Here is a 59,417-nt window from a genome sequence, read left to right as displayed (position 1 = left end):
TTTTGTCCTGGCTTTTTTTTTATTGTTACTTTGGGAATAACTCATGAAGATCCCAATAAAGATGGAAAATGTATACATTCTTTGAGGCTGTTAATGATGTTAATATCCTTAAGATTAGGAAACATTTTATTGAATTAAAAACAAGTTTTACTAATGTTTCATACAAAAGCCATTCCACGATCAGTGGACTAACTAAAATAGTTTTATTTTTTTTAACCTTCAGTAAGTGCATATGTGATAGTTCCTTTATAAATGCACAGAACAAAATTTCCCTTGAACAAGGCAGCCAGTCATATGCATGTAATTAAGCTCTTTGCCAGAAGACGTCACTGCTGAGCTTTCTAACGGATCAGGCATTGATTAAAGCTAAACTGGGAAATGACACTTTGTACACACTGTACAAATGTTTACACGAGTGTTACAGTCCATTCACTTTTCTGTTTACTGCATGGAATTTATGATCAGCCCATGAAAGCTGTTTGGTCTGCTGATCTAAGAACTCTTTGAGGTACTTGCCTTGAACATGCTGATGGACCAGAGTCTTTCTGACTCAGACTGATGGCCAAAAGAGATGCTTTGTGTCATATAGTGCTTGAGCTCAGGTGCTTGTTACACCCCAGAAACAGAGGTTCACCAATCTGCAAAAAACTATTTCTATAAATTCTACAGAACAATTTCAAAATTATGTTTCTCAAAATAGTGAAGGCTTTGAATATATCATCAACTAAAGTTCAATAAGAAGTGATCACTTGGAATAACTGATAACATGATTTATTGTCATAGAAAAATTAATGTATTTATTGATTAGACTCCAATGAACCATGATGGCAGAATGGAAGCTCAGTGGTGAGAGGATTTGGGACAGTATGGCCCCTGGAATCTAGGAGCTGTTGGTGGTAAAGATGAAAACTGAGGCTTGGATGGAGTTCAATCATTTGTAATGATATAATTCTTAATCCAAATAGAATTTACCACAAAGTCTGTAGACTGCCCCCATCTGGCAACACAGCTCACTGCAGGCAGACGGGCAGTCCCTGGATTGGAGCAGACTGCAAATGCGTCACGCGCACTGAACTATAAATGCCACTGTAGATGAAGCAACACTAAGTGATGGAACAGTGAACTCTTGCCAATGAGCCAACACACATCTTGTACTCAATATGGAGCCACTCCCACTACCCACATAGTGCATATGCATCAGCAATACATCGCTGTGCTACGTTGAATGAAATATGATTAACTGATCAAGTTTCTCTGTAATGCAGAAACAGAGAGCGCTGTCCAGTCTGTGGATTAGACCATATCTGCTTCAGCTTACTGATCTCAAATACCCTCTTCTCCACACAATAAACTGTTCTACAAATCCTAGCATTAACTTTTTCAGTGGAGCTAGACAATGATATAGAACCTCTTTATGTTTAAGGGTCCAAAAGTATTTCCTTGTTTTTTAACATGAAATTATTGCTGCAGCTAAAGGTCCATGGTGTAAATGAGGCCTAGTACATTAAATGTTTTGTGTCCTCTTCAAGTGGCTTAACCTTTTGAAGCCTGAACCATGAAAGAATTACAAGGAAATTCACTAAGAAAAAAATGGATCATTTACTGAACCATCTGACAACTATTTAAAAATAAATGACATTTTTAATTTCCATGTATGACTTGTGATTTGTATCGTATTGGCTACATCTGGCTTTATTTATCATTACTTTTCTTTATTGCTTAAAATGTATCATTGGGAAGATGACCTAAGAGGAAGGGCTCACGCACAGGGCTCCAAGTGAATACAGTGCATTTATTTACAGTGAATAGCAAAACAAAGATCAAAAAAGGTCAGAACAGTTGGAAGGTTCAGTCTCCAAAAAGCTTAAAACCAACCAATGTCAGTTTTCTCCCAGAATCCACCAGAGTCAGCGTCACCGCTTGATGTCTTGAAAACTCCAAATGTTGCATACAGGGTGTCACAAACTGAAAGCAGGGACTCAAGCGCAGAGCAGGTTGACGTCTCAGAACACGATTTATTTACACACCAGTGCAATAATATATACAGTGACGGGGAAAATTCAGGGTTCCAGGGGATTAGGGGAAGGCTCTCCCTCTCTCACGCTCGCTCACGTCCTCACATCCGACTCACACACGTTCGTACCGCGGGGAGGTCACAGGTCCGGGAAGATAAACTGGAACAAGAAAGGGAGAAATCACTCACAAGTCACGAAGGTAGGGCGTAAAGGTATAAGACCATGGGAGCTGGAAAGAAAGACTAACGTCAGTAGCGCAATCATCCAGCGATGAGAGGATCTGTGACCCAGCCTCAAATAGTAGATGGGTAATCAGCTGATCGCCAACAGCTGTGTGAGCCAAGGGCGGGAGCCAGCTGTGAGCTCCGCCCAGGCAGAGAGGTAGGGGAGAGAGAGAGAAAGCAAAAACACAAGTGTAGCCTTGTGAGGCCGGCTGGGCAGGCACGGGGACCATGACACAGGGAAAGACTCACTATAAATCAAAACACCAACAAGAGCAGGCGTACTGCTTCATTAACCACCAATGATGGGAATAACGGCGTTACAAGTAACAGTGTTACCAACGGCGTTACTAACTGTGTTACTTTTTTCAGTAACGAGTAATCTAACTAATTACTATTTCTATCGTTACAACGCCGTTATTGTTACTAACAAGAAAATGCGGTCGCGTTACTATTTTTTAACAAACAGACGGTTGAAGCTGTGTTCAGGTTACTGCATCTTATATCAGTTGCACGGAAGTAGCTGTAAGTAATCTGGGCGCTACAGCTTTAAGCAGCTGCGCGCGCTCCTGCAGACGGCAATCACTTTCTGGCAAACGACCACTTTTTGGCACAACACCTGGAGCTCAGGGGGCAAAATAATCACATGAGTGCTGCTGTTTGACTGAGGAAGAATAAAGTAGTCGTGGTAAGCCAATCACATGACCACTTAAAGACAAAGCAACAAGGTGATATATACCAGTTTTTAGATTGTGCAGATAGGCCAGAGTCATGATAAACAATATATATGCGGTGTTTTTCCTGAATAGTTTCTTCACGTTTACTGTCTAAGGACAGCGCTAGCAAAGACTCTCTGCTTATGACCAAAAAATAAATAAACAAATCAAAAAACAACCTGTGACGGGGTGTGACGGGGAGAGAGAGAGAGAGAGAGAGAGAGAGAGAGCGGAAAGAGAGAGAGAGATTTGAGATGTGAGAGATTTGTGATGCTTAGCATGTTTGGAGTGTGTAGTTAATGTGTTGTCTTGTGTAGTTAGTGTATAGTGTTGTGGATAGTTTTGTGTTGTGTGTCAGAACAATGAGGTGACTGCTGAATGAAAACAGGAGGAACTGTCAGACCTGCAGGTATCAGGCTGTGATTTTCTCCTTTATAGTGGACAAATATAAATTTTTTGGAGTGGCACAAATAATTTGTGTGGCATCTTATTGAATGCAGAACAGCTGATTGTTGTGTAAATAATTTGAAAATGTTATAAAATAACATCCCTACTCTCACCTATGGCCACGAGCTGTGGGTAGTGACCGAAAGAACGAGATCGCGGATACAAGCGGCAGAAATGAGCTTCCTCCGAAGGGTGGCTGGCCTCTCCCTTAGAGATGGGGTGAGAAGTTCGGCCATCCGGGAGGGGCTCAGAGTAGAGCAGCTGCTGCTCCACATCGAAAGGAGCCAGCTGAGGTGGTTCGGGCATCTGACAAGGATGCCCCCTGGGCGCCTCCTGGGTGAGGTGTTCCAGGCATGTCCCACCGGGAGGAGGCCCCGGGGCAGACCCAGGACACGCTGGAGAGATTATATCTCTCGGCTGGCCTGGGAACGCCTTGGCGTTCCCCTGGATAAGCTGGAGGAGGTGGCTGGGGAGAGGGAGGTCTGGGCCTCTTTGCTTAGGCTGCTGCCCCCGCGACCCGGCCTCGGATAAAGCGGATGAAGATGGATGGATGGATAGATAAAATAAAAGGGTAAAAGGCAAATGGCTGAAAATAACTTTGTTGTTTGCAAAACTTGTGCAAAAGTTATGAAATATGATTCAATAAACATGTTTGTGGTTGTTACAGAAAAAAATATAACTTTTTCTACTCAGATTTTATGTTTTTTGTCTGATTTTAGATCAGTTGTGTTAATACATTACGTCAAAATGAAAACATGACTGTAAATTCAGACACGTGAGGTTGTGCTGAAAAGAATGATACCAAACAAGGCAAAGTAAATAGTTTTTAAAGGAGAAATGTAGAGGTCAAATCAAAAGTAGTTAAAAATGGCCAATTATACCCTGGACCCCAGAAGGTTAAACATGTTTTTTTTAAAGTAGCGCAATAGTTACTTTTCAAGTAATTAATTACTTTTAGAATCTTGTAACTCAGTTACTAACTCAGTTACTTTTTTGAAGAAGTAACTAGCAACTATAATTAATTACTTTTTGCCCAACACTGCTAACCACAAACCAGCAATGATGATTCACTGCTGCGTCCTTATGAAGCTGCCCAAATGCTCAAAAAGCCTTAAGGACTCAACAAAACTGAGACTTGAAATACATTTGCAATAATTTCAAGAAAATGTTTCTTATTTTGTCACTGTGGGGAATTGTATGCAGAACTTTGAGGTAAAAAATTGATTTAATGCATTTTTAAATTATGCTGTAATGTGACACAATGGGAAACTGGCATGCACTGGAGACAGGTAGAAGCAAGCTGGGAAATGTAGACAGAACAGAATATATTTAAATAAAAAAAAAAGACAGATGGCTAAATACAAACAGCTTTTAAAACCGAATAAAAAATGTGTGTACAGGATCAGGTCGACCAGGGTACTACTCTCACCCTCTGCATCTCACTGGGCCAACTGCAATGTGTCCCCTATCTTGTCGCTCTGTGGTGAGTGTAACTCCATGTGTAGTCATAGTCACAGCTGCTGAAGAGTCAGTTGGGATAAATAAGGTACAAATACAGCAGCAATCTTTCATTCAGGTTCTTAGATTTTGTGAAATTCTCCAATTTGTGATAATTACTCTTTTTCTATCTTGTTATTAATTGTTGGCTATTGAAGAATTTTGAAGCACTTTCCCAAAAATATGTATGACATTTCCATAAAGGCCAGACTGAGTGGGCTAATCATCAGGAAGAAGACCAGATCAGCCCCTCCCAATCCCTGTGGACTGCTGATGGCCAGTGGCTATTATCAGGTTATTATCATTGTTACAACTATCCATAAATCAAAACATTATTTACTTATTTATTGGAAGAGCAGGTCATGTACACTCTTTAAACATACATAAACAACATAACATAAACATTTATGAAAATAACTTAAATAAAATACATGCATGCTAAGAAAATCGTAGATCGAAGTATTTTGCGACCCTGTTCTCAGCATGTTACGACAAAACAGATTCATGAAATTCTGTGATCTGAAGAAGCAGTTTATATCAGACTATTACAGGTACAGGAATGTGGGAAAGTGGGCGAGTGCAGGCAGATCATTAGCAACAGAAATCAGGAGCAGATGCTGCAATATATCTGCTTAAGTTAAACAGACCTTAAAGGTCTGTACATGTTAGAGGGAACGGGGCCAATAGCAATGATAACAAAAAGATGAAGCTTTTTTTTATTGATTCTCCTCTGCTATGGCTCACTTGCAGGTAAGAAAAAACCAACCAACCTTTGAGCTCCAACAGCAGAGTCATCAGACCTAAAGTAGTGTTTTTCTTCATTCCACTTTAAAGCTGTTTTAGCCTGAATGTTGTTAACTAAGTTTTCACATCTATTTTCTAGAATAATATAAATATTTATGATTTATCAGATATACTTTGACAACTGAATTTCATTGGCACCGCTGCTCTGACTCTATCGCTGACCGATTGGAGGAAATAGTTTGCAAACTATACCTTAGAACTGCAAAGTAAAAAAGTGATCTTCTAAGTTTCTGAGTTTTATGTACTGTGTGTCTGTACTGCGTAAACCCCCGCCACCCTCTTTTCACATGTTTGCACTGAGTAGGAGTTGCTTTTACATGCGTTTAGTAACAATAAAAAGGCATTCAATCCTATTCTATTCCAGTCATGTCAGATGTCACCTAATTATGTTTTTCAAAGATTTAGGTTGAATATTAATAGTTTCATTTTTGGACATTCTTCATAATTTGCACATGCAAAGCAGATCAGCCATGTTGGTCCTTTAGCCAAAAATCTTTGTCAAAATATAAATGAAAAAGCTTCACAGTCCTGCTGTAGAGCCTTCTTTAATTTTAGTGCAGATTAAATGAGAATTTTTTGATTTAGTAATCTGGTAGTGTTAGAGTAAATAGTTAAACATTTGTCATTTTTATATTTACCATTTGTCCATTGTTTTAACTCTGTGAAAGGAATTCTTTCTTTCCTCCCATCCCCAGATTCTCGAGGTTCTGGGTAGGAGGTTGAAGTGTTTTATCACAGGAACGTCCTTTTGAAGATCTGTTTGATGTTTGGTAGAGCTTCCTACCCTTTGTATGGTTTCACTGTGTTACCTATGGTAAACCATGCATTGGGTGTGGGGGAGACTACCCTCTTTATGATCAAGGATGTTGCTCCTGCTTTTAGGTTTTATGACCCTTTGATCAGCAGGAACACACACACACACACACACACACACACACACACACACACACACACCTACACACACACACACACACACACCCAGTGAATACATTTACATACAGCGCCTTGTCTTTGTAACCAAAGGGGGTTGCAGGGGGAGGTGTTTTGTAAACTATTGTTTGAAGTTTGTCAATAAAAGGCAGCGAGAGGAGGCCACCATCGGGGTTCATTGTCGTGCTGGACACAGATGAGGGGGCCTCCCTTGCGCAAGAAATCGATCGAACACTGTTGCCTTGTTTTTCTTTCATGGGAATAAGTCTTAGATACAGCGGGGTCTGAGTTTAGACCCAACATTTTTTGGTCCTTCGAGCCGGATTCCGAGAATTTCGCCGCACACTGAGGAGAGAGAGGACACGCCGCAGACTGTCGACAACCAGGCCGTTAGGACGCCTGACAAAGCCCTGGAGCGTTAAATTCGCGACCAGGCCGGTGGAATAGCGTCTGAACTCCCCTCGTGGACGGCGACTGACGGGATTCTAGGACTCTCCTGTGAACGAAACGCAACACAACGGTAAGCAATCAGAGAGCGTCTCTATAACCGTGTGAATGAATGTGGATCCTAGAAACGCGTCACCGTGATTCTGCGTGAAACGTTTGAGTCCGGGGGAGCGCTGGTCACGAGAGCGCACGTGGACCCAAAACAATAGAGAGCGGCTACGGGCTGTGCGTTAAACGTGAGTCCGGGAGCACGCTAGCCGCGTGAGAGAGACGCAGGCTTCTCCGCCGTTTGGGGCGTAGAGAGTTCTCCGCCGTTTGGGGGCGTGGAGAGAACCTAGGTTCGGAGTCCGGAATCTCCGCCATTTGGGGCGTTGGAGAGTGTCTGAAGGTTGAATTCTCCGCCATTTGGGGCGTTTGAGAGCTTTCAACAGAAGTTACAGGCCTATAAACAGTGTGAATGAACGTACGTGTGTATGAGTGCCAGTAAAGTGAACGCAGCAACACAGAAGGAAACCTAAAGCGGTGTTAACGTAATTCTGTGACCTGTTGTGTACACATAGCCTGGGTTTTGGAGTAAGGCGTTGCCTACCGCAAACTTGAGAAAATTGTTATAATGGGGAATAAAATGTGTAAGTCTGCCTTAGAAGGGGATGTAAAATTCATGGAGAAATTTTCACCAGGCAGCACGCAGTATGTAGGTTGTTGGCGTAAGAAATATGGATTTGAAGGGACATTAGTGGAAGTTCAGTGTAAAATGCTGGTAGAAAGAATAGCTGTAAGTGTAGCAGGTAAAACAGGGAAAGCGAAGCGGAGGAAGGAATTGCAGTTAGCAGTTGCTAAGTTGTGGCTGGAGCAGGCTCAGAGGAGGAGAGAAGCACAGAATGTTAAAAGAGCAATATTGCAAGCAGTAGTTGTGAAACCAGAGGACGAAACTACAGCTCAATCCACTGCAACTACTCTAGAACAACACCGTAGAAAAGCATTAGAAAGAGCAAGAATGTTAGCAGAAAGAAGAGCCAGAGATGAACGTGAGAGAGCAGAGGCAGAAGTGGAGGACAGATTAAAGGCTGAATATGGGGAGGTATTAGGAGCAACATTGAGTCCAAGACAGACTAGGCAAGAGAGGAGACAGAAAGGAAAGAAAGTGAACATAAATGTTACAACCACATATCCATCCCTGACACAACACAAAAAAACACATGGTGTTTCAGCCCCAGAGTGTGAAGATGAAGAAAGTTTTTCTCCTGATCCAATCCATGAAGTGAGCACTTACCCTATGGTAGAGGTTGCTAACCCGCATTTTGGAGTGGATGCAGATAATAGCCGCACTATTCATGTTTACCGGCCATGGACCGAGTCTGAATGTGCTGATGCTTGTAAGAGCCTTGGAGACCCATTGACTAATGTTGATGAGTTTATAGCTCGACATAGACAGCTTTGTTCCTCGTACCGTTTAAATGGACAGGAAACTGAGACTACCTTTAGGAGATGTCTCACTTATAACTGGACCCGTGTCAGAGGACAGTACACGGGCAGAGGGCCAGGTGATAACACCCTGCCCTTTGGAGATGCAGGTCTCGCTGTCCAAATTAATGGAGTGTACGATCGTCTCAGAAATACTTTTAGAACAACTGCAGACTATACAAAAATTTCACAATGCATACAGAAGGAAGGAGAAGACGTTCATGAGTATAGAGGTAGATTGGAGGAAGTGTTTAAGAGGCATAGTGGACTTGAAGAAGATGCAGACGTAGCAGGCCCCTATCAACAGCAGCTGAAACATGCCTTAATGAGTGGGTTCCATCCATCCATTGCAGATTTTATTAGGAAGCAAAATGTAAATCACACCACAGATGGAGTTACTCAATGTATGAATTGGGCAAAGCATGCACAGGATGTGATTAAAACTATATAGAAAAAATTGCAGAATACAGTGAATGCTGCCACATTTTATGTTGATGAAGAGCCTCAGGTACTTTTTCAGGGGCAGACTAGACAAAGTAAAGGTAGAGGAGATAGAGGTAATTGGAGGGCTAGAGGAGAACGGAGGAGAAGGGATGAAAGGTGTTACAACTGTGGGAAAATAGGTCATTTCATTAGAGACTGCCTTGAGGACCTACGTGAGGAGTATAGACGACCAGGTCCACGTAACCCCTCATATAATAAATGACTAGTATCTGCTGCCACTGTCAATACACATGCATGTTCAAACACCCCATCAGACTGCCACAAACAACAATCAGTGCCCCAAACCATAGATTTGACTGAGGTTTTGTTGAATTTATCAGGGAAAGAAGTGAAACCCTTTCGCACATTAATAGTGCAGGGAAAAACTATACAGTTTTTATGTGACTCAGGAGCAGATAAAACCGTCCTGAGGGACCATGTGTCAGGAATAAACCCCTCAAACGGTGTCATTTATGTAAAATCTGCAAACGGACAGTTAAATCAACATAGGATCTCTAAGCCAGTATGGATCAGAGATCCATCCACTGGAGAGACAGCTCAGGGCTCAGTAGTAATGTGTCCAACATGCCCTGTGAACCTTTTGGGTAGAGACATGATGGTAAAACTTGGAATCTCAATCATTCCCACGACTGTTGGAATGATAACTGCAGGAAAAGGAGAAACTGCAGAAGCAATGGTTCACCAGGGCAGTAGCGATGTACATTACTGTTGGACGCTTGACCTGTCAACTTCCAGGCCAGATCAGATAACCTGTAAAATGTTGACCACAGCTGAGGAGAGATTAACTGAGGGCTATGATAGACAGGAGCCAGATGAGATGCACATCACACTTAGGTTTAAAACAACACCAGGACCTGATGATGCTTACACTGACAAAGTAATGAAACTGGGTCCTCAAAGAATTACTGTAAAAGCTGTATATACTGATGGTAAACAAATGGCAGGATGCAGTGTAATAATTTCTGAAGCAGCTCGACAACTCTTCAAAGGAAAGGTGCCACATGTTTCATTAACTAAGTGTAGCACAGCTGAGTGGGAAGATTTAGCATTTTTAGTGGAGCAGGGAGAGCACACAAATGTATGGCAGCCATGTGGAGGGGGATGGGAAACAAACACGCATAGCAGTATCTTCCGTAAGAAGCTGGGGTGGGTGACACATGCACCACCTCAGACACACTTAAAGGGAAGTCAGAATGAAGTAGCAGAATGACATATGGTAGATCTAAATGATCACCCTGAGCTTAAACAGATTCCAGACATTTTGTGGTCAAAAGGAAAGACTGATGTAGGGTTAATGAAAACAGCAAACCCAGTAGTAATAAAGCCTAAAACCTCATATAGACCTAGAGTGAAACAGTATCCACTTAAACCAGATGCAGAAGTAGGGATTGAGCCTGTAATAGAAGACATGATTGAAGCAGGGATACTGGTAGAAGCCCCAAATGCAGCATGTAACACGCCCATTTTTCCAGTAAAAAAAGCTGATTCTCAATCGTGGCGCATGGTTCAAGACTTGAGGGCTGTAAATCAAGCTGTAGAAAGTATTGCACCATGTGTCCCAGACCCTCATACCTTGTTAAATCAGATAAGACCAGAGATGACATATTTCACAGTGGTAGATCTGAGTAATGCTTTCTTTTCCATACCAGTGCATGAGAATTCACAAGGTTGGTTTGGATTTACATACCAAGGTAAAAAATATACCTACACTAGATTACCGCAAGGTTTTTGTGACAGTCCGACCCTTTTCATGTAAGCAATAACTAATTGTCTGTCTGATTTCATGATACCATCCCATTCACAGATCCTAGTTTATGTGGATGATATTTTGATAGCGTCTGACTCAGAACAAAATTGTAAAACTACGTCTATAGCACTGTTGACACATTTGGCAAAAACAGGGAATAAAGCATCGCTTTCAAAGTTACAGTGGGTACAGGAAGAGGTGAAATTCCTAGGTCACCAGCTTAGTTCAGCAGGAAAAAGCATACACCCAGAAAGGAAAGCAGCTATTTTAGCAGCTCCTAGGCCAGTGACAAAGAAACATATGATGCAATTTCTAGGACTGACTAATTATTGTCGTTCATGGGTACCAAATTTTGCTGAAGTAAGTCAACCACTGTTGGACATGATGTACAGTGAGTCCTTAGCTATGTCAGATAGTCTAACTTGGACTCCAGAGGGAGAGCAGGCATTCTGCACGTTGAAACAACTGTTGACGAGCGCGACTGTGTTAGGATTGCCTGATTGTGGGCGACCGTGGCTCAGGTGGTTGGGAATCGCATCTGTAACCGGAAGGTTGCCAGTTCGATTCCTGGGCTCTCTGTCCTGGTCGTTGTGTCCCTGGGCAAGACACTTTACCCTACTTGCCTACTGGTGTTGGCCAGAGGGGCCGATGGCGCGATATGGCAGCCTCGCTTCTGTCAGTCTGCCCCAGGGCAGCTGTGGCTACAACCGTAGCTTGCCTCCACCAGTGTATGAATGTGAGAGTGAATGAATAGTGGCATTGTAAAGCGCTTTGGGTGCCTTGAAAAGCGCTATATAAATCCAATCCATTATTATTATTATTATAAAAAGCCATTTGTCCAAACAGTTGACTGCAAAGGACATTTTATGACTTCAATGTTAGCACAAGACAGCGGGGGAAAAATGAAGCCAGTAGCTTACTATTCTAAAAGGTTAGATCCAGTTGCTTGTGCTTTGCCTCCGTGTGTGAGATCAGTGTGTGCAGCAGCTCAGGCCGTTCAATGTTCTGGGGAAATAGTTTTATTTCACCCTTTGACACTGTTAGTTCCACACGAGGTGGATGTTTTACTACTGCAGACTAAAATGACATTTCTGTCACCTGCAAGACATTTGTCTTTGATGTCACTCTTACTATCACAACCACACATTACCATAAAGCGGTGCACAATTCTAAATCCGTCAACCCTTTTGCCAACAGAAGACGAGGGCACTCCTCATGAGTGTAGAGAACACGTTGAGAAGGAGTGTAAGCCGAGGGATGACTTAACGGATGTGCCACTAAGTGAGGGAAAGGTTTGGTTTGTTGATGGTTCAAGTTTTAAAACAGCAGAGGGACAGGCTAAAACAGGTTTTGCTGTAGTAGATGGTGAGAAAGTTATTTGTGCAGGACAACTAACATGTTCTATGTCTGCTCAAGCAGCAGAGATAGTAGCTTTAACGGAAGCGTGTAAAGCTGCAGAGAAACAAGATGTGACAATATACACTGATAGTCAGTATGCATTCGCTACATTACATTTCTTTGCAGCACAGTGGGCAAGACGAGGTATGACAACCTCAACAGGGAAACCTGTAGAACATGCCAAACTCTTGCAAAATCTGCTGGACGCAGTGTTGTTACCCAGTAGAATTGCCGTTTGTAAATGTGCAGCACATACCCGAGGGAAAGATCCAGTTGCATTAGGGAATGCTTTCGCAGATAAGATCGCAAAAGAGGCAGCTTTAGGAGAACATGGTGTTCATATTTTCGCGGTGCAACACCAGCAGACGTTGCCTATTACACCAGATGTATTAGCAGACATGCAGGCACACTCACCTACTGCAGAAAAACAGTTGTGGCTCACTAAAGGAGCGAGCTTGCAGGATGGTGTTTATTATCTGTGTGATAAACCAATACTGCCTAAGAATTTGTATAAGACTGCTGCTATTTTGAGTCATGGGCTTTGCCATGTCTCCACAGGGGGGATGATGGCAGCAGTAGAGCAACATTTTTATACTCTAGGATTTAATACCTTTTCAAAAAATTTTTGCAGGTCATGTATGATTTGTTGCAAGCACAATTCCCAGGGTAATTTGAGACCTAAGAGAGGGAAATTCCCTAGACCCAGTCACCCATTTCAAGTTATTCACATGGACTTTATAGAACTGTCCAACTGTAACAACTATAAATACTGTTTAGTGATAGTGTGCCCTTTTTCAAAGTGGGTAGAAATTGTACCAACTAGAAAAGCAGATGCCATTTCGGTTGCCAAAGCAATATGTAAGAATATTATCCCAGAACATGGGATTCCAGAGACCATTTATAGTGATAATGGTCCACATTTTGTAAATGAAGTGATTGGATTAATGGCACAACATCTAGGGATAACATTAAAACATCATTGTTCATATCACCCACAAAGTGCAGGGTTGGTAGAGAGAACTAATGGAACAGTAAAGCTAAGACTTAGGAAGTCAATGGAAGAGACAGGCAGGACATGGTTAGACTGTGTAGAATTAGTTAAAGTGTACATGAGGATTACTCCAACAGAGAATGGTCTGACACCCTTTGAGATTATATATGGCAGACCATTTAGAGTTCCAGTTTTCTGTAGTGATGACAGAAAAGCAGAAGAGGAGAACACATTAGCAGATTGGATGCTTAAAATGTTTAAAAGTAAAGACGTCATGAGAGCAAATGATCTGCCAGATGTTTCTGTTTCTCCGCAGGAGCAGAGCCTGAAGCCTGGAGATTGGGTGCTGATAAAGGCCATAAAGAGGAAGTGCTGGTCCAGTCCACGGTGGGAAGGTCCTTATCAGGTGCTGCTGACGACGCCCACAGCAGTGAAGATCGCTGAAAGGAACACTTGGATACATCAAGCGCACTGCAAGAAGGTAACACACTTCCTGGCCGACTCTGGGTGATGGTGAAAAGGCCAGCGGTACAAAGGGGGGAGTATATCTCTAGGACCTCTCGTCTCAATCCTGGTGAAGAAACCAACGGATCCTGAACCCAACTTAGAATGGCTGGGAATGTGCTGTTCGCCTTCTTGTGCCTGTGGACCCTGAGTGGGATGACAGGAGCGCATTGGGACAGAGCAAATCACACCCAGTACCCGCATGGGTTTTCAACCAACTACTGGTGGCAGTTTATGAACACAACCGCTCACATAAACAACAAGACCAATTGTTATGCTTGTGCACAATTCAATTCAATTCAATTCAATTTTATTTATATAGCGCCAAATCACAACAAAAGTCGCCTCAAGGCGCTTCATAGATACAGAGAAAAACCCAACAATCATATGACCCCCTATGAGCAAGCACTTTGGCGACAGTGGGAAGGAAAAACTCCCTTTTAACAGGAAGAAACCTCCGGCAGAACCAGGCTCAGGGAGGGGCGGCCATCTGCTGCGACCGGTTGGGGTGAGAGAAGGAAGACAGGATAAAGACATGCTGTGGAAGAGAGACAGAGGTTAATAACAGATATGATTCAATGCAGAGAGGTCTATTAATACATAGTGAGTGAGAAAGGTGACTGGAAAGGAAAAACTCAATGCATCATGGGAATCCCCCGGCAGCCTATATCTATTGCAGCATAACAAAGGGAGGATTCAGGGTCACCTGGTCCAGCCCTAACTATATGCTTTAGAAAAAAGGAAAGTTTTAAGCCTAATCTTAAAAGTAGAGATAGTGTCTGTTTCCCGAATCCAAACTGGAAGCTGGTTCCACAGAAGAGGGGCCTGAAAACTGAAGGCTCTCCCTCCCATTCTACTTTTAAATACTCTAGGAACAACAAGTAGGCCTGCAGAGCGAGAGCGGAGCGCTCTAATAGGGTGATATGGTACTACAAGGTCATTAAGATAAGATGGGGCCTGATTATTTAAGACCTTGTATGTGAGGAGCAGGATTTTGAATTCAATTCTGGATTTAACAGGAAGCCAATGAAGGGAAGCCAAAACAGGAGAAATATGCTCTCTCTTTCTAGTCCCTGTCAGGACTCTTGCTGCAGCATTTTGGATTAGCTGAAGGCTTTTCAGTGAGTTTTTTGGACATCCTGATAATAATGAATTACAGTAGTCCAGCCTGGAAGTAATAAATGCATGAACTAGTTTTTCAGCGTCACTCTGAGACAGGATATTTCTAATTTTAGAGATGTTGCGCAAATGGAAGAAAGCAGTCTTACATATTTGTTTAATATGTGCGTTGAATGTGTGCACACATGTGCACACATGCCACTGTCTACACATTCTTCTGGACTGTGGCCATATAGCATCACTGAGAGCGAGACAGTTTGTTTGCTTGCTTTAGCAACACATCCAGGAGTAAAACGTACTTGGAACACTGCCAACTTTTCAATTCCCCTGAACCTGAATGGGAAGATTGATTCACCAGTAGCTGGGAAGGTGAACTGCTCTGGTAAGACAGATCTGCTGACTTGGCCCCAAGTTCCTGATCCACTTCCGGACATCATACTGTTAAATAAACTGGAAGCAGGCCAGTTACCTATGTGTTTCAAGGGCAATGGGTCAGCCCAAGTTGGAGATTTGCCATGGCATCTATGCAACGTCACTTATTCTTTTTGCCCCCGTTTGAACAGAATTAGCTGTCTGACGTGTTTGAAGAATGCCAGATGTGCAAATGATGAGATTCAACGAACAGCAGACTGTGCATTTGACACTTCGTACCAAATGACACTTATTGAAGGAAGACAGGATGTGGCCAAATGCTCAACAATCGCACCGACACCTAAGGGTACGAGGGTGTTAGCAGATTGGTATTTCTTATGTGGACATAAGGCTTACCCATCTTTACCAGCAAAATGGGGAGGTCTATGTGCACTCGTGAAATTATCTGATCATGTTTTCTTCATGGAGAGGATAGAACATCATCCAGGATCAAAGACAAAGAGAGACGTACAGAGTGCAAGCACAAAGCTCACAGATTTAAGTGAGGTCCCCTGGGAGTTTCGAATCTGGGGACCTGGAGCCAAATTCTTACAAGGATTGTTCCCGTGGATCGGGGTCGGGAAAGTTGGAACTCATGTAGAAATTAACAGGTATGCACTACTGAGACACATAAATTGGACCCAGACCCTTGGAACAGCCTTAGCAGAGGAGCAAAAGGCCATAAGAACAATGGTTTTGCAAAACAGACTGGCTTTGGACTTGATAACTGCATCGCAAGGAGGAGTATGCAAATTGATAGGAGAAACATGTTGTACGTTCATACCAGATGGATATACAAGTGGAGGAGACATTTATGAAGCACTGCAGAATTTAACCACATTGCAGAAATACATGATGAATAGCACACCAGGAGTAGATGCACCACAAGGCTGGATGGCGTGGTTACTGTCTGGTCCTTGGTGGCATCTCCTTTTAAAAGTACTAACTCCTGTTTTTGGACTATTGATACTGATTTGCTTATGTATAGGATGCATTTTACCGTGTATAAGATCATTGCTAACTAAAATGATTTCTGATACATTTGTTAATTATGTACTCTTACAACAATATGAAATGACTGACATAACAGAAGCCTGTGTATGAATGACGCCTGCACTGAAAATGTTAAGCAAGAGGTGCATGGCTGAGAATATACTACATAGGAATAATTTGTAACATAAAAATAACAAAACAGGAGGGAAATGTTAGAGTAAATAGTTAAACATTTGTCATTTTTATATTTACCATTTGTCCATTGTTTTAACTCTGTGAAAGGAATTCTTTCTTTCCTCCCATCCCCAGATTCTCGAGGTTCTGGGTGGGAGGTTGAAGTGTTTTATCACAGGAACGTCCTTTTGAAGATCTGTTTGATGTTTGGTAGAGCTTCCTACCCTTTGTATGGTTTCACTGTGTTACCTATGGTAAACCATGCATTGGGTGTGGGGGAGACTACCCTCTTTATGATCAAGGATGTTGCTCCTGCTTTTAGGTTTTATGACCCTTTGATCAGCAGGAACACACACACACACACACACACACACACACACACACACCTACACACACACACCTACACACACACACACACACCCAGTGAATACATTTACATACAGCGCCTTGTCTTTGTAACCAAAGGGGGTTGCAGGGGGAGGTGTTTTGTAAACTATTGTTTGAAGTTTGTCAATAAAAGGCAGCGAGAGGAGGCCACCATCGGGGTTCATTGTCGTGCTGGACACAGATGAGGGGGCCTCCCTTGCGCAAGAAATCGATCGAACACTGTTGCCTTGTTTTTCTTTCATGGGAATAAGTCTTAGATACAGCGGGGTCTGAGTTTAGACCCAACAGGTAGTCTGAGCTGGGTGAGAGGAAGGGCGCAGCCTGGATAACTCAATGAATCATCCAGGATAAGTAAATCTCCAAAAGTTGATTCTGTTCATCTGGACGTAGCGTTTTGTGGGAGAAATGTTTCGTCACTCATCCAAGTGACTTCTTCAGTCTCAGCTGACTGCAGGTTTCCCTAATCTTATAAAAGTACATTTGCATAATGACTGAAACCAGTCCAGTTAAGGAACAATGGGCTGGGAAGGCAGTTCCTTAATCTTAATTATGCAAATTCTCATGACCATTGATCAACAACCACTGACCAAAACCCACTGATCAATGGCCATGAGTATCATTCACAGAGAGTTGGGGAATGGCTGCAATCACAGCATTGTAAGATGGTGACAGATGTACCCTTAGATGTACATAGTGTACGCTGTTAAGTGCCAGGAGGATTGTCAGGATTTATACATTGGAGAAGCCAAACAACCTCTGGCGAAGCGGATTGCACAACACAGAAGAGCTAAATCGTCAGGCCAGGACTCTGCAGTCTATTTACACCTACAGGCCAGTGGACACTCTTTCAATGATGAGGATGTACACATCTTGGACAGGGAGGAATGCTGGTTTGAGCGCGGAGTCAAGGAGGCCATTTACGTGAAAAGGGAAAGACCATCTCTGAATCGAGGAGGGGGCCTAAGGGTATGTCTTTCGCCATCTTACATGCTGTGATTGCAGCCATTCCCCAACTCTCTGTGAATGATACTAATGGCCATTGATCAGTGGGTTTTGGTGAATGGTTGTTGATCAATGGTCATGAGAATTTGCATAATTAAGATTAAGGAACTGACCTCCCAGCCCATTGTTCCTTCAGTGGGCTGGTTTCAGTCATTATGTAAATGTACTGTTTGTAAGATTGGGGAAACCTGCAGTCAGCTGAGACTGAAGAAGTCACTTGGATGAGTGACGAAACATTTCACCCACAAAACGCTACGTCCAGATGAACAGAATCAACTTTTGGAGAATCATATCTCTAATACTGTTTGTGCATCTGATTTATTTAGTAACATTATAAACATTGCCCTACAGTGAAACACTCACTGAAATATTTTGTTGCTGGATCCTCTGGAGCTCCAAACATCCCAGGACTTGTTGGTCTGCTGATGGTTGATGGTATTCAGATGGGTTACTTCATAGCAGTAAGCAAGAAGATATTGGAACTAAGACAGGGCTCGGTGAAGAAAATTTTAGAAAAACACCCTAAACAACTGGACTGGTACAAGCACAAGTGTTTTGAGGATCAGCCAAACTTCTTCAGAGAGTTGATTTCCAGTTTGAAACAGCAGTTCAATCAAAGTGAAGGTGCAGTATTTCTGTTATACCACCCCAAATGATTATGAAACATGAAATATACCATATCTCTTCTTACTTTAAGAAGAGATAATATTAGCTTTTGTCTTTAAAATGTTTTATATTCCAAAGATTTTTCAGTTTGTTAGAATTTATAGCCTAGTTATCAGACAGCTCCAAAGGGGTAATATTACAAAGTCAAATAATGAATAAAATGCAGCTGTCCAGTTACAGTAGTGCAAATGTTATGTTGCATAGTCACAGGAATTCATATGTACTCATTTGGTGGTGAAAAGAATATATAAATGTTGTAATACTTCTGGAACTGAAGCTCCTACAACACAGATCACACACCAAAAATAGCTGTTCTATCAATGAAATTAATAAACTTTACCTTTGATCTCCTGAGAGACTAAGGAGATTTCCACATCTCCTTTAGACTGTGAGAGCAACCTTTTTATTTTTTAATGGACCCAGTTTAAATGCACAGCCGTCAACTCACAGATTCATAGCAGAACCTAGAGCACACTCAGCCATAACATAATTAACTTGAATAAAAAATGTCATGGTCCTGGGTCGGTGACCCAGCGCTTTTAGTTTGTTATCATTTTCTAGATGATGATTGTTTAAGTTCTGTGTTATTTTCGATCTGCCTCTGAGTCTGCGTCTGTATCTGTCTGTCTATGGTGTCTCCCCATCTGTTTGTGAATCTGTCTGTTTAGTTCAATGTCTTGTCTGGTTCCATGTATCTGAGTTTCCTGTTTTATTGTGAAGGTCCGTGTCATATGTGAGTGTGATCAGTTTACGTTTCCCCTGTCCCGTCAGCCCAGATTCCTCCCAGCTGTGTTGCCCTCCTGTCTCTCATCCCCTGATTACTGGTGTGTGTATTTTAGCCCTGTGTGTTCTCCTGCCTGTTGCCGGTTCGTCTGTGTTCCTCCGTGTCAGTCTGTGTAACTCTGTGTCAGTCTGTTACCCTGTGTTCCACGGTGTCCTGTTCCTCGTCTGCGTCTCTCTGCTATTCATCATCCGTTGTCATATGCTCCCAGGTCTGTTATTTTTAGTTCTCCCAGTTTAGGTGTCTTTAGTTGTTTGTTATGCCCCACTGTTTGTTTGCCACTACACCTCTGTAAATAAAACCACCGGTATCTCATCCACTGCCTGCATCTTGGGTCCTCCTTCTAAATCCACACGGCTCGCCTCGGCAGCCGTGACAAAAAATTTCATTTAAATCATTACATGTAAGTTTTCCATTTATTTTCTGATTTTCAATAGTGTTTCTTTTTCTGGTTTTATGTTATTCTTAGATTTTTATCACTTATCATCATCATCATGTGATAGTGTCTCTGATTTGAGCAGGTGGCACACATGGAGATAACTTTGTGTGTAAAAAGTTATGTGACCTCTGAATGCCTTTTTTTTTTTACATGAGATTACACACAAAGCCCAGCTTAACAGAAAACCCGACAACACTTCAACTTGGAATAAAAAAAAAAAGTCTCGTGAATATTAGTACTTACAGGTTTCATTATTCACAAGCATTGTATGTACAAATTTATTGAACGAGATCTTCTCAAAATCCATGAGAACACGCTCCTCATGTCACAGGTGAAACATGAACACACTAACACGCAAATTTTGCTGGAATCCATTGCGCTTTATATAAGTTCATAAATCACACCTATTGGCGACTGTCAAGCCTTTGAGTCGCCGAGCAGCTGAATAGGGGAATAATGTTGACGCGCCCGCTGTTTAAAACGTAAGTCAAAGTTCCAGGTTAAAACTCCTTTATTTGTTATCAAATCCTTAAAACCCGTAGAAAAACAGTGATCAAAAACATTCTAAGCTTGAGCGGTCAGCAAAAGTCGACTTCCCCCATCACCCACTCATTCACAAAAATTCCCTCAGGATGTGAACGGGTGATATAGCAATCACTATTACTATTACCGACACCACATGACCCAAAGCTACGCCTATCCACAACAAAACCAACACTCGAAACACTTTCTGAAACATAGAGGACTTCCTGGATTTGGGGACACATCCTCCAATGCCTCTTTATGCCTCCGCAACATGAAGAACAAAGCATGTATGAAGATATTTTTGCTGCTTCTCTTATGTTGTGATTTATTTGCAGGTAAGAACAACTTTTAAATCTTGGATCGCAGTCTGATCTCAGTACAATGTTTCTTTTCGGTTTTTTTTTGGGGGGGGGGGGGGGGGTTTTGCAACTCTGATTCTTTATCCTGGGTAGAATAAAAGTTTTTCCGTACACAGGTACAGAACTGCGTAGTTAAATAGTGTTCTCATAAATTTCATGCATGATTTAGCCTTTTAAAGACTTTTTGTAAAGAATGAATATTAATAATGCTCCCATTTGTTTACACACATTTATTTTAGACCAATGTTGGTCATTATTGATTATTTTTAATCAGTGCTGTGACAAACACATCAAATATCTCAACCAGATCGTATTTCTTTATCAACATTTAAAAATGTTACACAGTCCTGTCAGTTCATGTAATGACATTTTTCCTGCAAATTAAATGAGAAATCACAGTGACTGGATCATATTTGCATAAAAGAGGTGAAAGGCAGGGTGGAATAGATGGAGACGAGTGTCAGGAATGATTTGTGCCAGAAGAATGACACCAAAAGTGAAAGGTTTACAAGATGGAATTAAGACTGAAAAAATATCGTTGACATTAAAAATGTCTTTTTTAAGGGTTCAGGTCAGGTCAGGTCATTTTAAATTTTATCTATAATCCCTTTGTAAATCATGTTCACTAAAGTCTATTTACGAATATAAGTAAAGACATTACACTTAAAAAACACATTGAACATTGGCAATTCCTTTTTGGTACATTTTATGGTTTGGAGATGGAAAGTCAGCAGGGAGCCTGGAGGTAACAGTTAACATTGGGAGTTTTATGGTCTGATATCCCTTTGTTGGTGTTGTTCCTTTCATCAAAATAATGCTGCTCTAGGATCAACATTGCAACTGAACAATAATTTCTGATTATTTAGTTTGTATTAACCAAGAATTTAGCTAATATTAATGAAAACTATCACTACTTGCTAGTGATAGTTTTCATTAACATTAGCTAAATTCGGCTAACAGCAAACCTAACTTGATAATATATTTATTACAATGCATTAATTAATAAAGAAACACTCCAAATGCTAGAAATGCTAATCAATTTTCCCATATGAGAGTTATGTAAACAAATAAATTTTGTTTTAACTGTTTTACCCACACTGGAAAACTAAGACAGCACAGCATTGGGTGTTAGTACATGCAGAGCATTGAGAGAAAAGAATGGTAGGGACAGTGTCACGATCTGAGGGGACAGACCGTGCGGTGGTGTGTGTGGTGGGCCCAGGTGCGAACACAAGAGAGTAGACCGGAGTAAACTTAAACTGAAAGCGAGCCTTTATTGTGGCTGATGACAGGTCTCAACAAAAAGCAGAAACACCGTGACTAAACTGAACCTAAACTAAACTGGGAAACAGATACTGATAAACTAAGGAGACTCAGAAAACCATGACGATGATTGTACCGACTGGCTGTGAGGACATGGAGGGTGGGAACACAGACGACGCGACTCAGACTGCATGAAACACAGAGACTAAATACACATGAGGGATGATCAGGGAAAGTGGCTACACATGGGAGCACAGGTGACACACATGAACCTAACGACAGGACAGGAGAAGTGAAACTGAATACACTGACATTAATTACAGACTTTCAAAGTAAAACAGGAAACACGGGGATTAGACATGACATGAACTAAACATAACCACGCAGACATGACGCATGAACCAGGGAGACTTAGTACAGGGGGAGATGACATAAACAACTAAGGAACAAAGGACTAAACAGCAATCTCAAATTAAATTAGATTACAAATGAATACAAAAGATACATAAAACTCAAACACTGGGTCGCTCGACCCAGGACCATGACAGACAGAGTGTGATGGAGGCAGAGCGACCTGCTGTGATGAACCCCAAAGTAGGAGCAGCTAAAAGAAGACTGAATGCTTCATATTTCTGTGAATGTTTGCATGTTTTATTTACTTCTATTTACTTCAAATACTTGTCCCGCAGTGAAACACTCACTGAAGTACTTCGTCTTTGGATCTTCTGGGGTTCCAAACATCCCAGAGTTTGTGGGTGTACTAATGGTTGATGGGATCCTGACTGGTTACTGCGACAGCAGCAGCAAGACATTAAAACCACAACAGGACTGGGCGAACAAAATATTAGAAAAAGACAAGCAGCAATGGGAGTGGTACAACAAGAAGTGTTTTGATGATCAACCAAAACTTTTCAAAGACACGATTTTTAGCTTGAAGAAGCAGTTCAACCAAGGTGTGGTATTTTCTGTTATTCCTAATCTCAGATCATTATAAATCATAGAAACTGACTGATGAAAAAAAAATATCTAAATTTTGTGCTTCCTGCCTTAAAATTAAGTTAGGTTTTAAAAATTGCCTTTAAAACTTTTAAAACTTTTCAAAAGGTTTGTCTGAGTATAACCTCTTTTAGATGACACCTGGATAGAATAAGATTCAGCTTCTTGTCTTTGTTGCTTTGTAATTTGAATAGTTATACCTACTTTTATGTGCTGTAGTATTCTGTTTAGGTAAGTAGATTGACAGCGTATCTGACTTGAATGATAAGCACAACACAAACCTTGGAGATGAGCAGTATCTCATCACAAAATATACAAGTCAAGTCAACTTTATTTATATAGCACATTTAAAGGACATCGAGTGTCATCCAAAGTACTGAACAGAGGGATAATATAATCAAATAAAAAATGATAAAATAAATAAGATGAAAAACATAATTAAAACATTGTAAGATATATACATACATACATACATATATATATATATATATATATATATATATATATATATATATATATATATACGTTTGTAAGAATATATATGTACATGCAAATGTGCACATACATAAGCACATATACATGAACATAAAATACGTGTACACGTACACATATGCACACATCATCCAGTGACATAAAAGACCAGAATAGCAGCTAAAACAAAATAAAAGAGGTGTCAAAGAGATCCAAAAGACTTGGAAAATAGGTAGATTGTCAAATTTGATTTAAAGATTTCCAAGGAGAAGACGATTTAATAGAAGAGGGAAGACTGTTCCAGAGTCTCGGGGCAGCAATGATAATAATAACAAAAGTTCACTGCAATAATTTATTTTATGTTTGTCCCTTCAGCTGTGCACATTTTACAGAGGATAGATGGCTGTGAATGGGATGAAAACACTGGAGAAGTGGCTGGTGTGTTACAGTACGGTTATAAGGGAGAAGGCTTTCTGGGGTTTGATCTGAAGACACGGACATGGATCGCACTGAAACCAGAGGCTGTGATTACCAAACAGAAATGGGATACTGACAGAAATAGAATAAAAGACATTGAAAATGATCTCACTCAGGATTGTCCAAAGTATCTGCAGAGGTACTTGACGAATGGGACAGATTCCCTGCACAGAACAGGTACATGACTTTATACAGTTTCATGATTACAGTAGTGTTTATTTAGCATACTCTAATGGTTTTTGGTATTTCTCCAACATCCTTTTTTTTATGCAATTCAATCCATAAAATGTATGGGTTGAATTGCATCATTTGCATTACAGTAAACTCATAGGTTTAACAAAGAGTTTAATGAGAACTTAATGGCCATATATCTGTGTGTTTGGGGTTAAATTTAGCTTAAATTTAGCTTAAAGTATGTCAGCCGCTATAAAGCTGATGATTCTTCTTGCTTGAATGGCTCACTCTGTTTTAATAATAATAATAATAACATCAACAACAACAACATCCCGACCTGCCGATCATGGGGCGACCACTCTACCTACTGAGCTATCCCTGCCCCTTTGAATTGCAGATTAATTTTTGCTTTGATTTTCAAAACTTTCCTTGAGTTTCAGTCATAGTTATTTTCTACTACTATTGTGAAATTTTACACTCTATGATGATTGTCTTGCTCTCTTCCCTCTCTCCAGTTCTTCCATCAGTGTCTCTCCTCCAAAAGACTCCCTCTTCTCCAGTCAGCTGCCACGCTACAGGTTTCTATCCTAACAGAGCCGTGATGTTTTGGAGGAAAGATGGAGAAGAGATCCATGAAGGTGTAGATCCTGGAGAGATGCTCCCCAACAATGATGGGACTTTCCAGTTGAGTGTTGACTTGAATGTTTCATCAGTCACACCTAAAAACTGGAGAAGGTACAACTGTGTGTTCCAGCTCCCTGATGGTGAAGAAGTCATCACCAGACTGGATAAAATCAGAACCAACTGGCAGAGAAACAAAACTGATGATGATGAAGGTGAGATAAACTAATAAAATTCTTTTTTTACTGATACTGTGATGAGTGAACAGAAATAACTGTGGGAAAGACTTATACAGATCCTAAAACACAGTGGGATTGTTGCTACTGGCGGACTGTATGTAGGTTGTAAAACTGATTTGTGTTTATGTTACCCATACATAAAGAAACTCAGCATATAAGGGAGAAATGAGTGAACAATAACTTATTGCAACAATTCCACGAATAACGAAGCAAAACAAATAAACAGCTGGGTTACCATCATGTAAGACTGAGAGTACCTAAGAGTCAAAGTAATAGTCAAAAGAGCCAAATATACCATCAGAAACTTTCACAATAATTTACATGAGGAAAAGAGAGAAAATCTAATAATTTATCAGCAGGATTAAAAATATAATCACTATGCTGATGCTATCTTAACTAGACCCACCAGCTATAAAGTCTCAAAAAAGAAAGTACACAAAATGTACACTCATGTAAAAACCAGAACAAACATAGCAGAAAGGTGGATAGAAGTCAACAGTAATAAAGCAACAAGTTGTAGTTCTAGCCACAAAGCTTCAAGTGTTCCTTCTTTTGGGGAACAAAAAAAAGTCTACAGTACCCTGTAGGTCACCTGGGAAAGTTTCTCACCGTGAGCTTAAAGGCTGTAGTTTCAGTTCCTACAGGTCAAGTGACATGTAATAATGCCAAAAAAGGTTCTTGTATTGTGTTGTCCTGGCAGGCATCTTTGAATACAGCATTTTGTTGTAGTAGCATTTTAAATAAATGTAAAAAAAAGCAAAAGCAAAAGCAAAACAATAGATAAAGGTAGTAGTTGTAGGTGTACATGATGTATTTTTAGAGGAATGAAGGTTGAAAGTACACATGACTTTTGACATTGTCTCTTTATGCAACTTAGAGTTCAGTTGAAAAGGGACACTCTACCATATGCCCTTACTAATCCAGGATGGAATTTAACATTAATGAGTGGGACATTGCTCATGGTATTCTTTTCAAGGAGATAGAATGCAGCTCAAAAGCATCACGTGGTCTCACTGTTTTAGGTTTTTGCTGTCAGTCCGCTCTTGGGCATGGCTCTATGTGCAGGTAGGTTCCCCCGCTACTGGAGGTAAAAAAACAAAACAAAACTCTAATACAGAAATCATGCATAAGGTCAAGTGAGGCAGTTCACAGTAATTCAAATAAATGTGTACTGGTCATACGGTGCAGTGCAAGCATTTCAATAAAAAGGATGGAGGAAACCAATATTGTATAGCGGGTCGGAGGTCCAGAAATGTGTGTATTCACATATTTGAGAACACAGAATAGTGTTTCCTGGGATTTTTTATACTGTGTTGCTGAACTGAAGAAAGGACTATATATAAAGAGAAAAGACAAGACATGTTTACTGCAGACTGTATGACATTACTCATTCTATGTAACTGATGTTTGGGTTTATTACACATTATTTGCCTCATTCTTAGTTGTTGTTTATATCTAATTGCAGCATCCTTTGCATAACAACTGGTGTCATAAGACTTTTGAGATTGCCTGAACTGAGAATTCAAATGTGTGGTTACAGTGGTCCCTTGTTTAACAACCTGGATGCATTACTGGACAGGAGACAGGGCACGAGAGTGATTGAAAATGGTGTACAAAAAAAAAAGAAAATGGTGTACAGCCATTCAGGATGCAGAACACAATGTGCTGTGAAAAAAAAACCACATGTAAAACTGCACAAAAAAATCAGAGAAACAGCGAGCCCGCGCAAAGTGAACCGCGTTATAGCGAGGGACCACTACATATGTAAACTCTGCTTTTGCTTAAAGCTAATGTCCTTTTGGTAACGATCAGTTACATATGACTTCTGCATATTTCTTTCTTTGCTTTTTTAGACAGTTTGAACACTAGGTTTTGTCTGTAGCGCGTAGTGAAAGAAGTCTTCTTATCATGTACCATGTGAGGTGCTGTGGCAGGATGAGGATGAGGATCCAAATGCAGGACTCGGACAAAAAGGGTTAACTGGACGATGCAGCTTTGATTTGCTGGGACAAAAAAATTACAAAAAAAAAAAGCCAAAAACTAGTAACCAGAAGAACTAAAACTCAGACTGAAACAGAGAACAGGCAAAGGAAACCACAGGGCTTAAATACACATGAAAGTGATACTGGAACTTCTGTATTTGAGACTTCGTCAATGTACATGATTCATAAAACTTGGTCATTTATATTCGGCTTCACAACTGGTGAGCTGTTACTTAATACAGTTAGGAATGTTTTTATGTGAAAAATAGAGTTCATTTAATAGGGGTTAAAATGTCAATCACATAATTTTAGTGTATCTGCTTTGTTTAACTGAGATCTGTGATATTATCTGAGTAGGAATGAGAATGAAGAAATGGTTCTTCTTGATTTTCCTGCATTTTAATCCCGCTTATCGGTTCTTTCACTTGTTCTCAGTTGCACTCAGTTTGTGCGCTAAAAAGTTGGTTTGTCAGTACCTGTGGATTAATAGAGAGGACACCAAAGTTAACGTCTTGCTCAGGCCTGAGGTCATTTATTTCTGAGCTGCGCATGCACAGAGGAGCTAGAGTCTCTCTGGTAGTTCCACAGCAGTGCAAGAGCACCATCTACTGGCATAATTAGATATAATCTTGGTCTGGCAACGCATAACAATGTCAAAATAAGTCACAATAATAAACAAACAATAACGGGGTATTTGGTTTTCTTACAACAATAAACATGTAGCCTTTTCCAGCTTGCTACACAAACTTGACACTGAGAGACATACTGATAGAATATAACACATGAAACACAGAGAAGACAGTGACTTAAACTAGAGACCAGAACAACAAATGTTGTCAAGAGAACAAAACCAAGAATAACCAATAATCAGGAAATAGAATTTAACCCTTGTGTGGTGTTCGTATTTTTGTTACTCAGCCAGTGTTCATGGGTCTGGTGGACCCGCTAGAGTTTTGGCTTTCCAAATTAACACTATCAAACAATTTTATGTTAAATTACTCAACAGATGTTTACTTCATCCCAATTACAAGACATATGAACAGCAAACATGGTTAATTTTTTCCCTTTACCTTTGTTAGATCACATTTATGAATTAATGTGCTTCTCGTTTTTCTTTTATATAAAATGTTATAAATAAATCAGTTATAATCAAGTGGAGTGAGTGGAAAGACACAACACATTTACACGTGAAAAAATAATTAATTGTTTAATTTTTCTTTTGAAAAAAACTGAACACGGGTCTCACAGACCCGAACACCATACAAGGGTTAAACACAAAACGCTGGGTAACACCCAGGACCATGACTGTAGGATTGTAGCCTATAGCTTTATATTGTTAACTGGTAATTATGAGGCAGCACATTTCAGGTCATTTTACTTCATGAAAGTAATGTAGCATCAAGTGTAATGCATTACTTTCATTTAATTTCAGGACCCCTTTAAGAAAAGGGTCCTGTGTAATAATTACTTTTTTGAGTAACAACCCCAACACTCATTACAACAAAGTGGGGAAATACCTTCAAAATACTTGAATATTTGACTAAACATTAAGCAATTAATTTGCATAAATGTCTTTAATATGGTGCTTAGCAATAATGGTGACTCATAAAGCACAGCCAATGAGAACCCAGTGAGAACTAATAAGAAAACCAGGAAGAAAGTAAATCAATAAGTGATATTAATAAGGGAATGGCTAAATTCTCTATCAATTCCCATCCAGTTGCATGTGTGGTCACATTAGGAGATCCTCATCTACGAATTTCACTGTCGTCTCGTCCCCCCACCGCTATGTGATTTATAGACTAACTGCATGGATAATACAGCATTGATGGATTTATTTACTTTATGTGCACATTTTGTCTTGTGTGTTTGTTTTTGAGCAGAGAAGCCGTCTGACATGATCCTCATCACTGCTGTGGTGGCTCCTGTTGTTGTTGTTGTTTTCATCCTCATTGGATTTTTTGTTTACAAAAAGATGAGAGGTGAGAGATTCAAAGGGGCTGAACTAATGCTCCAATTCAGACTGAAAAACCTAATATCTATTGTACTTTGAAAAATTATTTTCCCTTTTTATTTTAGAAACAAGAACTGAACAAAGTAAGTAAGCAATTTTTCTTAGCTACTCTGCATTAAATTGTATTTTGTATTGTTATTTATATTGTTGCTGAATACCGAGGTGACAAAAATACAGAAATGCTGTACTTAAGATGTACTCTTAAATGTTCTTAAAGTAAGAAGGTAAAGGATGCTCCTTGAAGGACAATTCTACCATCTATTTTCATACAACAGTAGTGAAAGGTTGTGTTATATTAATATAATGTATTAATATTAATATTTTTATAATAAAATAATATTAGTACTTGAGAATACAAATGAAGTTCTGCTACACTGACTATGAGCATCACAGTGGCTGTGCACCAGTCCATCACCTTCTGTAAGTTCACCGGTGTGGCAAGATTAGCTGATTATCCTGCACAATAATACCATTCAACATGAACATAATCATGAATAACAAATGGTTAGTTTACTAGTTTGTTTTGCAGGACGTTTCACAAAATGAAAATACAAAATCAAAACACATCACATTTCCAATATGTGAATAAAAATGATGGCCTTACATGTCATCTTCAGATTTTCTGTTTGTCAAATGCCAATGAGCATCTTTACCTTTAAATAATGGGTAAAATTAGTATTGAATATGTCACAAAGTAAATCTTTTTCCGCCCACACAATCCATACATGTAAAACTTGCAACCGTAGATGTCCACAAATGGAGTTATGGGTAATAAAGAGAAATTACACATTTACTGAAAAGTATTTAATATTTCATATATAAAGCCTTTGTTGATGACTGCTTAAAGATGCATCCTTTATGGAGAAACTGAATGTACAAGTGTGATTTTGCCTCATTCTTCCACACACACAGTCTTCAAATCCTGAAGGTTCTGTGGGCTCCTGCTATGAACTAACCTTTACTTCATTCCATAGATTTTCACTTGCATTCAGGTCAGGTGATTGGCAGGGCCAGTCTAGCAGCTTTGTTTTCTTTCTCTGAAACCAGCTAAGCGGTTCCTTGGCTGTGTGTTTGGGTTCATTGTCCTGTTGAAATTACCTTGTTTCATCTTCATCATCCTGGTAGATGGCAGCTGATTTATTTATTTTTTTTATCAAGCATGTATTTTTTTCCTTCATCCTTCCTTCAATTAAATGAAGCATGACATATAAAAACAGCCAATACCAACACCTTGCACACAGTTTGTGTGTTTGCTGACATTACCTGACAATTAAAAAATGTAGGGAGGAGAAAAAGTGACCCCTTTTATTTTCATTTCTTTTTAACAGTAGTACCCACTTTAAACCCAGAGTATAAATGCTATAAACAATAACACTGAACCAAGTAATGAGTCTCTTTTGAAAATGTAAGGAATAGAACGTAAAGCTATTTTTGTAAAAATGTATAAATAAAATAACTAAAGTAAAAAGTTAAGCAAATAAAAATACATATTCAACTAAAGTTCAGAAACCTGGAATTTCTATTTAAGTACAATAACAAAGTATTTGTACTTTCCACCTCTGGGAATTAGCATACTCTATTAATCCCTAAGGAAATAATGTGGTTTACAGTTGTGCAGGTGAAACGAGCCATAGTTAATGCAAAGACAGAAAAAAACATCCCACAAATTGCTACAAAATTAAGAGTGGAAATACTGTAATCTCAATCAGTTTGAGATTAGTGGGACTAGCGGTGTTTTCTGGCAACATCTTTGAAGTTTCGAGACTGAATCCATGGACCACATAAACAAACACAGCAGCCTATCTACACTACACATTGATTTTAAAATTCACCTTTAAAATGTATTTTTAAAGCATTCTGTGAAAGGAGTTTGTGGCGGGGTCTGGTTGGTGGCTTGGCTGCAGGGGAAGAGTGGAGTGGCAGGTTCAGGGTGTGGTGTCGGAGAGGGCAGTTTGACATGCATCTTCTAATCATGCCTTCCCTATTTCAGTAGCGGCCGGGCCAGAGAGAGGAAGCTACTGCTGGAGAAGAGCACCGGAGCCAGAGCAGCATGCACTGTAAAGTGCCACAAGTGACAAACTTATTGAGTCAAAATTAAAAAAACAAAAAAAAGCTTCAAACCACAGTCACAGTCGGGTCCTTTTGGGATTAGAGGTCATCTCATTATTTAGAATGTTCAGCTTGTAAATAGAGATGACTGAAGCTGCCAAACTCTGGAACAGTCTTACTGAGGTCAGAGTGTCTGCATCATTAGACAGGCAGCTGGATAGTGAAGTGGTAAGACTATACACACCACTGGAGCGGGGATCGCACATTTGATTTCCAACCGGCATCCAGTAAGGGTCCTGGCTAGGCCTCCCCATGCTAAAAACCAGCCCTGGAATAATGCGGCTATGTCTGCAGCCTGTCTGCAGTTCAAGACACAAGCATTTAACTACATGTTCACTCTATGGTGTACTGTGTATTTGACAAATAGTATTTGTATTAGTGTTTCATAAATCTGTTTTTATTTTTCATTTTTTATGGGTTTATGTTATAGATTTGTTGTAATTTGTTGTTCTTTAAAGCACTTGCTTCAAGGGGAGGGTGAATTATATTATAAATAAGGAAAATTGAAGAACGTATTTGTATATTTCATGTTCTATACCAGAGCTTCCCAAAGTGTGGGGCCTGCCCCCTGGAGAGGGGGGGGGGGGGGGGGGGGGGGGAGTCATTGCAGGGGGGCTGCGGTATGAAAATCGAAAAAGACTGCTCCCACACAAACGCAAAGCAGGAGATGAAGCATAGATGAATATGTTTCCAAACCAACTTCATTCTAAGCCAAAGACCATATTTTCTAGTCTTTGGCTTCACATGCACAAGTGCCACAGTAGGTCTCCCCTGCCAACACGTTCTCACTCCTAACTTGTCAAATGTGCGACGCATGGTCAGGGTCCCTCTGCTTCACTTATCGATGCGCAGGGTACCCCCCTTGTGTCGAGAATTGACGTGCAGGGTCCTCTCATTGAATACTATAGAGCTCCCTAAATATTGTTTATTCAATTCAATTCAATTCAATTTTATTTATATAGCGCCAAATCACAACAAAAGTCGCCTCAAGGCGCTTCATAGATACAGAGAAAAACCCAACAATCATATGACCCCCTATGAGCAAACACTTTGGCGACAGTGGGAAGGAAAAACTCCCTTTTAACAGGAAGAAACCTCCGGCAAAACCAGGCTCAGGGAGGGGCGGCCATCTGCTGTGATTGGTTGGGGTGAGAGAAGGAAGACAGGATAAAGACATGCTGTGGAAGAGAGACAGAGGTTAATAACAGATATGATTCAATGCAGAGAGGTCTATTAACACATAGTGAGTGAGAAAGGTGACTGGAAAGGAAAAACTCAATGCATCATGGGAATCCCCCAGCAGCCTATGTCTATTGATTATTGTCTATTGACATATTGACAATGTCTCAATCACACCACCACACAGTACTGACCCACACATATAGTTCTTACACACACACTGGTCATTCTGGACATTGTTTTCACTTCATCACTTAAATCACTGCTGCTGTTATTGTGTATATATTTATTTATACTTCTTGTGTATTTTGTTCATACATTCTTATATAGTTCTATATTGTGTATTTTGTTGTACAGTTATTTTATTTTCAATTTAATTTATATATTTTATCTTATTCTTTCCCAGTGTGTTGTACAGTTATTTCATTTTTAACCTTAATTTATATTTTATTCCTTCCTAGTTAAAATTTACCCTTTTTAATTTTTCATATTTATTTCCTTTCTTATTCATAGCCTTTTCCTTTTTTGTTTTCTTTAGGTCACGAGCAGTTGTCAAAGCATTTCACTACATATCGTACTGTGTATGACTGTGTACGTGACAAATAAAAATTTGAATTTGAATTTGAATTATTGCAGCATAACTAAGGGAGGATTCAGGGTCACCTGGTCCAGCCCTAACTATATGCTTTAGCAAAAAGGAAAGTTTTTGCTAAATATTGACGACAAGAGATTTATATATTTCCGAAATCACATTGTAGTGACATATACAGAACACAATACATTATATAATGTAAACAACCACCTGAAAAACAGCAGATAAACTAAATACAGCTATTACTTTTGTGTCGTTTATTGAATTGATGAAGGGAGTGATGTATGCTGGGTAATGGCTCGTTATTAGCAGAAATCAGTTCCATAGATATGGGCCATCTCCACCTGGTAGATTGTTCAGAAGCAGTAGCGGTTTTTGATACGGGCGACACGGGCGGTTGTGGTGGGGGGCGGCATCACGGGCATCGGTAAAAAAAAAAAATTGCTCGTACTCATGCTGCCCCGACGTCAGCCAGCGCATATTGGGAATGGCATAGGCACCGATCGGTTTTCTATCGCCCATTTGCTGGGAGGAAGGACGCCCTTCGTTTGCGAGGTGCGCCTGCTGCTTGCGGCGCAGAGAGGAGAGGGCGGGGCGGCGGGGGATTCTCTGGCTGGCTGGAGCAGCATCCAATAACCAACTCGCAAAGTAAAACAAAATAAAAACAAACCAACAAACACGAAAACACCAGACATTATAATACAGACTTATAATTTGCACCGATGTTTTTTCGAAAAAACATCGGTGCACCTGCTTGCTGCTGAAGTCAAAGTAAACTTTATTGTCATCTCCGCTACAGTCCAGTATATAGAGAGACGAGACGACGAGGCTCCAGTTACAGCAGTGCAAGTAAACAAACAATAAATATAAGAAGAGTAAGAAAATAAATATACACTTTAGGACTAGGGATAAAGGGATCAATAACAATTTATAATTTACAGTTTGATGATTTAAAGTCTCACACACAACCCGTCGAAAGGGGAGGAGGGGGCGGCTGCTTCCAAATAGAGCGCATTTCATTCATAATGATGTAAATCCAAGCCCATTATGTATTCATGACTTGAATCCTGGATTGTGTGAAATCTCAGAAATGCACCAAGTGAATCTGTGAACTAAGGTGTAGGTCTGTTAGGTTATGTTGTGGTGATCCTTGGGTTGAGGGATGGGTGTTCATACTGCAGTGCAAAATTAAAACCAATGGAAGATGGACAAGAAAAGTTCAAAGCCTTCAGGTCCTCAGTTTAGAAAAAAGAGAAAAGAAGAGGAGGAGAAACGAGCAAAAGATACAGGTAAGCAGATGTGTCATTGAATAATGGCAGGTCATCCTGAAACAATCAGAATCAGAATACTTTATTAATCCCTAAGGAAATTATGTGCATTACAGTTGCTCCAAGAAGAAATGGTAAAAATAGTAACAGTAACAGACTAAACTCCAAACAATACATTATGTTACAGATTTTAATATTAATTAGTCATTGTCAGTTGTTGATTTGTCCTGTTCTCATTGTATGATGAATTATGATGGCTGTTTGGTGGCCATGTGCATACTATGCATACTCCCTCTCTTCATATGTGTGTGTGTGTGTGTGTGTGTGCTAGGACCGCCACTGTGGAGTATGCTTCTGCTGTGACGTCCTGTCTCCAGGTACTTATGTAATTAATCACTGGACACCTGGACAGGTATGTATGTAAGTAAGTAAAGTTTATTCACATGGCACCTTTCACAGACATGTCACAAAGTGCTTTACAAGGTAAAAATACAATACAGTCATAAATACTGCATAAAAAACCCTTGTCTATATTTATAAATAATAACTTGTAAAGTAAAAACATGATACATTTAAGGGCATCCTGTTTGGCTGTTTTTTAAGAAGAGAGTTTGTTCCACTGTGCAACGGCTGAGACTGTTTGTTTTCTTGAAAATCATTTCTCCTTCCTTAGAGAAAATACTCTCATATGGAACAGAAGAGGCTGGAGCGCACAGAAACTACAATGCAAGTTGGTAAAGATGCAGGTATATGGTCTTCCTGGGTCCCACAGACTATCAGCTAAAAAGAAAAAACAAACAAATTTGCTTCAGATATTGTAGAATAACATTTTAAGATTATTTTAAAACTAAATAGTTTTTTTTATTATAATACATTTAAAGATTCAAATTAAAGTCTTTCTAAAAATTATTTAGTGATATTTATATTATGAAAAGCAGATTTTTGTTAAAACATTTTAAGTTTTTTACATACAAAACAAAAGCAAACAACAAGAACTCACACCCAATCAATTGACCAAAATAAACTCAAAATACTCCCACATGAGGGAACGTCCCCTCTTCCTCGCTGGCTCCATATCTCTCAATAGAATGATCCATGATTTAGTATCTCTCACCCTCAAAACACTCCACAAATCCCACCAGTGATTCACGTCCATATAAACCATCGAATCAGGTACTGAAGCAGTTATGCTCTAAATGAAACTTCAGACATCACTGATCACGTAACTCTGGCCAAACAAATTAAGCCTCGACACGGTGCTTCTGAAGCAGTGTGTTGTTTTTTTGACACATGTGCTGGAGCGTCAGCTTCAAGTGCGCTATCACTACCTCCAGCCATCACACACTATTCAAATCCTGTGGAACTCAGGTCAGCTAGCTCGTACCATCTAACTCACCCGGATACTCACCGCCTCTCCCTCAAAGACTGTTTCATTCCTGAAGTGATCAACAATAACGGTGGAGCTACTCATTACTGAGTTCATGTTTGAGTCTTTGATTTCTGTTTTTTGAGGCGTGGTCCTAAACTTTTAATCAGGTGTTGCTGTTGTTTTAAAAAAAATGGGACTGTCTCAATTCCATTTCTTCTTGTTGCATGTTGAAGTTCTACTTGGAAGCTCGTTAAGATTTTTCAAGTGGTCTTAAACTTTTGATTGGGATTGAATAAGGGAGGATGTGACACATACTTCAGGGTTTACAGAGAATGGTTCAAAAAAAAGAAAATATCCAGTAAGCAGTAAACTGGAAAGACCTCTTCAAGGAAGGCAACAGGAACTATCCAAGGACTTAAGATTTATCCTCCTTATTCCTCCTCCTTATCCTCCTAAATAACAATAACCAGTAATTGGTTTCGCTACTACTTAATCATGCACAATTTTAATCATATACACTATAAGCAGTGCTTGTCCCTGTGATCACCATTACAAAGGTCACATGGCATAAGCTAGCAGGAGTCCTTCATCAAACCACCTGATCAACAAACTCCAATGTGAAGAAAAGTGAACCTTGTAGTTGTGCCCATCCACTGGCATTTGCTGTTTTTTAACGGTGAAAATTTAGAGTAAGCTTTAAGAAGGTGAATTAAAACCTCTATATGGTGTAATATGGAGAATTTAGATTAAAATTAGAAGACTTACTGTTAACTTCATCCAATACAATGTTTAAATTAGGCAGCTTGTGTTAGGATACTGTTGGGGATTTTTTTATGACAAACTTGTATACACTGGACACATATAAAGTGTGTAATCATATATACTCATATACACTATATACACCTATATTTTGGAATCATTGTGTTAAACACTTAACCTACATATTCAAATCACAAGACCCATATATTTAGGTCAAATATCATCTACAATTACATTAATAAAGTCTGTGCCACTTGTTGAATGAGAACATGTTTGAAATGTAGTAATTAGGATCAAGAAGTAACGTTTGATCGTGTTATGGCCTATGGTGGCAAGTATGAAACATAGAGTTAAAATAAAGTTGGCCCTGTGTTGTGGATTTTATGACACGTTTACCTTTATATAATAGACATGTAATCGTAATTACTCACATAAATTGTGTGTAATCATATATGCTCATATATACTAGGCACACTTACAATGAAGTGTTTTATATAATGGAGTCATTGTGTTAAGCATTTAACCTCCATGTTCAAATCACACGACCCATATATTTAGGTCAAACGCTGCTGATTTGCTGAGGAAAAATAGCCTAAAAATAGGGAATGTTTTGAAGGGACGTGGCAAGAGAGAGAGAGAGCGAGTTTTGAGATGTGAGAGAGTTGTGACATTTAGCGTGTTTGGAGTGTGTAGTTAGTGTGTTGTATAGTGTAGTCGATAGTTTTTCTTTAATATGTCAGAACACTGAGGCTACTGCTGAATGTCACAGCTGTCACACCGTTCAGGCCTGCAGGTATCAGGCTTGTAATGTCCCCCCTTATCTTATAGTGGGCTGAAATTATCTTTTGGAGTGACACAAATAATTTGTGTGGCATCTTATTTGATGCAGAACACCTGATTGGTCTGTAAATGGTTTGAAATGTTTATTTAAAAAAATCCACCTTGGCTGCATTTTAGATAAATAGCTGCATATAATTTTGTTGTTTGGAAAAGTCAGTTACTTTTTTGAAGAAGTAACTAGTAACTTTTTTTAGTTAATACTTCAAAGTCAAAGGACTTCTTTAAGTTACTTGAAGTCCAGACGCTTTTCGTTGCAAGCTCCTTTGACTACGATGACCTGGATGACTGAGAACCTTCACAGACTTAATACTTCAAAGTAATTTGCACAAAATTCGTCATTATATACTGTATTTTACAAACAAAAAGTTACAGTACTCTTTCCCAGACCACAGTCAGGAACTCAGTGCACAGCAGGAGCTTCACACAGGAGGGCCTGAGATGTTCCCAGAGAGGTGGAGTCTAAGACCCCACCTGACACACAGACATAAACAAACAGGCACACACAGACACAAACATGCATTCCTCGCACCTGTGGGTAATGAAGCCGGGGACTCATAAGGCCAGCGCACTCAACCTCTCTTCACCAGATTCTCAGCTAACCCTAGTTAGTGCAGGCCACCACTGTGATTTCGCACACTCCTTGAAAACTACCTTGTCTCATCATGTGTTTTCTTTCATAGCCACGCACCAAGTTGCCAGACACAAATCTCTGCCGAAGAGCTCCAATCTGGACGCTGGACCTCCTGACAGTCCCACGGGCTGTTCACCCGACTCACCTGCCTGCTTCCCTGCCTCAACGCCATAGTTGGACTGGCCATCGGGCATACCGGGCATTTGCCCGGTGGGCCGCTGGCTATTTTTTGTTTTTATGGGCTGATCAATTTTTTTTTTTTTTTGGAAGGGTATAAATAATGAAAGGTGTTGGATTGGCCAATTGGTCATGATCGACTCTGGGCTGGACCAATTACAGCCGAGGAGGTCGGATGCACCCTCCCCCTTGTTTAGCAATCTTATAGACGAACTACAGAAAATGGAGAACAAAAAAAGGAAAGGAGGTGCAGAAAAAATTAGGGCCAAAAAGAAACAAGCCCTTCAGGCAGACGCTGCCATATGTGTAAAAATAACTGAATTGTTTGGCGGTAGCTATTAGTGATGGGATTTCCGGCTCTTTTTAGAGATCCGGCTCTTTCGGTTCGGCTCACTAAAAAGAGCCGGCTCTTTCGGCTCCGAACCGGCTCTTCAGGTTGTTTTGTTGCTTTAATTTATTTATTATTAACAATAATATAAAATTATGCACAAAAGGAATTACTAACGTAAAAAAAAGTGGTTTTATTTATATATGTTTATATATAAATATATGCGGTGGCCCCTAGAGACAAAACACGTACAAACTCCAAAACACATTTCTAGCATGAACTGAACTTCCAAAGCAGAGCTACTAGATCACTTAAATTACACAATTGAAAGCATGTGTGTATTGTTTGTGTATTTATACACAGGCACTCATATATATTCAAATAATTTTAAAGAAAAGTTCATTTACCTGTTACTACCACACACCAAATCCGGTCGTTGGTACTTGCTGGCTTGTGTAGCCACTAGGTAACAAAAGCTCAACACTGCGCCCAGCATCCTGGAGCACTTCTGTTGTCTTTTGTACGTGTTTTGAGTTTTTATGTGCTTCTGAGTTTTTTGTATGTGTTTTGGAGTTTGTACGTGTTTTTACGTGTTTTGGAATTTGTACATGCTTCAGAGTTCGTACGTGATTTGAAGTTTGTATGTGCTTTGTCTGTAGGGGCCACTGTAAATATACTTTTATTTATTCACTCCACATAAAATGTAATAAATAAATCATATAATACAAAAATCAACTATTCACATTTCAACTTTTAACTATTGAAATTTTCAGCTTTTTCCTTTTACAAATTTAAAGTGAAAACAACACAAAACACTGCAAACCACAACACAATTAAATATAAATTATAATATGAAAACAAAAAGAAGATGCACATTCTCTGTCATATGGGCCTGCATGAATAAACTTTCTGGATCCTTTATCATCTGCAACCGAAAATAGTTGTGGATGATTACTATACCTTTCTAATGTGACGTTGTTGTCCCTGGCTCTCTTTCTCTCTCTCTCCCTCTGGCTCTGTTCCTGTGCTACTGAGTGTAACTACCGCCCCTCCCCCCTCTGCCCAGCATAAAGCACAAGGCTCAGGTGCGAAGTGAAGCGGGAAAAAAAGTGCGAGAGAGAGAGAGAGAGGGTGAGAGAAAGAAAAAAAAAAACCCACGTGACGGCTCGCGATAAGGAGCCGGCTCGCGTCGTTCACGTCAAAGAGCCGGCTCTAAGAGCCATTTCGTTCGCGAACGACCCATCACTAGTAGCTATGGCATAGCTTCCACAGATTTAGCAACATCAGCAAGTGGTGGAGGCCAGCAGGTGGATAAGGGAAAGGGGAGGCAAGAGGAGGAGGAGGAGGAGGCGGCTGGCGGTCATAGTGGCAGAGGAACTGAACTAAAGGTAAGAAGTTATGACCTGCTGTCTATCTGTGTCAGATATAAACCAAGTTTAGTTGTAGTTTGTTTTCGTTGTGCTGACTTTTTACAGTCGCTTAGAATAACTGGTACTGCGTACTAGCTAGCATGACGGAGTTTATATAGGCTACTGCTGGGCGGGTGCTATGACGTTACTGATAGTAAATTTTATTTTATGCTTAAGGTTAGTTTCTCAAACTCCTCAAAATCTTAACAAATTGTGCCAATCCTTACATGTTGCACCAGGCTGATTTATCATCAAAAGTGGAGAAGTCTGTGACAGAGGAGACAGAAGAGCAGCAGAGAGAGATGGAGATGGAGAGATGACTTTATGTCATCCATGAGGGATGCATTTGACATATGTTTCACATATTATAGCCCAACAAGTTACTTATAGCAGTTTAAATACGAGCAATCAGTTTTTGGCAAATACCGGAAATCAGTTTTTGGCAGACAATCACTTTTTGGCACAACACCGGCTATTGCAGTTAATAATGCAACAGCTTCTTGCCATTTTTTGTGTTTCTTTTTATCGCTGTGTAACTGAGTTCAACTGAAAGCCTGCATGCGCTAGTACCTCTTGCCACAAGTTCCCAGAATCCTTTGCGGTTTTACCCCTGAATGACGTCACATTTTTGGTGGGCCGGTCTCTAGTCAAAATGCCCGGGCCGATTTTTTTTTGTCCCAGTCCAGCCCTGCTCAACGCCAGGAATTTCAGACCACTCACCCGGACCACTCACCCCTTCATGCCACTACAGACCACCCACGGCAAGTACACAGTACTAAGGAAGATTCAGAACTTCCTATCTCTCCCGAACCATACCTGAACGTCTGTACTCTATTTACAGTGACTCTGACCCTTGTCCCGGACCCAGTTTGACTCTCCCTCCAGCCCAATCCCCGGAACAGCTGTTTCCACTGACCAACGACCAGATTGCTTACTTAGTCCAGGCTGCTCAAAACCCCTTTGGGTTATTGTGACATTTAGCACTTATTAAACTCACATTCCAGTTTCCTGATTGTGAACACTTACTGAGAAAATAAACGTTGTCACTGAAACTACTTACGTACTGTTCGGCACCCAGCATTTGAGTCCTTTCCCTTTTGAGGCGGCCTCGGCTGTGACATTCTCGGACTCTCATCCGAGAAGCTTCTTCAGTTTTGGGGAGAGCACACCTCCTCCACCCTCATTCTGAATGTAGGCATCCCACACAGGTATATCCTCAGTACCCTCTTATACTCACTTTTCACCCATGACTGGTCTCCAATTCACACCAGTAACAACATTATAATATTTTCTGACAACACCACCATTATAGGACTGATTGACAACTACAATGATTCAGCCTACAGGGAGGAGGTTCAGCATCTGAAGTGATGGTGTGACAACAACAACCTGCATCTGAACACAGCCAAGACCAAGGAGATGGTAATCGACTTCAAGAGTACTCCACCCTCTACATCAATGGAGAGGAAGTAGAAAGGGTAGATGGCTTCAAGTTCCTCGGGGTCCATATCTTGACTGACCTTACCTGGTCCACAAACATTTCCCACCAGGTAGGGAAAGCACAACATAGGCTGTACTTTCTCATGAAGCTGCGTCAGGCCCAGTTACACCAGAGACTGCTAACTTCTACTGCTCCACCATCGAGAGCATTATGAGCTTGACTAGCTCAATGTGACTTTTAAATTACAAATTTAAAGACAAAAAATGTTATGCATGTGTTTGCATCCTTTAAATTCACATTGGCATTAAAAGGTTTTACACATGTGTACACTGGCTGCTTTCATTTTAGACCGATGGCAACCATTTCAACAAAAATGCATATTTGACTCTCAGCTTTCAATAATTAAGAAGGCCATCTAAAGTACCTTAATTTAAAAAGAGTAATTTCAGTCCAGGTTGAGTATCACCCATGGTTTGATCCTATAATTACAAATAAGACATAGAAATTAAATTATTTCTGCAGGAGACTGTAGGAGGCACGCAGTCTGTTTAATGATTTTTTTTTTTTTTTTTTGACTCATAACTTTGGCCCAGCCTAACAGAACATGGACTTTGGATAAGTCACGTTACCACTCCCAGTTGTGTTTTGTCTGTTGTGTTTCTTGTGTTAGTGAATGTGAAAATGTGTGAAAATAGTGTGCTCATATTACTCCTCTGCTGCCACGTTGCATCTCCAGGCAAGATCATATTTCAAGTTTTACTTTAAAAAATATTTCTCCTAGTTTATAGGAAATTGAATTGCAAGAAACTTGGTCTTTTTATCTTTCACTGTCTTCTGCACCACTGACTGGAGTTTCATTATGACAGAAGCTGTATGTTAGTGCAATAACAATAAAGGCATTCTGTTCTATTCTTAAGGTGACTGGTGGTGAAAGGAAGATGTGTGCACCCCTGAAATGTCACAGTCAGTCTATGTAGGAGACATATTAATACTGTCAGTGAATGTACTTTTTCTTTAGATTTGGATTTTAGAATGTGGTATGATTTTCTGTATGTGCAGGTAATGTATGTTTGGAGTAGTAGGAATAAAGAGTTACAGAAGAGATATTAGCAAAAATTAAATTGTACACAACAATAAGATTATTTCATCATTCAGTAGGTTCTTAGTGTCTTTTCACCCTTATACTTTTGAAGTCAATGCTAAATCTGAAACTGATTCTAGTTCATATTTAACCTCTGTTGGAGCTATTTGTTATTTCTTTCTTTCTTTCTTTATTTATTTATTTTTGTGAAATTAGTTAAAGTTTGTTGTTAGTTTACCTATATTTTGGGGTTTATTTGTCGGTTAATATTTTGTTTTAAATGATTTGTTTTGTTTGTTGTTATTTTGTTAAATTAGTCAGTAAGAGCTGTAGGGCCATTTTGTTTCTATAAATAAAGAGACTGGTATAGGACCAGCATGCATTGGGGTGGGCCTATGGTTTTTTTACCAGAGCAGGAGAAGCAGCAGGAAGGATCTTGTTATTGCTTGCCAAGATGGATAAATAAACCAAAACCAAAACTTTCAACTAAAAGGTTTGGACAGTGGACTTCTTTTGCCTGCGTACGAAATATTACCTCAGTGCAGCAGTGGCTTGTGGACTTTAAGTTGTGGGCCGTTTGATCTTTCAAAAGTAAAGGAATTGCCACTACAACCTCCTTAAATGATACAAAAAAGCATATAAAAGGGACCCCTCCTAATTCAAAGTCTTCCTAATTTTACAGTAAAACACTCCTTGAAATATTTCTTCACTGAAAGCCCAGGAGCTCAGAGCATCCCAGAGTTTGTAGCTGTTGCAATTGTTGATGACGTTCAGATAGGTGACTCCAACAGTGTAAGAGAAGCAACACCAAAGAAAGACTGGATTAAATTCTTTGAGGATCATCCACAGCACCTGGAGTGGTATAGATTACAATCTAATGAAAGTCATCACTTCTTTAAGGCTACAATTGAGACTTTGAGGCAACGTTTGAACCAAACTGAAGGTACTGATTTGTTGAACTTTATATTGCTGAAACGATTTGCTTTAAATCATTTTTTAATTTTTATTTAAAAAAAAAAAAATTTGCATTTGAATTGCTTATTTGTGGTAGAGGTGCAGTTTCAGGTATAAGCTGTGCTAACATCTTACTGGTTTATCACAGTTACAGTTACTGTCTGTCTTTTCAGGTGTTCATATTTTGCAAAGGATGAAGGGCTGTGAATGGGATGATGAGACTGGAGAGATTAATGGATATGATCAGTATGGTTATGATAGAGAAGATTTTCTAGCATATGGCCTAAAGACACTGACATGGATCGCTCCTAAACCACACGCTGTCCTCACCAAAATGAGATTTGATGCTCATGAACATCAATTTGAATCAAATAAAAACTTTTTAGTTTATCAGTGCCCTGACTTTTTAAAGGAGTATTTGCGATATGGGAAGAGGTTTCTGAAGACAGCAGGTAGAATTACACAATCTGATGAAATGTAATAGAATAGAAATTTCGTATGGGTTTCTTGCTTCAAAATTAGAGTAAAATAAAATTAAAGGACGAACGTAACCAACTGCCAATCTCTTTACAGTCCTTCCCTCAGTGTCTCTACTCCAAAAGACTCCCTCCTCTCCAGTCAGTTGCCACGCTACAGGTTTCTATCCTGACAGAGGTTTGATGTTCTGGAGGAAAGACGGAGTGCAGCTTCATGAAGGTGTGGATCTGGGAGAGATCCTCCTCAACAATGATGGGACCTTCCAGATGAGTATTGATCTGAATGTTTCATCAGTCACACCTGAAGATTGGCAGAGGTATGACTGTGTGTTTCAGCTCTCTGGTGTGAACGAGTACATTATCACCAAACTGGACAAAACAGTGGTCAAGACCAACTGGGGTAAGACTGGAGAGTTTATAAAACTGCAGCTTGATATTATTAAGTTATTAACTAAACATTTCTTTTCTTCGTCTCATGCTTGCTGTTACTGCTGATACATAAACATGAGTCTATGCAAGTGTAGTGTAAGTTTGGGTTAAAACATGATTTAGCCAGTGTTGGGGAGTAATGGAGTACATGTACCGCCGTTACGTATTTAAAATACAAAATATGAGTAACTGTATTCCGTTACAGTTACTGTTTAAAAGGGTGGTATTCAGAATACAGTTACTTTGTTGAAATAAATGGATTACATGGCGGCATTTTCCTGTTTCATATATTAGGCTATGCCCTCTCTATTTTTAATTCCACGCTGGTGGAAACCCAAACAAAACACGCATTAAGATGCTCTAATGTCTGTGTCTCAATCTCGCGGCCCAAGTCACCTCTACTTGCGGCCCGCATAATGACCTGAAGAAATATTTGTAAAAAAAATATTCAAAAAATTAAGTGTTAAAGGCATAACTGTAAAGAATGTAGCTTCATGGGCAGTGTAGTCCGTGCTGCAGGGAAAATGGACTGCCATACCCGTTATGTGTCTGTGAGCGCGAGGGAGGGAGAAAAAGGAGAGTGGAAAGGAGAGTTGTCACCGACCAGAAACGGGAGATGGAAGTATGTAAATATAATAATAACCACTGCAGCCAAAAAGAGTGCCTGACGAGCCCAGCTGTAAGTAAGCTATTAAGACTCGACTGTACACTGTGTTCGTGTTTTCGTCCGAAACAATAAGTTCTGTCGGAGCAGCCTTTCAACGCCTCTCTCTGTCTCTCACTAGCAAAGATGACCCAGACAACAAAGTGAAGCTAGCCCGACACAGAACCCGGCGTATTAGCCAGAGGTCCCTTTACTACGGTTCGGAGCCGCAGACCTGCTTTATTTACGCACGGAATAGTTTTCTATATGAGATCGCTGCAAAAAGTGCAGCCTTACCTAATGTCCACACTACTGTTACTCTGTTACTGCTTTTACATTAAGATTTAAAATTCTAGTTGGTATTGGTAGGGCGAATAACCTTCAGTAATAGTAATCAATCACACAGCAATAGTACATTCATGTAGTTGTAAAAAGCATGATAATACATTAAGTAATCCAAAGTATTCAGAATACGTTACGCTACTTGAGTAACGTAACGGAATACGTTACAAAAACATTTTGGGGCATGTATTCTGTAATCTGTAGTGGAATACATTTTAAAAGTAACCTTCCCAACACTGGATTAAGCCCAATTTAACCCACACAGAACACACAGTGAAGAATGAGGAACGACACTATGATGAGCAAGGGAAGATGCAGGCACTAAATACAGGAGGTGAACAGGACCAAGAGGAAACAGCTAGGAGACACGGCTGATACTGATTACACAGATGAGACGTAGGAGCAGACAAAACTGAATACAGAAAACAGGAATCTCAACACACACGCAAAGATGTAGACACAGAGAACTGACTGAACAAGAACAGAGGGAGTACAGAACCAAAACCTAAATAGCAACAGAATACATGACCATAAAAAACAAGAACATAGAATAATAACAAACACAAACGGCTGGGTCATCAGACTCAGGACCATGACAACTTCAGCGTGCACAAGAAGAGTAACTAATGTCTGAGTAATCTGTATTGACCGAGTAGTAATGGTTTTGTGTCATTTATTGTTTCAATCATATCAGGTCATTCCTCACTCATTCCTTGGTATCAGCACAGTTTTCTGTTTAATAATATAAAATGCTGCCATGTGTTGTTCAGCAGAGAAGCCAGCTGACACTGTGACCTTCATCAGTGCTGCAGTGGTTCTAACTGTCACCATCATCACAGCTTTGGCATTTGTAGCTTACAAAAAGAAGAAAGGTGAGAAATCTGAATTTGGGAATTATTGAGTTTAGTTTTTGAATTCATCTCCGAAATCTTACTGCCAGATCAGTTTGGATACAAACACATAAATTCTAAAGTAATTAGCCACACCGAGATGATCACAGTCCCTGAGAAAGATGACGTGAGAAGAAAATAATCAAGTAAATTAAAAAGGAAATGGACACAAGATATCTGTGCAAGTAATGAAAAAACAAAACAAATTACAACTGATATGTTTTATTTTGGTTTGTTTCAGCTAAATGTTCTACATCATTTTCATGATACATATTCTGCTCACTTGAATAACACTGATCTCTCACTTTCATAGCTGGAAAGCAGGGTCATGTATTCAAACAGAAAACAACAATCACTACAAATCATTTCCTTGAAAAGGATAAAATATTTGTAAACTGTGTATTTTTTATCTTCTAGCTCCTGACGATGGCTCTGAGCAGTCTGAGAGACTAAATCCACAAAGTTGACTGTCCTGCAAAGAGTTCTTCACTTCACTCTCTGTATGACTTTCCTCCAGCTGCTTCAGTTTATTCCATAGTTCAAAGACATGTTAAAAACACCAATCAATAAATAAAATACGGATAATGATCACTGTGAACAGGCTGCTATACTTGCTGTAAATTGGTGCATGGTCATATATTTGTATTTAGCTGCTGTGTGTACGTGTTTGCTAAAAAGCAAAAGTAAATGTTTCAACTTTATTGATTGTTATGCATCTGACAATGACAGTTTGTTAGACCTGAAGTGTGATATTTCACTGAGACATTGGCCGCGTACAAAGCATGCAGTATTTTCCAAATAACACCAAAACATTTGAAGGATGACAGCAACAGACCGTCATTTGAAAATGAAATGTTCTCAGTTTAATATTTTATTCTTCTGTGAAAATGGCTAACCCGGGATTTCCTGCATTTGATCTGTGAAGTCACATGATCCTGATCTTTGACCACCTTTGGCTACGTCCTAATTCAAACAAGGAAAACTGTTGTTTTGATCCCACTATAACTTCCTCACTGTGTTTTTTCTCATGTATTTAAACAAACAAACAAACTGATTAAATAACTTGATGTTTGAACATTACTGATATCATATAGAAAATATTTTTGTTTTAGCTCAGAAGGTAAAGTTCTATATGAGGAATTTTTACTCTCAGATGGGAGTATCAGCGATGATCTGATAGCAAACTGTCTGAAGCTGCAAGTAAAAACAGCTTGACACTGTTCAGATTAGCGTTAAAAGAAAAAATGAAAAATATATCACTGATATAAGAGTTTGTTTCTACAGTTTCTGGACTTCTGCCACAGCAGTTCTTGGTTCCAACCACACATAAAGAATACCCGGAAAGAAAAATATTGTTCTGTATATCTGAACAGAGGTTTGTTGTAGAATCCCGGTTTAATTTAAAAAGAAGATGATATTTTAGCACGTAACCGTAGGAGTAGTGGTAGAATTAATCTACTCACTATAATCACAATTATACCTGTTAAACAGCATGTTCTTCAATTCTCCATTATAACTGTGGTTTTTAAGTCTCAAGTCCCTGGTCCACTGGTTTAAGCCAGAACATAGTAAAATGGACCATAGCTAATATAAATGACATGCAGTTACAAGGACGTAGATTTGGTTTTGGCATTGGTGGGGACGGATGATTCAACCATCCTGTTTCTTTTTTTTTCCTTTTTGTTTTTGCTTCTTGATAGAAAAAGGAGAAATATACTTGCCCACATATGCTATTCTACATGCTTTTAAACCATTTAAAATTACAATTCATAGTTTTATATGTGAATTATATAATGTTAAATTACTGACTAAGTATTTTAGACTTTAGTTTACTTCAGCCATATTCCATATAAATCAGGTATCATACAAAAATAAAAACACCTTCAAATACAGTCATGACAATAAAAGAATATGACTTTAAGGACTTAACAACATTACTTCAGTTATAATACACCAACATCTCTTATACATTAGCACGAAGGGAACACTGAATGACCTGGTGGTTTTTGTCCATAAAACTACTCATCTAAGATTACCACAAAGTAAAAGATCTCTCAGCAAAATTATGCAACATTTTAGGCACTATTGCCCCGATCAGATCAGTGAGCTGGGATTTTTTATTGTAAACATGAACTACTGTTACAGCAACATACATGGACTACTGGTGCCCACACAACAACTCAATGTCCACTATGTGGAGCCAAACACATGCCTGCTCCTCTCGTTAACTGAGATAAACTGCTGGCATGTTTGTTTTATATCTATACAGTCCAGTCTCTCCTGGTGGACATGGCAATGTGTTATTCATGGTTACATACAATTTTAGACTGATGTGGGCCAAAGCCTAGTATAACCTGTAACGTTATTATGACGGACACATTTTAGAGCTTGACTTTAGGTGACTTACAGGTTTCTTTGAAAAATAATTTCTTATATCCAGGTTCTTCCTTTTTGCTGCCATCCTCCTCTCTTCCTCGCAGTGCAGGCTTGCCGCTGCTAAAACTAAATAGAGCTCCCTGAAAGGCACAGCCAATCACATTGGCCATATTTGTCACATGAGGTAGGACTCTAGTAGAAAACGTAATTTAACTCTTTCTGCACTGCTGGGTGAATGAGACGTTGACAGATTGTTTTTTTTTTTTTCTTTCTATCGAGTTTGTTTTTCTTTACTGGAAGAGATCAAATTATTGGTGGGGACAATTCAGTAATTGCTGGATATTGGTGGGGACATGTCCCTTCCGCCCATGCCAAATCTACGCCCTTGTGCAGTTATCTATCTTCAGTTTATCAGTCCCAGCTGCATTGACACTCATTTTAGTCATCTTAATAATATCATTTTGGCTGTCCCAAAGCCTCAGATGTTTCAATTAATCAAAATTAATCAAAATTAAATAGAATAAAATCAAAATCAAGTCAAAATTTTAACAACAACAGTGTTGACCAAAGTGCTTCACGGTCAGACAAAAAGCCAATTAAAGATAAAGACAAAGCATTAACAAACAAAACATACCAACAAACAACACAGGTGACAAACATATAAAGCAAGCCAGATGATAGTCAACTAGTTTGATTCAAAAGCCAAAATAAAAAAGTGAGTTTTAAGACGTGATTTAAAAGACCAAATAGACTTGAAGAACAAATATCAACAGGAAGGTTATTTCAGAGTCTGGTGCTGCAGTGTTAAAGGCACAAGCACCTCTGGACTTCAGTCAAGACCTTGGTTGTACTAAGAGCATCTGATTAGAAGATCTTAGTGCTCTTTGGGAGGTTTACAAGTAGAGGAGTTCAGTTAGATAGCTAGGTGCCAAGTTGCTTAAAAGTTTTTAAAGTGAGCAAGGGAATTTTAAAATATATATTTGACAGGGAGCGAATGCAAGTTAGCTAAAAGTGGAATGATGTGATCATATTATCTAGTACCAGTTAGAAGGCGTGCAGCAGCATTTTGAACTAACTGCAAACGACAGAGAGAAGAGTGTTGGAGGCCCAAGTAGAGAAAGTTGCAGTAGTCCAGTCTAGTGGTGATAAATGCATTAATGTTTTTCAAGGTCTTTCAGAGGAAGATAGGGCTTCACTTTGGATATCTGACATAACTGATAAAAAACTGGTTTTAACCACTGTGGACACTTGCTTTTCTAATTTAAAAAAGCTATCCAAAAATACTCAGAGGTTTCTTACAGTGTGGGAGCAAAGGCTAGCAAGAGGAAAAAAGAGTATCAGTTAGCTGGCCCTAAGGGTATGATTATCAAAAACAATAACTTCGGTTTTATTTTCATTCAGGGAGAGAAAATTACGTGATAACCAGACTTTGACATCATGAAGACAGTTAAACAGTGGTTGCAGTGGGGCAGAGATATTCACATTCAGGGGAAAGTAAATTTGGATGTCTAGTAAACACAGCAGAGAAGTGAACAATGGTTTGAAAATTAATCATGCGCATCTGGTGCAAAGGACGCTCACTGTTCAACCCCACATTGCCTATTGCAATATAAAACATAACTGGGAAATGATCTGAAATTCCAGAGTCCTTGATATCTGTGATGCAAACATCCAGACCATAAGACAGTACCAGATCAAGCATGTGAATGAGATTAAAAGTGTCAATAAGAGCAAGGAAGTCCTTAACTAGTGGACCATCCTCACAACAAACATGGATGTTGAAATTGTCAACAATTAAAACACGGTCATACCATAACCGTGTGTTCACACCGAACACGATAGACGCGACCAAGAACATGCCAGACGCCTCTAACTTGACGCGTACAAATTCGCACCTCAACGCGTGTCCACGACGCGTGAAGGACCGCACCCAACTCTGAATAGGTGGAAGCTCAAACGGTAGGTCCAAGTGAGCATGAAGTCCACCAGGGCAAATCTGGTCATGACAGAACAATCTGAAGCTAGAATGGTCCCAGAGAGCAGGGGAAGAAGGTAGAATATCCATAAGTGCATGATGATTAATCACTTCATGTGAATTTAGGTAAGCCTTGATGCAAACATGGATATAACCCCGTTTACCCCATCTAGTTAAGTGTTTCCTGTATGGAAGGGTAAATGGTAGGCGGCGTATGTAGTCAGAAATGTCTGTTGGAAGCGGAGGAAAATTCTCTGGTTTCCATTTCAAATCAGGCGTTTTGTGATTCAACGGCCAAAGATTCAAAGAGTTTCATCATAGATAAGTAGCGCAAAGACATCATGGCAGCACAGAGAGAGTATAATACCAGACAGCATGCCGTGCACACTGGCGCCATCTTGGATTGACGATGTAGATTTGGGTTCATTGACTAAAAACAGTAAATAATCTGGTAGATATCATAAAGATAAAGATATCATATCATATCATAACATATCTAACATGATTTGACTGCATCCAGTAGCAGGTGACACTAAATAAAAGTATAAGTATAAGTGATAGGTTTTGTATTGTTGATTGTCATTTATGCTTAGAAACATTTACTCACATATGCTTAGAAGTATATAATCATTTGTAGATTGAAAGAATGTTTCATCCTAAAGTAACAACTCTGTGTAGAAGGGAGTGCATTCATTCCTCTAGAGTGTCCTTGGTATAAATCACATACTCCCTAGGAGAGTTTATCTTTTCTTATTGATTTATGGTATAGCAAGCACACATATATCTGTTTAAGTATAAGAGCCTTTTGTTAGATGGACCCAGACGTCCTGGCACCAGCTTTGGGGAGTCTTCACAGGGTCACATCTTGACCTCACACACACACACACACACACACACACACACATACACAGGCAAGATACTCTTTGTGTGTATGTAGACGTCATATGTTAATGAACCTATGTATATTCATGTAACCTCAATAAAAGAACAGTGGTACGGGAGAACGGACGAGAGCAACCGGGTCAGGCGAGGGAACGGCGCCTCTTCGGTCTCTCCCGTGCACGAGAAACATGAAGAAGCTTGCCTACTTGTGTCTTGCTTTGCAGTGTAATTATATTGTCTTCAACGTTCCAGCGGATAGGTACAAGCTATAAACCTATCAATAAGATAAAAATAAAAAGACGCAATACAGTGAAATAAATGTTTTAAGTAACATTTATTTCAGCAGTAGGGTTAGAGTAGGCTTCACATGCCACGTGCTGATTTGTCAGAGGACTTCTTTTTATGCAAACACCTCCTTATTTCAAGCTCATTGTGTACTTTGTCAAGAGTCTTTTTTATATTACTAAAGAGCTGTAAAAAGCCTTTTAAGGAGCTGTGGTGTGACTGAGACACGGCGGGTCCAGGGATCATAGGTTTGAGCCATTTTATTCAATATTTGTCACACCACAACACACCCAAACCCCTGAGTCCCCGTGTTTTTAACTAGGCGGGCGTGATTAAGGATGCCATGCAGGTGCGTCCGCCCTCCCTGCATGGCACCGCAGACCACGCCCCACCACAGGAGCCTAATCCAATTAAATCATCAGAGAGAGATGAGAACAGAGAACCACTGAAAGCTGTCACTTACCAAAGTTTATGAAGGGAATAATACGAGGGACAGCGAGGCGAAAGAAATAAAAACTTCTAAAAACAAAGCAAAACAGTGGAAACAGATATGAGTAGAAAGTGGGAAGAAGTGGATTCAGCTTTAACCCTTTAAATGCACCAGACAGTTAAACCAGGAGTACAAGAGGACTCACACTCAAATACCTGCACTCAAGAGAGAATAGACACTTGCTATTGTCATTGGATGTGATGGATATGAGATTTATTATCTCTCATAATTGAAAGCTAAATTAAAAAAAAAAAACAATATAGTTTAGAAACAGAAATATTATAAGTGATTTAAAATGCTTAAAATACCATAAAAACAGACATAAAGCCTTAAAAGACAGATCAAAAGCAAAATATCCAAAGGTGCTACTGTGCATCTAGAATGAGTGTCATGACTTTATGTGTTTCTAGATTTAAAAAAAGTTATTATTAGTTATTATTTTAAGGAAAAAAGTTATCATTTTACTCCTTTTGAATAAATCTGGATTTATATCTATAAACTTAATTTACCTTCCACTGCACATTTAGATAAATGCAACCAGTGAGCATTTAAACACGACTACTATGTAGTTTACTTGTGAACATGAGTTAACAGTTACTCGTGACCCTGGGTTTCTGTAGCAGTTTTCACTTCTCTGTGTGAGTCACACTTTTCTTGAGTGACTTGTGTCATATGATATTCTCCATATTCCCTGCCACCCACTCTTCAAAATGACCGTTTGACTCTGGCTGTATTTTATATCTTCCACAGCTTAATGTTTTTATACTTTATAAATACTACTGATTAAACTTCTCCACATGTAACGTGATAATGTCTTATAGACCACTGGTGCACAGGTTGCTGTACATTTCCTGTAAATTAGTACTCAGTTGGATGTTTGTATTGTATGAACAGGCCCAACTTCAATTTTTTTCAGCTCTGTTTGTCTATGTTTATGTTTATGTAGGCCAAACTATCTAAGTAACTCTATACATGACTCTGTTGTGCCAAGAGAGAAACAATATGAGGATGTGAAGAGTGGCAGAGAAGTATGTGAGGGCAGTGCAGGAAATGTATGAGGACAGTGTGAGGTGAAGTCAAACTGAATTTCTGTTATTACTGTGGCCCTTGTGCAGTACATTTGCAGCCCAAAAGGGGATGATTAATTCGAACCTGAGGGACATGGAGTCTTCCTACAGGTTAACTCTATAAACTGCTTTTAATGTCCAAGGAAATACTTTTAAATAACCCTAAAGAACACTGATCAAAATAACCTTTAACTTCAGCATTACATATTACAAGGTTTTGTGTTTCTGTGGTTTCCTGTCTTCATTAGTCATCACACCAATAACACTTTTCTGTTTGAATTAAGATGCTCCTTCACACCAACTATAAATCAATGTTTGAACTTTCTGGCATCATCAGGTTGTGAGCTTCTCTCGCATATTCAGAGGCTTTTAAAAATATTTTTATTCACATGTGGGATACTTCAACTCAGAATGTACTTATATTAAAGTCACCACATTAAGGTGTTAGGAGTATTACCCTCACATGAATTTTCATTAAAGTGATTTATAATGAGGCCATGGAGAGTGAGTGGGTCATTGAGCTGTCTCTACTTTGATACATTCAACTGTTTTTTAAACTCATCATTTTTCTGACACCAGGAGGGGGAAAATGATGAAGTGAGAGCAGTGAAACTGAGTGTGTTCATGAAAATAGAAAGCAGCTGATAATGAATAGCAGGAGATGACTGATAGCAGGTTTAAACTGATCGGGCTGATCAATACATGGTGACTGAGACAGCTTGTTTTTGTCCTAAAAACAGCAACAACATTATAACATTTTACATATTCTAGGCAATTCTGTTTGATTGGACATCTTTCTTTTAAAGCATCATACTGGGAGTGTTTTCAGATTCACTTCATCCATGAAGAGACGTTACAAGCAAAGTCATTAACAGTAATGTTTAGTAACTTTGACACTGTGATATATTCTTCAGGTTTCGTTCGGCATCAGCAGTGAGGTTTTATATATCTATAACTCATATTTCATCTTACTTATTTTCATACATTTAACCTTTTATTGAAAGCTACTGGCTGAATTCTGACGGCATCAGAGGTCTGAGATCACTTCCCAAATTTGCCTGAAAAATGTAACTGGCAGTTTACCTGAACAATAGGAAAGCAGCAGAGGAGACCCTTGTGCCTACTTTGAAACGCTTGGGCCGCTCTGCCCACCACAGTTTCAAACTGGTCATGTGACTGCATGGCCACATCTCATTGGTAAAAAAGTTACCGGAAACTCCACTGGCGGCATGTTATCTAATGTGTTAAACAAATTTTTTTTTTTTAAAAGTAACGAGTCGAATTTTGCAAATGTAGTGGAGTAAAAGTACCTTTTCTTCTTTACAAATGTACTCAAGTAAAAGTAAAAAGTATAGTGCAAAAAAGGTACTTTAAAAGTAATTTTTTTTTCAAAAACTTACTCAAGTAAATGTAACGGAGTAAATGTAACTCGTTACTACCCACCTCTGGTCACAGATGACACATTTGGCTTTTTTTTTTTTTTTTTTGCTGGTTTGTCGGTAGCAGCTCCTGAAACGCAAGTCTGCCACACATCTGTTCGACCCAATCCAGTTAATCTAAGCGCCAGTTAATCTGGAACACTGGTTCTACAGGGATTTAAAAATAGTTACGCAAAACAGAGCGTGCCCGCTCCGACCAGCTTTAAAGGGTTAATAACGAAGAACATTAAAACATTACTGTTGGCCACATGTCAGCAAAATTATGTGACATTAGCAATGTTTGTACTTTCAGCGTTCACTTGGTTTTAAAGTCTTTACTTTAAAATATACGCCGTTCAATAGTTGACCTTAATCTTACAGAGAATGTGATGATTTTATGGATAATTAAAGTCAGTCATATATCCACAAACACAACAAGCTGAAAGTCAGTGATGCTGCTCGGTTTGCAGTCCTGAATATCACGGTACAAGCAGGATTCACTGCACTGTTAATGTTAGCTATGTTATATTGCTGCCTCTATTCGGTGGTGTCGAGCCAAACAGACTTTAATGTGTGTTTGAACGAGCTGACGGTTCACTCGTTAAGCTGAAAGAAAGATGCTTTAATCACAGGAGTCACATATGTGTCCACTGTACCATCTGGGAACTCTTCTTGTTTAGCACTTGTAATAACACAAACACTAAATCCTCCTTCTCTTGTGCTGTTTTGTAGCAGTGTGTATACCTGAGACTGTCACCTGTCTGTCTGTCCTGCAATCTCTCTGTTTCTTTCTCTCTGATTGTGTAATATGAACATGTATTTATAAGTTACACTTGTGTTTGAATCCTGCAGCTTATCACACGTTTGGTTTCCATGTGTGACAACTGCAAGTGTCCAGAGTGAGGACAGACTGAGGGACCCACTGCTGCACATCATCTGTGAGGCTTTGCACCCCTGATGATCCACCAGGACAAACTCAGTAGTGTGTGAGGAAGAGGAGGAGGAAGAGCCAGCAGCAGCTGACAGATGGAGAGAATAGACAGACTGTTTCCTGTTTGTGAAGGACTGCTAGAAAAGTTTAAAATAACTAATTGTCTGTCCTGAATCAGTCTCATTAGGTAATGTTCAAATAATTTTATCATCCCAGTGTTTTCAGTGCAGGAGAAAGTACTCAGGGCCTTCAAGTTACACACTATGAAAGGCAGAAACAAGTTTAATATTCAGAAACCTAAAGTATGTATCAGCAGCAGAATGGAACTAAAAATAAATGTTTGTTTCAGTTCTATGAAGCTTTGAGTATTTAGGATTATTAGTACTGCTGTGTTTGTTGCATCATATTGCTGTAATTGTTTATATGCTTTATATATTCTGAGGTAAGTTGATCTATAGTGTGTTAAGGTTCAAAAATATTGGGGATGGAGACAAGAGAAAAACCACAATAACAACACTGGTCCGGTCGGGTTGAGTCAAATGATGGTTTTAATGATCACACGCGTGGGAGATGGACACTAATGCAGACAGCCTCAAAATCTCAAAATGGTGGAGCATTGCTCAAACTTTTATAGCCTCTGGTGTCTCCACCTTATCATAAAACCTAAACATTCACATGCTTTCTCTCACACAGCACCTAAGCTACGACCTTGGCTCCCCGTTTATCTGCTCCTGCTGAGCTGGGGCAGAAAACTCCAGCATGTTCTGTTCTCTTTTAATCAGACAAATAAGGCGATGACTTTCTGCAAACAGTATTTCTTATAACTCAGCAGTATAATGCATCATAAAACAATATCATTCATTCACAATAAATCAACAGTTTAATATAATGCACATCAGTTTAACTAATGCAATAGTTATCAGCTTCTTCTAATTCAGGAGAATAATGCAAACTAAAATTACATAATAATTCACAATCTTTAATTAGGGGTATAACATGGCATAAAATAATATTATAATCTAACAATTCCCCCTGATGAGGTCATTAGAATAATGACCTCACCAACACCCTTCAATTCAGTGTGGCCGGGTTCATTTCTTCTCACTCCTGAGGTCCTTTGTCCCCCTGAGGGGCGAACCATATGTGGGATGACCTCTGTGTTTGCGCAGTTCAGATGCTAGAAAAACTATTATTCCAACAATAGCGGGTACAGATGACACTCCCCAGGTCTCCCACAGCTTTTAGCCTTTATTTTATTGCTGCAGCTACCAGTGTCGTCCAGTTGGGTGATCCCCTGCTCTTCATTCTTCAACCTTAGGGGTTAGACAACCCTTCAGTCGTGGCACAGATCAGGGGATTATTCTGCCCCGATTTCAAACAACGATCTGTGTATCCTCCAGAAAAAGGAACAGGAAGGTGCCCCCTTTTTTTTCCCCAAAAGCCTCTCGAACTTCGTTGGTCTGGTGTTCCCGGATTTCCGCCAAACCCTTCATGGTTATTGCTGTGTTTATGGGATCCATCCTTTTGTGGTGACTAGCTGGAGCCCAAACGCCATGACCCTTGGACCCAGTTGATGTCTCGGCAGTCACTGTGTCTGTCTCTGCTGCGGAGGATCCTCGCATATCTGTGACCTCGTCTGGTGTCTGTTCCTTTCCCTGTAAGAGACAGAAAACCAAAACACCTCTCTTCCTAACCCTAATAATCTAATGTTGTTATCTATTGACCTTCTAGTGACTCAGAATTGGCCTAAAACATTCAGAATGTCCCAGGGACTTATTCTAATCATATCCTATGTGTGTGTAAGTGTGTTTGCATTTAGCCCTCTGCACTCAAGGCATTTCCTACACTTTATCAGTCCGGACAGTCACGCCGAACGAAGCTTCTGACCTTCAAAAGGCCGAGTGCCAACTCGTTATAAGCACATTTGCAAGATATGTCTGAAAATTATTGAAACCCCTCTTTTTAACAAAAGACAAAGAAATTAACAAATCTTCTAAACGCTACTCAGTTCATTTCAATGAGTAATGATTAAACATGAAAGTGATGATTTATACTTTTTCACTGATTCTCTAAAAGGTCCGTCTTCTCGGACCGCTATTAGCTTAAGCTTTACCATACCTAAGGTATTAAAGACACAAATGAAGTTATAAAATGTTCAAATAATCCTTGTTTGATGTTAAAGCTCCACTTCCCCCCCCCCCCCCCCTTTTTTGACACATTCCAATGTGTCAAATCAACGGAGCTAGAACATTAAAAGAAAAGGTTAGGCAGCTACAAAGTTTCCCAGACTCTTAAGGTGATCCGCGTGTAATGTTCTGACTCAGGTATTTAATATTTTAATAAATGTCGTTTAATTAACTGCCACTACTTAAACTAAACTTAAAGACATAATTGAAGAAAAATCACAAAGAATAACATGATATCAGTGTTTTGTAAGCGCGTGCGGCCTTCTATGCTCGAAGCCTTTTCCCTCAATAGATCAGTCAGACATTCGCGCTGACTGTAGCTTTTAACCCTTATTAACTTGAGCACAACTCTACAATGAGCAACAAGTTGCAATATGTATAAAAATGATCATGGTTACACCTGCAATGAAAAATTATATCATTATCCTAACACCTGTAAATAAAGATTCATCAGAGGTTATAACAATCACAGGAACACAGATGTTAGTACAAGGTCAAAAGCTTCAATAAACGATCATCGATGCAATGCTTGTTGCATGATTCTCCTACAATAATAATGCTGATATTAAAATAACAGTATAACACCCCCTTTTATCCCGTTTCACTTGACCCATAAACGTTTGTAAATGCCTCTTTTACTCTTAATTTTATTTCCCCCTGTTCTCCCCTTACTAACCACAGCAGGGGGATCTTAGTTTTGAATCAGCCATGAATCCAGCTCACCTGATTCATCAGTGAGCTCCATCATCACTGGCGTCTGACAGGGTGGCGCTGCATACTCTTCCTTTAATGTCACTATTTTCAACCTGTTAATTAGAGTGTTTAAACCTGAAGTCGACTACGTCCACAACAAGTCAATACAGCTGTAAATGTGGCCAATTATCAATCTATTACCAATCAATAACAACAGATAACTTCTATTTTATGCATGCTTTTAATCAACCACTCACCCAGAGGATCTCCAATCCCAGGAAATTCCTTCTCCTCCTTTAATGAGTCTGTCCTCCTTCCATGCCCTGGTAACTGGTCCATCCAGAGCCATATGATCTCAAATATACATGCAACAAGCCAAACCACACCTCGGTCACACCAACCCTCTCCTGCCCCGAAGATGTCCAATGCCATCCTAGTATGGACTGAAAGTGGCTTTAACGCTGACTGTCCTGACAATCCATCTTATACATTTCCTGGTCAGATTTGCCAATCTCTGCACCAGGGTTTTAAACGTTTCGCCATTTTCATTAGTTGTTATTTTCTATTTAGTTTCAACTCCAGATTTTCAATTTTTACCAGTTGTAATTAGTTTTTACCAATTCTTTGCTAGTTTAGTCTAGTTTTTATTTTCTGAAAATCCTTAGTTTCAATTTAGTTTTATTTGTGTTTTGCAAAAATTAAGTGTAACAAAATCTCAGTTCCATCATATCAATCATGCTCTTCTGGTTATCCTTGGGTGTTGAGACTAATAGCTATTAATTCTTGCCGCACCGAGTGTTCCTAATTTTGGTTGAAGTGGATTAATAACCTTTTTGAAGGCGATTGTTTCACACATTTATTTAGATGTCCCAGTCCTGTTATCTCGGGATACATCACGCTGCCTTATCTGGGGTTAGCTGTTTTCGGGGGATGCGGGTTGAGTGGGGGAGCTCTTCAAGGAGGGGGAGAGTGCTCCCCCTGATGAGGTCTTCTAGGTAAGCTAGGTTAACCTTCTTGTGTGAGCTTTTCAAGTGCACTTTAAGGTTTGTGGGATTTTTCGTGTCATAAATGTCCCTCATAACCCCCTGATGGCCCAGTAATTCATTTTTGCGCAATGTAGTACACATTTAGTTTTTGCTTGTAGCTCTCATACTCTACTTGTCACTCCTCTAAGTCCTGATGTTTCTTAGAGAGGACAACAGTACCTTTAAAATTATATTACATGTGTGGGGGTGTGGCCTTGTCAATTGTTTTTCCCACCTTTTCAAAATGGCTGGCGTGCCCACAAGCACATTTTATGGAAGAAAGAAAGGTAAGCTTGATATTTACCTTTAAAATGTTTTGTTAAACTCAGATTTTTATTTTATTCAAAAAATAAACATCTAGTAAATAATTTGAGGGGTCTTTAAGAATTAGGCT

General features: G+C 39.6%; 3 protein-coding genes and 1 pseudogene across 3 annotated transcripts; all 4 read left to right on the top strand.

Annotated features, from left to right (window-relative positions):
• The first annotated feature begins 7,683 nt into the window (after window positions 1-7,683).
• Window positions 7,684-9,272, top strand: LOC147303072 (uncharacterized; annotated as a pseudogene).
• A 3,391-nt stretch (window positions 9,273-12,663) lies between these two features.
• LOC147303071 (MLV-related proviral Env polyprotein-like) lies at window positions 12,664-16,319 on the top strand. Its single transcript, XM_086281191.1, has 2 exons — window positions 12,664-13,962; window positions 14,989-16,319. The coding sequence occupies exons 1-2, from the start codon at window positions 13,791-13,793 to the stop codon at window positions 16,317-16,319; spliced, it is 1,503 nt and encodes a 500-aa protein (XP_086137317.1). The 5' UTR covers window positions 12,664-13,790.
• Window positions 16,320-20,453: 4,134 nt separating this feature from the next.
• On the top strand, window positions 20,454-30,839 carry LOC147303070 (major histocompatibility complex class I-related protein 1-like). Its single transcript, XM_086281189.1, has 6 exons — window positions 20,454-20,517; window positions 22,494-22,757; window positions 23,647-23,925; window positions 24,438-24,758; window positions 28,648-28,746; window positions 30,769-30,839. Exons 1-6 carry the CDS (start codon window positions 20,454-20,456, stop codon window positions 30,837-30,839), a joined length of 1,098 nt encoding a protein of 365 aa, XP_086137315.1.
• Window positions 30,840-41,484: 10,645 nt separating this feature from the next.
• On the top strand, window positions 41,485-46,736 carry LOC147303069 (major histocompatibility complex class I-related protein 1-like). Its single transcript, XM_086280790.1, has 6 exons — window positions 41,485-41,616; window positions 42,644-42,904; window positions 43,089-43,367; window positions 43,489-43,791; window positions 45,576-45,677; window positions 46,113-46,736. Exons 1-6 carry the CDS (start codon window positions 41,562-41,564, stop codon window positions 46,160-46,162), a joined length of 1,050 nt encoding a protein of 349 aa, XP_086136916.1. The 5' UTR covers window positions 41,485-41,561; the 3' UTR covers window positions 46,163-46,736.
• Window positions 46,737-59,417: the final 12,681 nt, after the last annotated feature.

This window comes from Aulonocara sp. 'chitande type north' Nkhata Bay, linkage group LG22 (assembly GCF_057382095.1).
Source record: "Aulonocara sp. 'chitande type north' Nkhata Bay isolate Kocher_YH1m ecotype deep benthic linkage group LG22, A_spYH_male_GT1.1, whole genome shotgun sequence".
NCBI lineage: Eukaryota > Metazoa > Chordata > Actinopteri > Cichliformes > Cichlidae > Aulonocara > Aulonocara sp. 'chitande type north' Nkhata Bay.
The sequence above is the reverse complement of the archived record's forward strand: the minus strand, read 5'-3'. Positions and strand labels throughout refer to the sequence as shown.

What these genes read in the sequence shown, in the direction of transcription:
- LOC147303071 (XM_086281191.1), top strand. Translation starts at nt 13,791, where the DNA reads ATGGCTGGGAATGTGCTGTTCGCCTTCTTGTGCCTGTGGACCCTGAGT. An exon ending in CAACAAGACCAATTGTTATG is followed by an intron (nt 13,963 to 14,988) that starts CTTGTGCACAAT and finishes AATGTGTGCACA; the next exon opens with CATGTGCACACATGCCACTG.
- LOC147303070 (XM_086281189.1), top strand. Translation starts at nt 20,454, where the DNA reads ATGAAGAACAAAGCATGTATGAAGATATTTTTGCTGCTTCTCTTATGT. An exon ending in ATGTTGTGATTTATTTGCAG is followed by an intron (nt 20,518 to 22,493) that starts GTAAGAACAACT and finishes CTTGTCCCGCAG; the next exon opens with TGAAACACTCACTGAAGTAC. An exon ending in CAAAACTGATGATGATGAAG is followed by an intron (nt 24,759 to 28,647) that starts GTGAGATAAACT and finishes GTTTTTGAGCAG; the next exon opens with AGAAGCCGTCTGACATGATC.
- LOC147303069 (XM_086280790.1), top strand. Translation starts at nt 41,562, where the DNA reads ATGTGTGAAAATAGTGTGCTCATATTACTCCTCTGCTGCCACGTTGCA. An exon ending in CTGCCACGTTGCATCTCCAG is followed by an intron (nt 41,617 to 42,643) that starts GCAAGATCATAT and finishes CTAATTTTACAG; the next exon opens with TAAAACACTCCTTGAAATAT. An exon ending in AGTGGTCAAGACCAACTGGG is followed by an intron (nt 43,792 to 45,575) that starts GTAAGACTGGAG and finishes TGTGTTGTTCAG; the next exon opens with CAGAGAAGCCAGCTGACACT.